The sequence below is a fragment of the Mustela nivalis genome (genome assembly GCF_964662115.1).
Source record: "Mustela nivalis genome assembly, chromosome: 1".
Lineage (NCBI taxonomy): Eukaryota > Metazoa > Chordata > Mammalia > Carnivora > Mustelidae > Mustela > Mustela nivalis.
In genome coordinates this window covers 170,862,028-170,934,116 of record NC_139020.1, presented here as the reverse complement: position 1 = coordinate 170,934,116, position 72,089 = coordinate 170,862,028, and the positions used below count along the sequence as shown (strand labels likewise).

Sequence of the window (72,089 nt, the reverse complement as noted above, 5' to 3'; positions counted from 1 at the left end):
ATGTGATCACTTGATTTAACTGTAGATCTAATTATAAAAGCAATACAACAAATAGGATATATCACAGAAAATACTTCCTTGATCTTGGAGTAGGCAAAGATTTGAAAACAATACAAAGGAAGTAGTAATCATGAAGGGAAAATAGATGAATTGGACTACATTAAAATTAAACACCTTTGTTCATCCAAAGAGATATTTAAAAAGTAAACCACACAGCAGAAAAAGTTTTTCATATATATATATATATATATATATATATATATATATATATATGATTTGTTAACAACATATATAAGACAAAATCTACAAAGAACAATAAGATAATAGAAAAAAATGGGCACAAAACATGAACTGGCACTTTCCCAAGGAGTATATATGAATGGCTAGTAAATGTTTGAAAGGGGTATTTTTAGTTATCAAATTTAACCAAAATGAAATTAACTACAAATTTAAACAACAATGAAATACTACTACATAACTGCAAGAATGGCAATATTTAAAAGACTGAAAATGCCAAGGATTGATGAATTTGAAAACAGCTACAATTTTCCTATTGCTGTTAAGAATTATACTTTAGAAAACCATTCAGCAGTATTTACAAAAACTGAACATACATCTACCTTATGACCCAATAATTTCACTTCTTTGTATTTACTCAATAAACATGTGTACATTTTTGTGCACAAAAAGACCTGTGGATGATGGTCAGAGCAGCACTGTTTACACAGCCAAACAACCTAAATGTCCATCAGCAATAGAAAAGATAAATTGTGGTGTATTCATGTGATGGAATACTATAGAACAATGAAAATAAACAAGTTACAACCACATGTGACAATATGAATGAATTTCATACATGTAATATAAACTATAGTATTCAGGAAATAGTACATATGGTAAGACTCCATTTATATAATGGTCAAAACCAGGCAGAACTAATTAATGATGATAGTAGTCAGGATAATTGCTGATTCTGGGCATGGGAGGGTGCATGAGGAGGTTTTCAAGAATGATGATGTTTTATTCTTATCTGGGTGTTGATGAAATCGGTGTATTCACTTTGTGAAAATCCATTTGCACTTTAAAAAATATTTAGGCTACTTTGACTATATGTTATTTTGTTTACCACAGTTAGGTTCTATATAAAAAACATATCTATGCACAGATAATCACATAAAGATAGAAAATGATTTTAAATGCTATACTAAATTTACAAGCTTAAAAACAAAATGCTAATTAAATAACAACATCCACAATACAAAAAATCAAACAACACTATAAAAGATGCCTTTAAATCATATTTTTTTATGTCTGTGTATTATAAATTGCCCTTCTTTAGGATTCACCCCTTAGTTCCTTGTTATTTCATGTTGAACAAAATCATTAAAATATATGTCAGCTCTTATATACCTGAAGAAATATGACCAAACTTCCTAGATATAGGGGAAAAAAATATAACGTCCCAAAGACTCTTTGGCTTTCCTTTTTGAAGACGTGAACTTTAAGCATACAAAATAATAATAATAATAATAATGATAATAATAATAATAATGCCTGACCTAGACTGATTATCTAGGTTAGCTTGGTTAGAAACTAATCTTTTTTTTACCTTTGAACTGAACATTATTGTTTTGAATTTGTCACTAAAACATTAAATAAAGGAGACTCCCAAAGATACACAATTTAAAATGTTTCAAGAATGGGAAGAATCATTCTTCATTTATGAGTTACTTTTTAATAAATAAATGGTTACTACAAGATCCATGAAATTATCTTACCTCCAACACTATTCATGTTAGCCAAGTCATTTACCCCTAAGTTTCATCATGTATAAAACACAGAAATTGGGTCAGGTACCATTTAGCCTTAGCATTATAAGTATAATGCAAATGTTGACAAAAGTAAGGTTCCTGCTACAGTGAGCTGGATTATTTTAGCTAATATTAACTCCTGCAGATGATACACAAAAAGATTTTGTTCATTAATTATCCTTAAATATGTATCATTCATAACCTCAAAGTCATAACTACTAATTTATGATGCCAATTTAGTGATACTAATTTTGAAAGTGTCTCTTCTTTATTTTAATATTTAAGATTATTAATTAATGTTAAGATTATCAAGTTGTTGTTTTACAGCTAGAACATATAATTGTGCTAAAATTTAGTATTTTAACTGTCTGAAAGACTGCATGGAAATCACAGAGCCTCTTTTTCCATTGTGTTTTTAGAGAGAAACAACAGAAATAATATTCCCAGAGGAATCCTAGGTTTCTCATATATCCCTGCTAATATTGATAAGAAGTTCACAGTATACTTGGTAAGAAACACAATGGCAGAAGGAAAAAAATCAATGATGCAATCAAAAGACAGCACTCTTCTAAGAAATACTATGTTATTTTCAAACATGTCACCAGTCTGTACAAGTTATTGTCAGGAACTGGACTATCTCTATAACAAGTGGCAACATTAAAAGAACATGTTACTGTTCAAACTGGGAGATTAACAAGGTAAGAGAATTCAAGGTGGCAGGTATATGAAGATCAAACTTCTATCAAAAGTAAACAAAATGTCTCAGAAGGGGCTCTGATCCACTGGAATGTGCATTTACTTGTAAATCCACAAAATGATAGATTAATTACTCAGTTTTTACCCACATTTTTTAGCCCAAAATATTTCTGGTGTTAATATTAGAATGAACTAAAAAATTCTGAGAGAATAAAATATTTAGAGTTGAAAATATCTTTGTGGCAAATACCTAGGTAAGCGAAGTGCCTCACCCAAGGTCATATAGGCAAGAAAGTGAAAAAAACAAGAATAGAATCTGTTACTACTAATGGGCACTGCTCAATAGGTTTGACCTCTAAGTGGTCAGTAGGCAATAGACAAATAGACAAAAAAAGACACATTTAGTACTGAAGATACTTTGTATTATTATATATAGGCAGGCAAAGTCATATAATAAACTCTATCCAAAGGAGTAGCACACAAAAATGTTTATACATATAAAAAGCTATAAAAGGGTATGTTTATACATATAAACACATATGCAGGAGCCCCTGGGTGGCTCAGTGGGTTAAAGCCTCTGCCTTCGGCTCAGGTCATGATCTCATGGTCCTGGGATTGAGGCTGGGGCTCTCTGCTCTCACTGGGCTCTCTGCTCAGCAGGGAGTCTACTTCCCCTCTGTCTCTGCCTGCTGCTAGGCCTACTTGTGATCTCTCTCTCTGTCAAATAAATAAATAAAATCTTTAAAAAAAAAACCCACATATGCATAGATATACCTTTATGTATAAAATATTTTATTTATGTACCTATACCCTTATATATACACACCAATTTATATGTATATACCAATATATAAACACCCATATGTGTATCTCAATATAAAGATATCTATATGTGTATGTGTATGTGTACATACATATAAAGGTACATATAAGACACATCTCATAAAAAGCACAAAAGGGTCAATTGCCAAGACAGGCAAAAGAAGTAAGCTTCTAATATCTCTTTTCAGACATCTAAGGATCTTGTGTCATACAAGATTGACGTTGTTATAGCACTGTTTACTTAGGGCTGGAAAATGTTCCCAGATGCATCCAAGTAGTTCTTGCTTCTCTAGGTCAAAGATATCACTGAGATCCTTACATGGTTTCCACAGTACTAGAAGACATAATAATAGGTAACTCCCAAATTACATAAATTCTGTATAGCCAAGATTGGGGTAATAAAGAATTCCAGGTCTAACTAAATTATTAAATGCACATCACAAAAGGAGACTAAAAGTGTTCTAAAACAAAACAAAACAAAACAAAAGTATAGGAAATCATGCTAATGATTTAAAAAATCATTAGGACATCATCAAGATGTAAAAGTATATTAGGGGGAATGGAGAGGAATGAAAAGCACACCAAAGTAGGCTTGGAATGTCTGCTGGCCCAGACGTCTGTGTCTTATGCCAATTGCCTATTAGAACTCTTCCCAATTCTTTTTGAATTTAAAACTTTAAAACCTGCTGAGCAGAATTCATTTTCTCATTCTCAACCTTGTGCTCTTTATGCTTTATCTTGCTGTCCTTCTCTTTTTGTCCATTGGAGATTAATATTAATCAAGGCTAAATTGTTCTGCTATTTAAAACTTTACAAATACAAATAATTCAGTGGAAAATAGGTAAGTAATTAAAGTTTTTTTGAATTGTCAGGATAATTGCCTCAATAATCTCCTCCATTAAGATACATAGGCTTCACCTTAGTAAAACTGTATGTTATTATTAAATCATTTACTATAAGCCACAGTACAGTGGTCCATCCTAAACCTTCCAGCCTTCTTGGCAAGTGACAACACCGTAATTCAAACTAGCTCAAGCAAAATGAGGTAAAAGAGTGGCTCAAGTGGCTAAGCAATTCAGAGATATATCTAGCTATAGGTATACCTAGATCCAGAGGATACAAAAGATAAACAGAACACTCTCTTTTTCCATTTCCATTTTTCGGATACCACAGTATTCTCCGAGAAGCTCTCCCATACTGAGGCAAATATGAACAACAGAAACTTCCCACTTACAACCTTTTAGCTTAGTGGAGAGAAACCACATCTTCCCAGAAGTTCCACCAAAATGCGCCAAGACTGATGTTCCCTCATCATGACCTGGTTTGGATCATATATTCATCTTTGCCATGACAAATCAATTTTTTCCTTGGTCCAATCTGAGTTTTTATGCTCTTTAGAGTCACAAGGCAGACTCAGGCCCTTCTAAAGTATACAGACTGACACCCAGACTGTACAGACTGATTGGAAGGGAGGAGTTGTTGTCTCCTGAAAAAAACAAACAAACAAACAAACAAACAAACTGGTTCTCTTACCTAAAGAGAAAATAGATGCTGGTCACAGAGGCAAGAAATAGAAATGTCCATTACAGGATATATATACTCAAGGAAAAACATAAGTACCTCATGAAAACACATATGATACGATGGCACGTTCCCAAAGATAGTATTTAAAGATACATTCTTTGCCTTATGGATGATCATTACTCTAACTTTTAGTACCTTACAAATAAAGATCATCTTCTGAAAGACTATGAATTTGATATGCCAACTGGAAAATTATAAAATATTACTGACTTTTCATCCCAGGAACTAGAAAATCAGAACAATTTCAAATATTACTTCATAGGACGGTATAATTTTTTCTTCTTTAAAGGTTTATTTATTTTAGAGAGAAAAAGAGAGGATAGGGAGTAGGTATAGAGAAGGAGAGAGATCCTCAAGCAGACTCCCTGCTGAGGCCCGAGCCCAATGCAGAGCTCCATCTCAGATCACCAAGATCATGACCTGAGCTGAAATCAAGAGCCAGTCACTCCCCTGACTGAGCCATCCAGGTGCCCTAGGACTATCTAACTTTTAATTAAACAATTCTTCATAGTTAATCATTTATGCAATCAGCCATTTTAAAAAAATAAACTGGCTTACATGGTTTCAGTGTTACACTTAAATGACATCTATAGTTTTTTTTTTTTAATAACTATTTACAGACATCTTGAACTTCTTGTAAAATCTGCTACCATAGTAATCTCAGCAAATAATTAGCTCCTCAGGGAAAAATCCAACTCTTCATAACTTTCAGTTGAAACAGAAAATAGCCTTTTGCTTTCTTCCTAAATTATGATACATTTAGTATTTATACATTGCTGCCTACTACATCTGTAAGGAAAACTAAAATTTTTTTCTGACAAATGTTTCCAGACATTGTATCCACCTCTTCAAAATATTTAAAGATGAAAATAATTTAATTTTAAATAATCTATTAACAGGTTTAGGAAAATTAATATACCACAGAGTTTATAGCCTTATAAATTATTTTAAAAATGATCCATTCTTACCTCTCCATTTTACAATCCCTGTGGCTAGAAACAAATTATATGCAATGAACATTGTTTTGGTTTACTTGGGGAAAGTGACTATTTTCAAGCTAAAGTATTAAATGTATCTCTCAATAGTTCATAAATAATAATATGAAGTAAACACTGGATGATAATGAAAATATATTTTATCATTTATTTATATTGTATTTTATCATAAAAGGTTTTTAAAGCAACTTAAAAGATCCAAAAATAGAACAAAATAAACAAAGATGAAGCAAAAGAAAAATAGGTGTATAGAAGCAAACTGAAACCAAGAATAAAGTTTGTACTCAATACATGTACCATGAAGTTCACTTATAAACTGGATGTTAATCTATGTACTTTACTTTCAAACCACTAAAAAGAATAATTCTAGATTATCCTGATACAAAATTAAAATATTGTTCATTAAGTTGTACATGAATGCAAACATTAAAACCTGGCAAACTAAGTACATATTATACTATACATCAAGAAGTATATATTAGGGGGTAGATAGATAGAGACAGATAAGAAAGAAAGAGAAAAAGAGGGGCACCTGGGTGGCTCAGTTGCTTAAGTATCTGCCTTGGCTCAGATCATGGTTCTGGGTTCCTGGGATCGAAACTTTCATTGGGCTCCCTGCTCAGCTGGAAGCCTGCTTCTCCCTCACCCTCTGCCCCTCACCTGTTTGTGCTCTCTCTCGTTCTCTCTCAAATAAATAAATTAATAAATATTTTTATTGTCTTATTATTTTTTAAAGATTTTAATTATTTGACAGAGAGAGCATAAGTAGGTAGAGTAGCCGGCAGAGGGAGAGGGAGCAGCAGGCTCCCCGTTGAGCAAGGAGCCAGATGTGGGGCTCAATCCTAGAACCCAGGATCATGACCTGAGCCAATGGCAGTTGCCCAACCAATTCAGCCACCCAGGTACCCCAATAAATCTTTTTAAAAAGAAAGAAGGGAAGGAAGGAAGGAAAGAAGGAAGGAAGGACGGACATATGCTAATATTCATATCTTACCTTTTTTTCAAGATTTTTATTTATTTTTTTGAAATAAAGAAAGAGGAAGTGGGGAGAAGGGAGAAGGAGAAGCAGATTCCTCACAGAGCAGGGAGCCCAATGCAGGGCTTGATCGCAGAACTCTGGGACCATGACCTGCACCAAAGGCAGATGCTTATCCGACTAAGTCACCCAGGCACCACTTTATATCTTATTTTGACTATATGTAGGTAAAAATATTGTAAGGCTCTCCTCCAAAATATTTTTTATGACTCTCAGTCAGTACTATGGCTAGAAAGAAAATGAGGCACATTATGTTGAAATAACCCGAAGGGTCAAGGTCTAGAGATCTACGTGCTGTGTGCTGAGATTGTAAATTTTCAACATCAAGAGCATCAGACATCATGGATGATGGTGTTTTAGGCATAATCATGATAAAGTCTTTCTGTTTAGGATAGACTAGTTTCCCACAAAGTAGATTGTCTCTTATACAAGCTCAATAGAACCTTACTACAGGGTGGCTAGAAGAACAAGCTTTGGCAAGAATGGTTCAATACTCAAAAATCAATTAATATGATCTATTGCATCAGTAAGCTAAAAAAAGAAAAATCACACAATCATATCCACAGATAAAGAAAAAGTACTTTACACAATCCAAAACATATTCATGATAAAAACCTTCAGTAAACTAGGAATAGAGAGGAACTTCCCCAATTTGATAAAGAAGGTCTTTAAAATCCTACAGCTAACATACTTAATAATGAGAAATTCGAAGTTTTCCAACTAAGATCAGGTACAACAAGGCAAGGATGTCTCATTCACAACTCTTTTCAACATTGTCCTATAAGTTATAACTAAAATGTTAAACCACAAAAAGGACATAAAGATACATAGACTGGGAGGGAAGAATTAAAACTATCTTTGTTTGCAGATGACATGATCATTTATAAAGAAAATCTGAAAACCTGGACAAAAAGACTCTGAACGCTAATAATTGATAATAGCAAAGTAGCAGGATACAAAGTTAATATACAGAAGTTAATGCTTTTCTTTTTATTTATTTATTTATTTATTTATTTATTTATTTATTTGACAGACGGAGATCACAAGTAGGCAGAGAGACAGGCAGAGAGAGACAGAGAAGCAGGCTCCCTGCTAAGCAGAGAGCCCAATGTGGGACTCGATCCCAGGACTCTGGGATCATGACCTGAGCTGAAGGCAGAAGCTTTAACCCACTGAGCCACCCAGGTGCCCAGTTAATGCTTTTCTATATTTCAGCAATGAACAAGAGGAATTTGAAATTAAAAATACAATACCAATTATATTAGCACCCAAAAAATGAAAAACTCAGGTACAAATTGGTATAAGGTATAAGATCTATGGTATGAGGTATAAGATCTATGAGGAAGACTATAAAACTTTGATAAAAGAAATCAAAGAAAAACTAAAGAAATGGAGAGACAGTCCATGTTCATGGATAGGAAGAAAATATTGTCAAGGTGTCAGTTCTTCCCAAATTAATTTATAAGTTCATTGCAATACCAAGCGAAATCTCAGTAAGTTATTTTATGGATATTGGCAAACTGATTCTAAAGTTTAAATGAAGATGCAAAAGACACAGGATAATCAATACAATATTGAAAGAGAATAACAAAGTTGGAGGACTGATATCGTCCAACTTCAAGATTTACTGTAAAGCAATAGTAACAGACACAGTGTAGTATTAATGAAAGAATAAACAAACAGATCAATGGACCAGATGAAAAGCTCAGAAATAAACCCACATAAATATAGTCAATTGATCTCTAGATCTTACACCCTTCACAAAAATTAACTGAAAACAGATTACTGACCTTAATGTTAAATGCAAAACAATAAAACTCCTTGTAGATAACATAGTGGAAAACCTAGATGATCTTGGGTATGGCAATGACTTCTATATAATACCCAAGTCATGATCCATGAGAGAAAGAACTGACAAACTGGACTTCATTAAAATGAAATATTTATGCTCTGTAAAAAACAATAGTTAATACAATAAGAAGACAAGTCACAAACAGGGAGAAAATATTTGAAAAGATATATGTAAAGGATTGGTATCTAAAATATACCAAGAATTCTTAAAACTCAATTACTTTAAAAAAGGACAATTAAAAAATGGGCTAAAGACCTTGACACCTCGCCAAAGAAGATGAACAGATGGAAAATAGTATATGAAAAGATGTTCCACATATGTCATCGAAATTGCAAATTAAAACAACCATAAGATTACTACACACCTGTTAGGCTAACCAGAAATGTGGAACACTGACAGCACCAAATATTGGTGATGATGTGGAGCACAGAAATTCTCACTTACTGCTGGTGAGAATGTAAAAGACACAGCCAGCTTAGAAAATATTTTGGTGGTTACTTATATATAAAAATATATATATACACACACACACACACACACACCCATATACACCCATTTATATATAAAAATATATAAATATACTCTTACCATATAATCCAAAAATCATGCTCTTTGGTATATACCCTAAGAGTTGAAAACTTAAGTCTACATAAAAACATGCACCAGCTATTTATGGTAGCTTTACTAATAATGGCAAAAATCAGGAGCAATCAAGAAGTCCTTCATTAAGTGAATGGATAAATAAACTGTGGTACACTCTCACAAAGGACTAGTATTCAGTATTAATAAGAAATTATCTAATCAAGCCATGGAAAGACATGAAGGAAACGTAAGTGCATACTATTACGTGGAAGAAGGAAATCTTATATGATTCCAACTACATGACATTCTGGAAAAGGCAAAACTATGGAAACAGTAAAAAGATCAATAGTTGCCAGGGGTTGGGGACAGGAGAGGGATGAACAGACCAAGCACAGAGCATTTTTAAGGCAGTGAAAATACTCTGTATGATACTATAGTGGTGGGTATATGTCATTATACATTTGTTAAAAACCATAAAATATACAACATCAAGAGTGGATCTTAATGTAAACTACAGGCTTTAGGTAAGCATGAAATGTCAATGTAGATTCATCAATTGTAACAAATGTATCACTCTGGTGGGGGTTATTAGTAAGAGAGGAAGCTATACATGTAAGGTAGCAGAGGGTATATAAGAAATCTCTGCACTTCCCTCTAAGTTTTGCTGTGAACCTTAAACTGACCTAAAAAGGAAAAAAAGGAATCTCTGCAAACACTTAGAATGTAATCTCATTGTACCACTTACTTTCTGATGGTAAACAAGTATCTTAAACTGTCTTTCTCATCTTATAATAAGGGTAATAATAGAACTTACTGAATGGAATTGTTTCAAGAACTAAGTAAGAAATGGAAAGTGTTCTGTATAGTGGCACTATGATTATATCCACCATTATGATTTCCACTTTCATCATCACATTATTTTTCATGATGATCTTTCATCATCCTTATTATTTTCTACAGAATCTTTATTTCCAAATAAAACTAGTGGAACTTATAACTCAGTCTCTCCAATATGGTATTCCTTGAGCATCAATTTCAAGGGCATCATTCCTACCTTGAGTACAAATATGCATTCTATGACTCTCTTTGAGAAATGTCCATATGTAGAGGACTATGTTAGTGCCAATCAAAACCATTAAGGCATTTTCAATAGAAACAGAACAAAATGAGAGCTAAATCAACTGGTTTTATATACCTTTCAAAGTCTCCAATGCAAAGTTGTTAATACCGGGATTTGTTATAAGTTCACTATTTTATTGACTCTAATCAATTCAAGGTAGAGTGATTTTGTATTTGTTCTACTACACACCTTCTTCAGCATAAGCTAACACTATAGTGTAAGGTGGCTGAAATGGTTTGTTTTAAATAGCTATTTTTACATGGGAGGACAAGGTACAGTAAAAACCAGAAGTTTGGAACACCAGACATAACAAAAAAGGCAGGTCAGAGTCAGATCCAAAGAAGTAGAGTCCTGGAGGCATCCGAAGCCCACTGATAGATGGGGGACACATCTATGTCCACATTTGATAGAAGCATAAAATATATCCCACATATGATGGAAGCATAAAATTATTGCTAAGAGGATGAAAAAATCGCAAGCACAATTTTTTAAAAGTAAAGGAAATTAAAGATAGGAATGGCGGCACCTTGGTTGTGCAGTTGGTTAAGCGTCGACTCTTGATTTTGGCTTAGGGCTCAGGTTGCGATCGATCTCAGGGTCGTGGAATCAAGCCCCATGCCAAGCTCTGCACTCAGCATGAAGTTTCCTTAAGTTTATCTCTCCCATCCCCCACTGCCTCTCTCTCCAATAATAAATAAATCTTAGGGGGAAAAAAGAAACAGAATAATTCCAACATATCATTCAAGTGGCTAAATTTTTAGAAAGCTAACACAACTTGTTCTTCAGTTTCCTTTTTGATAACCCACTTGACTACTTCCAGATTCAAGATTAGTTGGACCCCTTATATCATACACAAAAGTCAACTCAAAATGGGTTACAGCTTAAATTTACGACCTAAACCATAAAATTAGAGGACAATATAGAAGGCAAGCTCCTTTACATTGGTCTTGGTGATAATTTTTTATTTTTTTTTTATTTATTTTTTTTTAAAGATTTTATTTATTTATTTGACAGAGAGAAATCACAAGTAGATGGAGAGGCAGGAAGAGAGAGAGAGAGGGAAGCAGGCTCTCTGCTGAGCAGAGAGCCCGATGCGGGACTCGATCCCAGGACTCCGAGATCATGACCTGAGCCGAAGGCAGCGGCTTAACCCACTGAGCCACCCAGGCGCCCATTGGTGATAATTTTTTAAATTTGACATCAAAAGCAAAAGCAACAAAAGCAAAAATAAACAAGTGGGATTACATCAAACAAAAGCTTCTGCACAGTGAAAGAAATCGTTCTACAAAATGAAAAGGCAACCTACGGAACAGGAGAAAATATTTGTAAATCATACATATGATAAGGGGTTAATATCCAAAAATATATAAAGAATCCAGATTATTCAATAGTAAAAAAAGACAAAAACAAATAACAAATCCGATTTTAAAAAATAGGCAGAAGACCCAAAGAGTTTTCAAAAGATGATATGAAAATAACAAAGAGGTACATCCAAAGGTTCTTAACACAACTAATCATCAGGGAAATGCAAATCAAAACCACCTCACACCTGTTAGAGTGGCAGTCATCAAAAAGAGAGTACAAGTATTGGTACAGATGTGGAGAAGGGGGAACTCTTATGTAAGGCTTGGAATGTAAACTATTGCAGTCAGTATGGAAAACGGTATGGAGATTCTCCTCCAAAAAAATTAAAAATAGAACTACCATAAAATCCAATAATCCCACTTCTGAGTATTTTTCTTTCCTAGGTATATCCCTAAAGTAAATGAAGACAACATCTCAAAGAAATAACTGTACTCCAGTGTCCACTGCAGCGTTATTCACAATAGCCAAAATATGGAAAGAATCTAAATGTATGTCAATGTATGATTGGATAAAGAAGATGTAGTATATATGTGCAATACAATATTATTCAGCTATGAGAAAAAAGGGAATCCTGCTATTTGCAACAACATGGATGGAATTTGAGGGCATTATGCTAAGTGAAATAAGCCAGACAGAGAAAAACAAATAATCTATTGTATCACATATCTGTGGAATTTAAATAAAAAGTCAACTAAAAAATTAATTTACTCATCTTTCTGCAAATAGCCTAAAATATGTTTTACAACAGCCACAATCAACAACAACCAAAAGAACAGGATCTTAAAATCAGGCACAGGATAAAATCCTGGGTATCTGGTATGAGCAGAGCATGTAGTAAGGTAGTTTCTAAGGAGTCAGCGCTTGGAAAAGAATCACTGGCAATACTAAGTCAAGAGTTTGGTAGGATTCTTGTGATCTTTCTCAATCCATGGACCTTCAAGTCCCCTCCCCCATATCTCCTTCCTAAAAGATTACTATCCCTCAAGTGATCCTTGAGGGATAGTAGAGACCACCACAGTTTGGTGTTAAATGTATTTAGGCTGGACTCCCAATTCACCCATTGAAAGAGTAAGTTATTTAGCCTTTTTAAATTCTGGTATTAACTAGAGAAAAATGGGGATTATATCATCCATCCCAACAAGCTGTTATGAAATAAAAAGAGACAGTGTTGCAAAACACTTAGCTATAAGCCTGGCTATCAGTGCTTCAACATCGTCATCTGCAAAATGAGGTTGGATTAAAAGTGGTAGGTGACGGATGGTACCTACACTTGTGGTTCAACAGAGTGGTTGAATCACTATGTTGTATACCAGAAACTAATGTAATATTGTGCGTCAACTAAACAGAAGAAAGAAGGAGGAGGAGGTGAAAGAGCAGTGGGGAGAGAAGAAGAGGTAAATCTCCTTGAAGATACCCTTCTCCTGCTGTGAAATTCCAGGGCTGCCCAAGTATCCCAAGTTAGTAATAGTATCCCAAATTAGGAATTTTCCCATCAATTTGTCTTTGAGCTTAATAGTCTAACATTAAATTTCCTTCCTGTGCCCTCAAGTTTTCATCACTAATCTTTCAAATGATCACAAAGAACATATAAGGTGATCCCAACCCTAAGGAAGACTATTTAATAGTGCGGCATAGTAAAAAATTTTTGGATCTAGGCAGAACTTGAATTAAATTCTGACTCTGCCATATTGATTACATAATCTTGAACAAGTTATTTCAGCTGTTTAAAATTTGTTTTCTTTTCTGAGAAATGAGGCTAATAAGGTGCTAGCATGTGAAAACTTGAATTAATGCATCTACCAGGCACTCAGTGTTATACAGTTATTTTATCTCAATAATTTGACCAAAATACCCTGAAAGGATCAAGAGAATTCAGCTTTAATCCTTCATGATATGTTTAATACATCTTTGATTAAATAATATGGCAGTGTTTTAAGCAAATTTCCCCCCAAATCCTGGTATTTTAAAATAAAAATTATAGAAACAGTGAGTTACAAAAATGCTTGCTCTAACTTTGCCACCCAATTGTGACAAGACTATTGAACACATGAAATGTACCTCAATTTGAACTATGAAGAATTACAACATCTAGAAATGTATTTTAAATTGTTGTAATGAGTACTCATTAATGTTGAAACAAAAATTGTTCACTTTTGAAAGACCCCCAAACTGAATATGTAAGCACTATTTCAAAACCTATTTTCACAAAGTGCATCAAAACGTTAAGATAATTTGTGAATAATGAAACACCATTTCAAAGTTAGGAAGAAAACTATAGAATGGCCCATTTTTCAGTTCTCATATTATTAGTTTAATAGATTTATTTAAAAATCTTTCTGATCTCTTGCTCTGAATCACCGAAAGCAAATTTTGAAAAGAGAAGAACCTATAGAGTTTTTCATTTTCTATTAAGTATCATCTACATACCCAACATCAATAAAATATGACAGCCCTGAACCTGAATATGATAGCCTTTATACTATTCCTACACATTGTCTAGGCTATCAGCAGAACAATCACTAAAATCAGCAGGAAGGAAGATCAATCAATGAAAATAAGGTTGTGAATTTAAATAAAATACCTGAGAATACTAAGTTACTTTCACATATTCTCATCTAAAAAGCCGTAACACTTTTTAAAAAATAACACTTTTTAAAAAATAAGTATATAGGGGTGCCTGGGTGGCTCAGGTGGTTGGACGACTGCCTTCGGCTCAGGTCATGATCCTGGAGTCCCAGGATCGAGTCCCACATCAGGCTCCCTGCTCCATGGGAAGTCTGCTTCTCCCTCTGACCTTCTCCTCGCTCATGTCCTCTCTCACTGTCTCTCTCTCAAATAAATAAATAAAATCTTTAAAAAAAATAAGTATATAAGTAAAATTGACTAAAGAAGGATATATTTCATGAAGCTAGCGATCATTTCTGCCTTCTTAGGCACCTGGAAATAGCCAACTAATATCTATTGAACACCTACAGTATACCCAGACACCTTCTAGATGCTGTGGTTATAGTAGTGAATAGGATAGAAAAATAAGACCACCGCTCTGATGATTTTAAAAAGGAAACAAATACTAAACAAATAAATGGCCAAAATAATTGCATAACATGGTAAATGCAAGGAGGCTATAGAAGTGATTATGTGATTAGGGGGAGGGTACTAATTTAGCTTCCACATCAAGGAAGGTCCAGGAAATTTTCTCCAAGCTGAGACCTCAAAGATAAGAAGGACGCTGCCAGGGGATAACCTGAACACAAAGAATTTCAGACAGAGAAAACAACAAGTATCAAAGTGTTTTGGCAAATACAAACTTTAGCTTGGTGTATTAGAAGTGCAAAAACAGGGCAGCTCTATCTGGAGCCAACATAACAAAAGGGAGACTAATAGGAGATGAGATCAGAGAATAAGTGAGACAAGAGGGCAAATTTGAATTCTATCCTAAGACTAATGGAAAATGCTACTGGAAGTTTTGTTTTGTTTGGTTTCTTTTAAGATTTATTTTAGAGAGAGAGAGTGAGTGCATGGGGGGAGGGGCAGAAGGAGAGGGAGAGAATCTCAAGCAGACTCCATGCTGAGCACAGAGTCCAAAGTAGGGCTTGATCTCACGACCCTAAGATCAGGACCTGAGCTGAAGCCCAGAATCAAAAGCTTAACAGACTGTGCCACAAAGGCACCCCTGGAAGGTTTTAAAGAACTTTCAGGGGGCTGTGCAGAGAAGGAAAAGGAGGGAGGCAAAAGTGGAATTAGGACGTATCAGGAGCTATCATTATAATCTACGTTAGATATGATGAGTTTGGGATTAGGATTAAAAGTGAAAAATGGAAAGAAGTAGTTAAATTGGAATATACATTTGAAGATAAACCTTAAATTACCAGCTTTTGGATTGGGTAAGACTAGGGTTAAGACAGAGAGGGGCTCTGTTTTCGGCTTGAGCAATTTATGCAGACATATCTAAAACTGCAAGAGAAACAGATTTGGGTGGGAAGAGCTCCATTTTAATCATTGTTTCTTTTCTGCTATGGATATCAACTAACATTCAGCCCTTATGCACAGTGAAATTAATATAATGGTACAATAAATTGCACATTTATCATGTGTTTTAATGCTTGCTTCCTGACCAGTATCACTTTGCAGCTCTATCCATGATGTAATTTTTATCAAATTACATGGACGCTTCTAACAACTTAAAGGTACACAGATATGTTTGTTCTTTCACACCATTTGCCCTCCAAATGGAAATGATATTTAATTTACTCTTATTATTAGAAGTGAATAACCCAAATCAATGCTTGAAATCAAAGCCATCAGAGTTTTACCTATTCATGGGGATCTGAAAGATCACAATGACCTACTAATGATTCTGACGTATTGTTTCTGTGAGAAGCCTATAGCACTGAGGGTAACAAATTATTTAATTACATAAATGGTAAGGCTCAATCACTCAGTACCAGAAGTTCTCCAGGCCAAACATCATTACACCAAAGTACACACTGAGAAGTATTACATGCCTATCTGTAATTAAAATTCAGTCGGCTTTTGTATTTTAACAATAACAGTGAAAATAATAACAATAACAACAACAGTTAAAATTCCATGAATAAATACTACAGACCTGAGTATCTAGGCTTAGTGCTTTATCTACTCAACCTCATTTAATCCTCAGAAAACCCAACTCACAGTTCAGAAAACTGAGGATCAAAAAGTTTAAATCACTCAACCAGATCAAACATTAGGAATGATGGAGCCAAGATTAGAAAGCAGACGTGCTGTTTCTTTCATTTATTCATTCAGATATGTATGCATTCACCAAATGATTCTTTTTCTTAAAGATATGCCAGTGTAGGAGAAAGATGGCTGCAAATTGTCGCTCTACAAATTGGGAAATAAAGTCCATTTCCTCTTCTCTGAAACTGGGCTTGCCCTGTGACTTAATTTGACCAGTGGAATATAGTAGAAGTGCCTAAGTCACTTCCCAGGCTCAGGCTAAGGAGATCTTCAGATTTCTGTTATCACACCTTTGGAACATTCTTGGGACTATTCTGTCACAGAGAAGCCCAAGCCACATGAGAGACTACATGGAAAAAAAAAAACTAAGATATTCCAGTTCATAGCCTGAATAGGTAGGCCAACATCAAATGCCAGCTATGTGTCTAAACCATCTTGACAATCCCTGGCCAGTAGAACATCGTGATCACACTGGCTCCAATCAACACCACATGGAGCAGAAGAATAACCCAACAGAGTCCAGTCAACTCACAGAACAGGGAAAGAATAATAAATGATCATTGTTTTAAACCACTATGTTTAAGGGTGGTTAGTTATGCAGTGATAATCAAAGAGCCACAGTATTTTTCTTCAAATGAAAGTATTAGTTATTATAGCAAAATGCAACTCTAAAAAGAAAATACATGAAGAGATTGCTTTGCTCTCATGGCTGCATATGTTTTTCTAATACTCACAGCCCATTAAAGTAAGAAAATCAGAATAGACCATGGCCCTTTTCCTTCACTTACTTGTTCAATCACTTATTCATTCATTCACTTATTCATTTTTACATTCATTCTGCAAGTATTTCTTGTTCTGTGGGAGCCTCTGAGTTAATCATGTAGGTGAACAAAGAAACTATGTAAGACTTTTGTTTTTAAGAACTTTTTAATCTAAAGAAGGGCTGAATAAATACTTTTGGTCTATTGACTCTTGCTCATTCCACAAGGAGTAAAGTGGAATTTAGAAAAGTTAAGGAAAGTGGAAAAAAAAAGTAGGAGAAGCCTAATTTACATTTTTAAATTTTGCTTTTGGTAACAGACTACAAATTATGGACTATGGACTGTTTTTAATATTTATATTTTATTTTGTTTTATTTAAAGATTTATGTATTTGTTTTAAAGAAAGAAAGAGTTTGAGTGAGCACAAGAGTTGGGGGAAGGGCAGAGAGAAAGAATCTTCAAGCAGGACTCTCTGCTGAGTGGGGAGCTTAACACAGTGCTCTATCCCACAACCCATGAAATCATAACCTGAGCCAAAGCCAAAAGTCAGACAGTTAACAAACTGAGCCATCTAGGCACCCCAGTATTTATATTTTAATAGTTTATTCTTACCCATAAGGTGTTAACCCCTTTCTGCAAAAAAGTAGACATAAAAGGAGTATACATTAAATTACTTTTGCTCTTCTGCTTGGTTCTCCTTAAAAGTACTGACTAACTTCCTAATCTATCCTGAGCTTCAGTTCTCTTAAATGAACAGGTGAGATGACTCTAGCTCTATCCACCCCAAGAGACTGCAACATGCAAATGATAATATGGACATAAATTTATTAAATTTTAACATTGGGGTCAACACTTACTCACTGAAAATCTCATTCATTCAGTGAAAATGCTCCCTTTTTTACAAGTAGTATTTTATGCACAAGTAAGCAAATGATTAAAGAAAAAAAAATAAAAATCACTACCTAAATATAACTAAACAATGTCTCCCTAGATTTAAATGTTTGATTCTAATAGGACTAAAGATCATATTACTCTGCCTCCCTCGCCTCAAAACTGGACATGTGATGCAACTGAGTCAAAGTCTACCATCTAAAAATTTTTAGATTTAGAGCTAAGGGAGGAAGGGCTTAAAATCTGAGTCACTGAGACAATAGGATTTGACTCAAATACTGCTAGCATCTCTTCCCTGCTATAAGAAGAAAGACTGGGTCTGAGGAGGAAGGATTTCAACTAGGTAAGGGATACAATCAGGTTGGTGACTGGGTTTAGGGTATCATACATCTCCTTTATTCTAACCAGGCTCATATTTTTAAGATTAGAGATACTTTTATCCTAAGAGAGTAATTGTCCAAACAATTTACAAAAGTTTCAGATAACTTCAATATGCCTTTCATGCTTTAATTTTTTTATTCAAAACTCTTTTGGTTGCAACCAAGAGAAATTAAATTCAGTTTCTATTAACTTGAATAATAAAAGGGAATTCATTGGCTCACATAACTTCAAAGTTAAAGGCTATTATGGATTCAGGCATGGCTGGATCCAGGAACCCAAGTAAGGTTATCAGGATATATCTCTCTTTCACATCTACAGGAAAATAAGAGATCCACAGAGAAAAATAAAAGTGAGGAAGAGATCAGTCCTGACAAAGTCACTTGGATCCCCTTCCTGACCATATACAAAGACAGGCTTTGTCTCACCCTGTCTTTTTAATTTCTATTTCACAACATGTTATCCCTCCAGGATGCCACAAAACAAGCTCAAATCTAGGGAAAGAGTCAAGAAAGGGAGGATAAAATTTAGTTTGTTATCTGTTGGCACAATAGCTAATACATCTAACCCTCAACAGATGCTCAGAAGTCCTGACCCAGAAGTCTTATTCATTAATACTAAAGAAATGAATCTTGTGCATTAGCTGCACTGAATATGTTAGGGGAATGGAGAAGCACTGCTATTTTGATAATCAACTCAAAAGAAAATTAAATGTACTAATGAAAACTACCACTATTCATCTGTCTGGCCGCATGTAAAGATAAAGCCAGCTTAGGGTGCCTGGGTAGCTCAGTGGGTTAAATAAAGCCTCTGCCTTTGGCTCAGGTCATGGTCCCAGGGTCCTGGGATCGAGGCCTGCATCGGGATCTCTGCTTGGCAGGGAGCCTGCTTCCTCCTCTCTCTCTGCCTGCCTCTCTGCCTACTTGTGATTGCTCTCTCTTCTGTCAAATAAATAAATAAAATCTTAAAAAATAAAAAAAAAGATAAAGCCAGCTTAAAATAGCAAACAGCCTCCTAATCTCTTAACCTTCAGATACGGTGCAAAAACATTACCTAAAAGGTACTTAATCAGTAGTGAAGTAGGCTGTACACACAAACTGCACTTTTGACCATTGAACATCTGCCCATTTGTCTTGTGTTGCCCTTCTCGTTCAGTGTCCTAGATACCAAGGAACTTGACTGCTAAAGGCTGAGACTATATCCAAAGTGCTCTAAGCTTTCCTATCAGAGCTCCAATCATGAGGCAAAGAGGCAGACTGGGAAACAGATTCTCTCTGGAAACTGCCTGGCCCTTCAAAATGCTATGTCTGAAAAATAAATTAGTGTGGGGCAAACTGGACTCTTTTCCTCAACCCTGATCCCAGGAAGCAGCAAGAGTCTTGTGGTCAGTCTGTTTTTGGCCTTTGCTTACATTCAGAGGTATGTGAAGCTAAAGTCTTCTTGGTAGACCATGAAGAGCTGCCTTTTATCCTCCTACTATCAGGGATGAAAGATTTCAAGCCTTGAGTGCAACAGAGCTGCAGGTCCCGACTTTTCCAAAAGATAGAAATCAAAACCCCAAAAAGACCACAAATTCCCTTTGAAATACAGAAAAACCAGCTTTCTCAGAGTGGCTACTTTCCAGACATACAAATGCTTTAAAGATAAAAACAGATTGTCGTATTTGTCAGGGCAAATAAAAAAGCCTAGAGCGGGGCTCTTAAGTCTCTCTTTTTGTGATAAGGAACATGTTTCCAATCCCTTGCAGCCTTAAGGCAAACGAGGACAGGGAGATGGCTGGGAAATTGTTGAAGAGGGCACGAAAAGTGCCTTGTGTTATATACTAGATACAGGTTCCAATACACAGGGGCAGCTATAACAAAAAACTAAACTAAACAAAAAAGAGTTTGGGTACTCTTCCTGGAGTTTCCAAGCTTTTAGTTGCAGATTCTGTCATTTGACCAAATATTTATTGAGTAGTTACTATATATTAGACAATATTCTAGGTCCTGTAGATTCATCAGTGAACAAAAAGAAAATAGAGGAGAAAGAGTAAAACAAAAAACCTGTTCAAGTAAAGGTTATGTTGTGATGGACTCTGTGGAGAGAGACTTAAAATAAATAAAATAAATAAGAAAGTTTGTAATGCCTTAGAAAATAATAAGTACTACAAGGACATATAAGCCAAGGAAAATATTACAAAGAAAACAGAAGTACTACCAGATACTCAAAGGAAGAGGTACAAGAAGTGTCAGGAAAGCAAATGATAGGTTAACAATCTTATTTTATTTTTTAAAAGATCTACTTATTTATTTGAGAGAGAGAGAGAATGAGAGAGAGCACATCTGGGGGTAGGGGCAGAGGGAGAGAATCTCAAGCAGACTCTGCACTGAGCGGGGAGTCCAATGCCTGGCTTGACTCTCACAACCTATGAGATCACGACCTGAGCCAAAACCAAGAGTTGGAGGCTTAACCAACTGAACCACCCAGGCACCCCAGGTTTACAATTATAAATCAGTGTTCAGAGAAGATACCAGTGAGCAGGTAAAGCCTAAAAAGATTTGAAAAAAAAAAAAAAAAGATATTTGAGATGAAGAGTGTTAGAGGCAAAAGACACAGTAAGTGTAAAAACCCTAAGGTTTTTACAAAAAACCTTGCCAGTCAAGTTCAAAAAATAACAAGGAGACCAGCATGGCTATAAAAGAGTGAGTGAGAGGCACAGAGGTTGGAGATGTGATCAGAGAAGCAGACTTGGATTAGATTAAGTCTAGATTTATAAAACTTCAGCTTTTACTCTAACATGGAAAGTCTTTGGAGAGTTTTAACCTGAGATAGTATATGATTTAATTTAGTTACAAAATTCAAGACAGAAGATTAGTTAGGAGACTATTACAGTAAAACTTTGGTGCTTTAGAATTAAAATATGCATCTTCATTTTATCACAGTCTGCCTTCAAATAATATTAAACCACTTCACATACGATGGAAGACCCTTACAACAGAATGCTTACATTTCTCCTCCCTATCCATTCTGCTATTGTCCTATTTTATTCTTAAATATGTTATAAATTCGACATTATTTTTGCTATAAAGAAAATTATTCTTGGGGCACTGGGTAGCTCAGTGGGTTAAGCCTCTGCCTTAGGCTCCGGTCATGATCCTAGGGTCCTGGGATTGAGCCCTGCATCAGGCTCTCTGCTCTACAGGGAGCCTGCTTCTCCCTCTCTCTCTGCCTGCCTCTCTGCATACTTGTGATCTCTATCAAATAAATAAATAAAATCTTAAAAAAAAAAAAAAAGAAAATTATTCTTCAAAGAAATATATGTATACATGAGGAAATAAATTATTTGTATTTATATCTTCCCACATATTTACCATATCCTGAGCCCTTAATTCTCTTTTGTGGATCCAAGGTTCTATCTGGTATCATTTTCCTACATCCTGAAATATCTTTTATCATTTATTGGAGTACAAATATGCTGGCAATGAATTCTATCAGCTTTTCTTTATCTGAAAATTTCTTTATTTCACATTTATTTTTGAAGGATATTTTCCACTGGACATAGAATTCTAAGTGTTTTTTTTTTTTTTTCTGCCCAGCATTTTAAAGATGCCATTCTATTTTCTTATGTATTGCCTTATTTCTAACAAGAAATCAGTGATTATTCTTATTTTTTTCCTCTGTGGGTAATGTGCCTCTCTTTAGCTGTTCTTAAGACTTTTTTAATCACACGTTTTCAATAGTTTCATTATAATATATTTTGGCATAGTTTTCTTTCTGTTTTTTTCTGCTTGGGACTCACTGAACTACTTAGATCAGAAGACTGAAAGATATTCTTTAACTTTGGAGATTTTTCACCTATTATTATTATTATTTTTTTTTTATGTACCTGTCCCATCCTTTTTTTCTGGAACTCCAATTATATATGTTAAACTGCCTGTGGTCCCAGAAGCTCATTTAGTGACTGTTAACTACATTTAAAACTTTTTTTTTTTCCTCTCTGTGCTTCAGTTTAAGAGTTTCTACTGCTGTGTTTTCAAGTTCTATGATCTCTTTTTCAGGGGTGGGGGGTGAAGAGTGTGATTCACTTGCTGTTAATTTTTCCTTTCTGAAATGGCATTTCTACATATTAGAAGTTCCATCTGATACTTCTTAAATATCTTCCATTTATCCTATTACTACATTCACAATTTCATTTAAATCTGAGGACATTTACTAGAGCTATTTTAAAATCTTTGTCTGCTCATTCCATTGTTTATAACATGCCTAGGTCTAACTCTACCAAATGATTATGAGTCACAATTTCCTGCTACTTAAAATTTCCTGCTACTTCTAATAATTTTTTCCTGAATAATGGACTTTAAAAATGTTATATTATTGAGTGTCTGGATTTTGTTGCATTCCTTTAAAGAGTGTTGAAGTTTCTTTTGGTAGGCAGTTAATATTGCTTGCAAACGGACCTGATCTTTTCAACATTTATTCTTCTGTTTTGTTAAGGTAGGTCAAGAATACTCTTTATTTAAAGTTAGTTTAGTACTACTACTAAGACATAACTCTTGTGGTGTCTTTAATGATATGCTGGGTGTTCAATGAAGTCTCTCCAATATGACTGGTTGGAACTAAAACAGCTTCCAGGCTGTGTGAGATCAGGAAACCATGTAGCTCACCACTACCCCGTCACTCCATTGTCCATCATTGTGAAATTTCACCATATGCATTTACATCTTAGTATCCAGCAATGGTTCAAGACTTTTGGAGCTATCTTTCTGCATAATTCTCTCCTCTCTAGCACTCTGTACCACAAATTCCAGCTCCCTGTCCTACAAAAATTCCAACATTTTTCTTTTCAACTAAGCAATGCTGCTTGGCTTTGTTCTGACTCCCCATCTCTGAGATACAGTGCATAAAGTGCCTGGAAGCAAAAACTGGAATAATCTTTTTTTTTTTTTTTAAGATTTTTATTTATTTATTTGACAGGCGGAGATCACAAGTAGACAGAGAGGCAGGCAGAGAGAGGAGGAAGCAGGCTCCCTGCTGAGCAGAGAGCCCGATGCAAGACTCTATCCCAGGACCCCGGGACCATGACCTGAGCCGAAGGCAGAGGCTTTAACCCACTGAGCCACCCAGGTGTCCCAAGCAGGAATAATCTTAAAGCTCATCTTTTTTTTCTCTCTCTCTTTTCTCAGTCAACACACTCCTATGCTGCCTGTTGTCCACTCTCAAAAAGCATTATTTTATGCTTTGTACAGTTTTCCAGTTTGTTTTTTTAAAGTAGGATAATAAGAGTAGACCTAGAGGACTTGAAAGGGATTTCCAAGTCTTCATTTTATGGTTCAGAGAGAGGTTGTGACACACCCAAGGTCACACAGCTACCAATAGCAGCCTTAAGCTTAGAAACTATGTTTCCTAACTCTAAATCCAATACCTTTCTATTCCATCATGCTGTGACCTACAAAATGCCTAATAGAAGGTGGTATATTAGCTTCCTAGAGCTATTGTAGCAAATTACCACAAATAGGTGGCTCAAAATAATGGAAAGGTATTATCTTACAATTTTGGAGACCAAGAATCTAAATCCAGGTGTGAGCAAGCTTCTAGAGGCTCTGAGGGAGAATCCTTTCCATAACTCTCTCCTAGCTTGTGGTGGCTGCTACAACCATTGTGTCCCTGGGGTTATAGGCAAATCACTCCAATCTCTGCCTCAGTCTTCTTATGGTCTTATACCCTGCATGTCTTATAAGGACCTTATAATTGGCTTTAGGGCCCACCCAGTTAATCCAGGATGACTTCAACTAGAGATCTGTCAGTTACTTGCATCAGCAAAGACTCTCTCCAAACAAAGAAATGGGGTCATATCCACAGGTACTAGAGTTAGGTCTTGCATATATCTTTTTACGGATGGCTACATTCAACTCAATATAGGTGGGAAAGGGGAAGGGCAAATAATACAGCCAAACTCACATAATACAGTTTGGAAATGTTTGTCTCATATAAACACAAATATTGAGAATGACCAAGCTGGGTATTTTGGAAAATTTGAAAGGGTTTCCAGGTAAAGCCCTAAAATCATGAGGAAAAAAATACAAAATTAGATTGGTAATGTCCCGTTTCATTTAAGGACAGTTATGTTACTGGCTCACACCTTTTTACAACACTTTCTGTACTATGCACTTAACACTACTATTAATTTAGCCAAATCACCCAGATGTAACAAGTAAAAACTCTTTTCACTTAATCTAACCTCTTCTTTCTCTAATAACCCTATCAGTCATGACTAGAGTTCTGAATCCTGAAAATAGTGACATGTAAAAAAATAAATTGCTGACAAGGTTTTACATGACAGGAAGCTTGTCATCACTGTAATTGTGTTCCTTCTTTCCTGAGATGACCCAATGCCATGTTCAGAGCATTTGGGGAGTAAAAAAGAAAGTCTATCATGTGACATCTAATTGTTACTTTACCTATCATTTTCCACTAACCAATAATGTTGTTTTTCAGCATGAACTCGTTTTTTTTTTCCAGTTTTTTCCAACTTTCTAGGTACGTTCAGATGGTACATTGTGAGACAAAAGCAAAAACAATAAAGAATCATCTCACCAAAACCCAAATAAATAAATAGCAAGAGGCATCATGATGGGACAGTAAAGGTACTTTGTTAAAACATAATTCCAACATGAGTATTTTGACAGTGCTAATTTGTAAAGAAAAAGATATATAGAATAGACACCACCCTGAGATCCTTAAACAATGCTCTGAAACTTCATTTGCTACAAACACATCCACTACATTGCAGTTGGGAATTCAACCCAAATTTCACCTGGGTTAAAAGTCCTATTGGCTATTGAGTAGTGGTCCTCAATTGGTTTCTTATGGCCTCTTCCCATAGCTTTTATCAGACTAATATCCAATTTTATTTCTCCAGTGTCAACTTCTCTGATCTTCAGACTTAGAGTTAACAGTCTCATTCGTGTGTCTCATAGGTATCTCAAATTTAACATGTACAAATGCAAACTTTCAATTCCTACCCTTGCCTCTACAAATCTACTCCTGAATTGTTTTCCAACTACTAGATGAAACTACCATCTTACCAATCCCTCTATCCAGAATCCAAGATGTCAGCCTTGAACTGATGTCTTCCCTTTACCTTTGTACTACAACCAACCCATCAATGACACCCCTAAGTAGATCTCAAAAAAGCCTCTTTTCACTGCCACCAACACAGTCTAAGGCACCAACAGATTACCTCCTACACAGTCTCTCTATTCTGATTTTCCCTCTTCTAAATCATTTGCCATATAGTACCCAGGTGATCTATTAAAAACACTCTGTTTTAATCAAATCTAAATTCCTCATTATTGCTTACAAGGTCAGATATTATTTGGCCCCTTGGTTCCTTCCACAACTTCACTGCATGCCAGCCTCTTCCTCAACCACTCTGCTGTAGCTATACTGACCTTTTAAATTTCTCAAACACACTACAGTCTTTCTACTTCAGGGCCTTTGCAGATTCTACTCCCTTTGTCAAGAGGACTCTTCTCTCCATGCTAAAATGCTAGTCCCTTTTATACCTCAGGGCTTGTAGTAAACGTCACTTATAAGTCTCTACTTCTAAGCTTCTGTTCACTCATCTAAACTAGGCTTTAGCTTCCTTTTGCTCCTTTCTACAGCAGCACTTTATTCCCTTTATAGCGCTTATTACCACGTGTAATCACTTATTTGTTTATTGAGTATTACCCATCATGTGTCTTTCAGTTAAATATTAGCAAGAGTCAAATCTGTCTCTTCTACTGCTTCACCCTTGTATCACTTGCAATGAGCACAAAGCAGGTACCCAATAAGTGTTCTCTGAATTGATGAAAATGATGGACACTTAACAGCACTGTTCTTTCTACCCAAAAAGGACACAAAAGACTACGAACTTCCATTCTATGTAAACATATTCACCAAGATAGAAGGAATGTTACAATAGAGGATAGCTAAAATATTGAAGGTTGTCAACTATTATTCTCTAGAGATCTTTCTTAAACAGTGTCCCATCCATCAAGGGTGAATTAAATTCATCCCTGCTTGAAGACAGAATGAAATGACTTCACCCAGCCCCTTATGAACTTATGATTTTATGAAAAATCCATAAGCTCTCATCCTTCCAGCACACTGATAACTAGGTAATTACCCTTTTGATGAAAAAGGAACCCTTTTTATATCTATCCTCATTGAATTACAGACCTCAAAATTGAATTGGAATCTAATAGACATCAAGCACCACTACCTACCAGTTCCCAGCAAACATGAGAGATGATTTGTAGTGGTATCTGGGGACTCGGGGACAGTGCTGTCAGCATGTCCTTCCTGCCTTCTCCAGAGACTCCTCACTGTGAGCCCTAAGTGCACAGTATCAATTAAGTGCCCTCCTCATTTTGTGAATCAGTCCCTAACAAAACAGAAGTTGCCCCAGCTTGTCTGTTCATGGATTTTGAAATTAAGCCATTAAGTTGAAGATTTGTATAGATTCACTTTGAGATGCAGCTTTCACCATTCCTACCATGTTAACCAAGGTCAGAGGGCTTTTTCCTGACAACACATCAGTTCCCACACTGCAGTGGACCTGTCCCAGAATCCCAATTTGCTTTCCAGTGACTTGACACCCATGTAAGACCCTGTCCACACCCTCCGATTACTGAATGAGCACTTACAACAACAGACTGATACTGGAATCGTATCATTAACTCCCCACTTGATTGTACCCAGAATCCACAATATGTATGTCTTCCCCATCACCCTACAGTTTATTGGCACTGCTCAGTTATCAGTACTGGATCATACTAAGTTCTCACTAGTTAGCTGCCCCATTCCATGGCCATGGCTATTACTCTTACTCCTAGATTTTCTTGCCTAACATCTTGTTTTTAGGGGCTCAGACCACAGACATTTATAGTTGAGCCTATCCAAACTATCATGCACACACCTGCACCTGGTATCTCATATTAATCCCCTGTGATTTCTTTTCATCCAACTGTCTGTTTGAAGGCATAATCTTATAAACCTTTACCTTCTGGACATTAGCATTGGAAAACTTCATTATGTCTATGGCCATACCACCCTGAACGCGCCCGATCTCGTCTGATCTCGGAAGCTAAGCAGGGTCAGGCCTGGTTAGTACTTGGATGTGAAAACTTCATTATTTTTAGTTAAGATACAACAGAGTGACAAACATAGCTTCAAAAGCTGAACAACTTTTTTCCGCTTGAGAATTTTTGCACAACTTTCCATATTTGGTACCCAAAGACATTTCTTTTCTCTCTCTGCTAACATGGAGTACAGGAAGGTTACACTGGCTAATAAAAGCTCTCTGCTGACAAAAGATGCTTTTGAAAAGTCACTCAAAAAGGGAGCACTGTTGATAGCTTTATTAAAATAAAATGCCACATTTTTGTGAAGTTAAAAGTCTGTAGATTATGGTTAAAAGTCTGGTCAGCTCTAAATACAATGGAAAGTCTTTGAAGAACCATGTTTTTCTCAAACTGGCCTCACTATACATAACAGCTAGAATATAAATCCACACAATTCCAGTCCCTCTATCATTTCTTTTCCATGTCCTGAAGGGGCTCCCATGTGAAGAAGAGATCTACAGAATTAAATGAGACAGGTTCTATTCTGAACACCAATTAATAGAAGTTATGGAAATCATGATACCAAAACAACATGCAAGTTAAAACAATAGTTAAGTACCTTTTTTGCTCACCACTGGGCAAGAACACTTAAATATGAATATTGGCCAGTATACAAGGAAATGGTATTCTCAGACACTGTTACTGTGAAGTGTATTTGTGTAGCCTTTCCAATAGACATTTTGATAATATGTATCAAAGTATAAAATACAGATAATCTTAAATTCAGTGATTCCTCTTCAAGGTATCCTAGAGAGATAATTACACATGTGTGGAAAGGGACCCTTATAAAGATGCTCATAATATAATGTCCATAATAGTAAAAATATTGAGACTCACCAAAATGCCCATCATCAGGGGAATGGTTACATGTCCATCTATTTGGCAAGTGAAATAATCAGGTAGATTTACATGTACAATGTTTGGGAAAGGTAGCTATGCAAACAATATAATCTATATGTATAAAAGAGAAACCTATTTAAATCTTTACATATATAATATGTATATATGTAAAATAAATAAATAATAAGTAAATATATATATATTTATTTCAATGTATATAAAAAAGTTGTGAAGAAAATATTTATAAATCATATATCTGAAAAGAATATATTCAGAATGCTTACAACTCAATAAAAGGACAAATAGTCAATTTAAAAATAGACAAAGCATTTGAATAAACATTTCTCCAAAGAAGATATACAAATGGATAATAACTACATGAAAGATGCTCAAGATTACTAGTCATTATTGGAAACATAACTCAAAACCACAATGAGATAACACTTCACACTCACTACAATGACATAGTGAAAAACACAGACAAGAACAAGTTGTGACAAAGATGTAGAAAAATTGGAATCCTCATTCATCGCTGGTGGGAATTGAAATGGTGCAGCCACTATGGAAAACAGTTTAGCAATTCTTCAGCCCATTACACATGGAGTCACCATATGACCCAGCAGTTCCACTCCTAGGCACATACCCAAGGGAACCAAAAACATATGTCTACACAAAAATTTGTGCAGGGATGTTCATAAAGTATTATTCATAACAGTCAGAAAGTGGAAGCAACCCAAATTTCTTTCCACTGATAGACAGATAAACAAAATACATTCTATCTAAAATTAGAATATCATTCTGCCGTAAAAGGGAAGAAGAACTGATACATGGCGCCAAATGGATGAAAACAGTATGCTAAATAATAGAAGTCAGACATAAAATGCTTCTTGGATGATTTCATTCACAGGAAATATCCAGAATAGGTGAATCCCCCAAGACAGAAAGTACATTAGTGGTTATTAAGGGCTGACGGGGAGCAAAAAGTGAGGAGTGACTGTTAATGACAAAAAGGACTAACATTAGATACTGGTGATGGCTTCATAACTGTGAAAATGCTAAGAATTGTCAAACTGTACATTTTAAAGGAGTGAATTTTATTGTATGTGGATTATATCTCAATAAAGCTGTTATTTTAAATAAATAAATAATTTTTAAAAGTCTTGAAGAATATCCACCAACTTAATAATAGTGGTTACCTTGGCAGAAGGGATTAATATACATTTTCAAGGATAAGAATGGATTCCTGTATTTCTTATCACTATATAATTTAAAATATATTGAAAAAAGGGAAGAAAAAGTCAGAAGAAGCACTCAGAATGGTGCTGTAATAAGAGAAATGCATGGAAGTGTCTTTCATCCTTCTTGATTTACAACCTAAGAACAGATACACATTGCTGAAAATAAGCTCTGCTTTTGAACACTTTTCTAGGCTCTGGGTATATAAAAGTGCATGGATTATGTTCTTTTTCTTCCGTGAATCTATGGGATACACAGAGATAGGGATAGGTACACAGTCAATTGTTAAATAGTGTGATAAATGCATAGTAATAGCATGGACATCTAGCTATGGAAACACAGGAGCAGGGACCCAGGGGAGAAGAGCTGAACTTTGAAAAATATGCAGAAGTTAGCCAAGCAGAGAAAAGGTAAGGGCAGACAGCCAGCAAAAACAGCATGGGCAAAATCCTGCAGGAGTGCTGGGGCATACAGTTTTTAGAGAAGAATGAACATCAGCATCTATGGCTGTAATAGATGTTTTGTGGGGGAGATTCTTGCAGATGGAAGGTAGGCTGGAATCAGACTGAAAAGGTGTTTAAATAATGCCTTGCTAAGGAATTAGGACATCATTGTGTAGGCAAGGGAAAGGAGCAAAGGAAAGGAGCAGACCAGATAGAAAGGCAAGTGACACAGGGAACTAAGTTAGAAAAATTCCTGACTTAACCAGGCAGGAGAGAGGGGCTTGTGAACTAGAGCTGGGGCAGAGGCAATGAAGAGTGAGGTCAGACTCAAGAAATATTTCAGAGATAGAACAGGCAAGACTCTGGGACTGACTGGTGTGGGAAGGGAAAAGAGGTGTGGCAATGACTGCGAAAAGCCATTAGTTGTCAGAGAATATATACAAAGATTCTAGTCAGACTTGATGACCCCTCAGGAAATAAAGTGGGGATGGAAAGAAGGGCTTCATAGCCAATAAAAGAAAATATGCCCTGTACTTTCCACGCTTCTAGATAGATAAGCTCTCCTTCCTTGCCCCAGGGCTTGGTTCTGAGTTAGGCATGTGATGCAATTCAGCCCAGTGATAGTCAGGCCCAGGACACTTTTCCCAAATTTACCAATAAGAAAAAGTCTTCTGTTTCCTGTGTTTGGACCTATAAGGAAGAATGTTTGAAGTTTCTAGGCACATCAATATGGCCAGACTCTGTTTGAGCTAGTTAGCCAAAATCGAGAGATGAAGAGTTGCAAAATAAAAACAAGGAAAACTCGAGTTCCTAAATCAAGCCATTCCTGAAACCTAAGCTGAACTTTTCTTTAGGTTATACAAGTCAATACATTCCCCTTGCTATTTGAGCTATTTTGAATTTCTGACATCTGCAAGCAAACCAAAAAATCACAAGAAAGAAAAACCTAAAACACCTGCCTCAATAACAACTAGGAAGTGCCGAGTAGGTAGTTAGCTAGCTTTCCTGCAAAAGAAACATTCAGAGGTGGCTGCTACTTCCAAGGCAATTTCTGCCAAGATCTGCCTAGAAGAAGCAGTAATGTAAGAGCTGTCACATCCAGAGACACTTAGCGTTGGCCTTGTAAATAGTACATTACACAGAGCATCTGTGGGGCATAAGCAACAAAAGAGAAGGTTAAAAAAATCTCTGTGCACATAGCATGGAGCTGCTGTCAGCCCAACTTTCTTCTATGCTGACATCTTGCATGAGGTTTCTCTCTCTCTCAGAATGTGCTCCCTATTCAAGCCCAGCTGTTCTAATCCTAGCCATTTTGAAGATTCAACTCTAGATTCACATATTCCAAGGAATCTTCTCTGGTCATTACACCCTTTATTGGCATCTTTTTTGAGTTCCTATAATGCTTAGACCTAGTACCTCCTCCATGGAGGAGGGCAAAAGAGTTGAATTTGCCTTTCTAGCTTGGGAAAATGTTCCCATGGCTGGCTTTCCATATGTGCTGCAAGCCCACAAGGAGAGCACTTGAAGAGGAATTGGGAGCTTTTGTCAAATCTATACATGGTATGGATTTTAATATTGAAAGGAGAGGCTGACAGGGTCTTTAATATTCTACAACTTTGCAACACTGAAAAGGGCTTCCTGGAGAAGGACAAGTGCTCACCATTAGCCAAGGATGTGGATACTCAGGCCTTCATACAGGGTTTTTTTGTGGCTTCCTTCATTTCTCCCATGGGTTGTGAATTAATGCAGAACTGCAGGTGCAAAAACTATAAGATGCCCTCCAGAAGTGATGCTAAAAGTGAGGCTAAATGTGCAGGAGTTGAGAGCTCAGAAAGCCAGACTCCAGCAGACATTAAAGTGTCTCTGAGAAATGCTCTGATAGGCGAGTCCCCTGGGAGCACTCTCAACCAGTAACACTCCTGACAAGAGATACTAAGGAGAGCTGCTCCTGACACTGTGGCCACAAACATAGCAAAATCCTTTGTCTAGAATTGCCTTTGCAAAGAGCAGCTAGACAGTCTGACTGGGCAACATTTCCCAGCAGTGGCTCAGCCTCTTGGCCCTTCCAGAACAAGAGGCTATATGGCATTGTGTTCAAGATAATGGGCCATGGACTGACAGACTTGGGTTGTTATAATAGCTCTATCCCTGTCTATTGTGTGACCTTGGGGGAAATCTCTTAATCACTCTAAGCCCCATTTTTTTATCACTCATAAAATATGAATAATACTATCAAATTACAAAGGTCTGAAGCAGACAAAATGTGATACTGCACATCAAGTGTTTAACTCTGCCTGGCACAAGGTAAATTGCTAAATGTTAGGCATCATCACCATTATTGTCATTATCCAGAAGACTGTGGGGATTAGAGACTGTTGGGTGTCTCAAGATGCCATTCACTGAGAAGACAGGATAATAAATTCTTCTCCAGAAACCCAGAGCAGTTTCAGGTTCAGGCTCAGTTTAGAGCTCAAGCTAATCAAGGAGACCCTATGTTGTAGAGACTTCAGATTCCTAACGTAGCTTATAAAGGAAGATAATAGAGTTTCTGTCTTGAATTGTTTGTTAATTTTATGCTTTAATTTTGTTATGCCTTAATTTTGTTATCCAGTTAGATATAAACTTCTATGAAACAAATTTCACCTCTTATTCTATCAAAGGGTCTAAATCAAGGTTAAAGGCCCTCATTGACTGGCTGATTGGCACCAATGGCCCAAAGTGGGTAGCCATAGTAATTCACACAGTGTCAGAAAATATTGCACATTATCAGCAATGTGTGAGAAGAAGACACTCAGAGGTTAAACAGAGAATATGGCACCATAACAATTCTATAAAAATATTACATATCAGAAGTCTTAAAAATACTCATAGTCTTTTCCATTATAATTCTATTTCTAGGAAATTATCCTAACAAAATAATCTAGTGAGTAGAAGAAATTTTATGTGGAAAGTCACTGTTTTAAAACAACCTACGTAACAATAGACTTATTATGTCAACTATGGATCTTCTTTCATGTGAAGTACCCATTAAAAACAATGCTTAAATACCATCTCACACCAGTCAGAATAGCTAAAATCAACAAGTCAGGAAATAACAGATGCTGGCGAGGATCCAGAAAAAGGGGAACCCTCCTACACTGTTGGTGGGAATGCAAGCTGGTGCAGCCACTCTGGAAAACAGCATGGAGGTTCCTCAAAATGTTGAAAATAGAACTGCCCTATGACCCAGCAATTCCACTACTGGGTATTTACCCTAAAGATACAAACATAGTGATCCAAAGGGGCACGTGCACCCGAATGTTTATAGCAGCAATGTCCACAATAGCCAAACTATGGAAAGAACCTAGATGTCCATCAACAGATGAATGGATAAAGAAGAGGTGGTATATATATACAATGGAATACTATGCAGTCACCAAAAGAAATGAAATCTTGCCATTTGCAATGATGTGGATGAAACTAGAGGGTATTATGCTTAGCGAAATAAGTCAAGACAACTATCATATGATCTCCCTGATATGAGGAAGTGGAGATGCAATGTTGGGGGTTTGGGGGGTAGGAAAAGAATAAATGAAACAAGATGGGATTGGGAGGGAGACAAACCATAAGAGACTCTTAATCTCACAAAATAAACTAAGGGTTGCTGGGGGAGAGGGGGACGGGAGAGGGTGGTGGGGTTATGGACATTGGGGAGGGTATGTGCTATGGTGAGTTCTGTGAAGTATGTAAACCTGGTGATTCACAGACCTGGTATCCCTGGGGCTAATAATACATTATATGTTTATAAAAAAATTTAAAAATTAAAAAAACAACAACAATTCTTAAGAAGCATTTTAGGGGTGCCTGCGTGGCTCAGTTGGTTAAATGTCTGACTCTTGATTTCAGCTCAGGTCATGATCTCAGGGTTATAAGATCAAGCCCTGAGCTGGGCTCCACACTCAGTGCAGAGTCTGCTTGAGATTCTCTCTCTCCTTCTCCCTCTGCTCCTCCCCCTGTGTGCACACTCTCTCTCTCTCTCTCTCTCAAATTAATTAATTAAAATCTTTAAAAAAGAACCTTTTAAAGGCTTAATAAGTGTTTATGATGTAATGTTCAGTGGAAAAAGCCACATGCACACTATGATCTCAATTGTGAGAAAATGCACAGAATATTAACAGGGTTATTTCTGAGTGGTGAGACTTAGGATGGCTTTTATTTTCTTATTTATACCTTCTAGTTCCTGTTTCCCAAATTTGCCACAATAATAATGTATTACTTTTATAATCAGAAAACATGTTGAAATATTATTTTTAATCACATATATGAAAAGCCTAGAGCCAGCTGAGGGTAATACTCTACCTAGATCCTGGACCTGGCAATGAGGGGTTAATATAACAGGGTAACAGGATGGTAAAGCAGAGAAGTCCAGTGGAGGTGAAAAAGCCCAGCTTTCTACATCTATAGGACATTAAAACATCCAAAACAAAGACTTCTAAATTCTCCTTTGGAGCAAGGGAAAACCAAGGCTTGGGACTTAAATATTCTCTTCTCAAGGGGAGAAGAAAAAAGAAAAAAAAAAGCTACTTCTCTCATTAAAGACACCATCAGTGGGGAGTAATATCGCCAAGATGGTGACAGAGGTCATTCCTGACTTTACTTCCTCTTGCGAGAACAACTAACAACTCTTTAAGAACAAGACAATACTGAGAGAATCCTAGAATATGGAGGTGAGGTTGAAGCACCCCCCTACCCTGCATCACAGAGACGGAGACAGACTACATTACAAGTGTAAGAGAAGCAGCTACACGCTGACCCAACTGCCTCTCTCCCAGCCCAGCATAGCACCACACTGAGAGATATTCCCTGAGTCCCAGCACCTTTGATGAGAAAAGAAAACTCAAGGGGGACAACACACGCCCCTAGCATTGTGGGTCACTTTGTGGGGACTACTACTATGATCTCATGCCTTGGAAATGGCCAGGGAATCTGCATGGCTCGACCACTAGAAATCTGACTGTGATGGAGTCAGGAGAGCAGCCAGCAACAATGAGCATATAGATCTTGACAGAACTAGTTCATACCTGTAGTGCCCACATAATATTCCCAACCAGTGGCCTTGCTTATCTGCAGAACCAGGTTGGTGGTACAATCTGATCTGAGAACATAACACAGTGCAGATCTGATTGATTCAGATTCCCAAACAGGAGTTTTGCCATCCCTAGATCCTGGTTTGCCCATGCCCAGGCAAGAAGCTGAATCATAGCCACAACCCCTGTGGAGAGTATCTGACCAAAGGTCTGGCTGAAGCAGTATAGCCTGGAAGCAGTATATACCTGGAAGCAGTATAGCCCAGGGTGCTTGAGCTGAGAGGCAGGTAGGCAAAGCTGACTACCCACAGAGTAAAGCTAGTTGCAAGTGTGAAGGGTTCCTGTGTGATGCATAGGCAGGAGGATTAATTCATAGCAAAGGTTGAGGGTATTTCCTGGCCTATCCCAATCAGATAACCTGTTTGGGAAATTGAGAATTGCCTGGAATGTTCCCTCCCTTCCCCCATACAGTTCAGGGAACTGAGAGATAGCTCTACCCACACTTCGTACATCCTAGCTCCATCTGACCAGCAAGCATGTCACTTGGAAGCTGTGTGGCCCAGTGGTCCTAAAGCTGAAAGATGGACAGGAAGAGGCCATAGTTTGCACAACAAAGCCAGTGGAGCTGTTCAGCCAGAAAACCTGAGGCATGAGTCAGTTTGAGTTAGACAACAAAGAGCTTTACTTGCTTCTCCCCCTATACCTGGGCAAGAAAATAAATTCATAGTCTGGCTCATCCCTGAATACACCTACCAGTCTGTGTGACCAGGGAATCTAACCAGGGCACATAGGAAGCTGTATAGCCCATTCAACACCCCTGCTTACATAGGCACTTAGACAGAGAGCACAGCTTGTGGCTTTCCACATCTGCAGAGTAAAACCAGTGCCCTCATCTGATTAGGGAATTCAGTGTGCACTCCTGCCTGAATCAGATTCTCAAAAAATGAGCCATACAAGCTCTGGGTCCCATCCTGCTACCTTGCCAGGGCAAGGAAACTAATCCAGAGCCCCAACTACTACTGAATATCATACACTTTCCCAACCATCTAGAAAGGCTGATCAGACTATTAAAAGAGCCCATCCTTTAGCCTCACTTGAGTAGGGAACCAAGCCAGCAGTTCTGTCCAACTCTTTTCAGATGATGGTCCATACCCAACCTCTGAATTTGAACAGGTAACTAACCCCAAAACAGACCATAATAGCAGGCCCCACCTGCCCAAAAACAATACCAGCAGACAGGCCCCCAAACTCAAACTGTGCTGATTGGGAAAGATCCATCTCTGCAAATCTTTGAAGTCTAAAAGAAGATCCTAATTACTCAAACGCACTTTTACCAACATGAGGAATCAAGGATCATGAAAAACCAGGTAAATATGGCATCACCAAATGAAACTAATAAAGCTCTAATAACTGATCTTAAGGAAAGACTTGCCAGACAAAGAATCCAGAATAATCCTCTTAAAGAAGTTTAATGAACTACAAGAATGCACAGAAGTAAATGAAATTAGGAAAATAATTTACAAATAAAACAAGATCAGCAAAGTGATAGAGACCAGCAAATAAACAAACAAACATCCCGGGGCGGGGGGGGGGGGGGATACAATAACTGAACTAAAGAAGTCAATCTAAAATTTCAAAAACAGACTTAACAATGCAGAAGAAAGAATAAGAGACCTGGAGAATATAATAGTAGAAAGAATCTGGTCATAGGAGGAAAACAAAATGAATAAAAAAGCATGAGGAATGCCTATAAGAGTCATGGGACACAATGAAAAGAAACAATATTCACATTATAGGAAATCCAAATAGAGAAGAGAAAGAGCAAGAGGCAGAAAGTATATTTAAAGCAATCATGGCTGAAAACTTTCCAAACTGAGGGAGAGAAATGGACATCCCAACGAATGAGATCCAAAGGATCCCACGTAGGTTGAACCTGAATAGGGCTACACCAAGACACATTTTGATTATTAAAAGTTAAAGACAAATAAAGAATTTTGAAAGCAACAAAAGAAAAGAAAAATTTACATATAAGGGAATCCTCCGCCCCCCATAAGACTTATCAGCAAAACATTCTCAACAAAAACATTTCAGGCCAGGAGAGAATGCAATTGCATGTTCAAAATATTGAAAGAAAAAAACTGTCAGCCAAAAATTCTATGCCCAACAAAGATGTCCTTTAGAAATAAAGGAGAATAAAGACATTCTTGAACAAACAAAATCTGAGGGAGTTCATTACCACCAGACCTACCTTACAAGAAATGCTAGAAGGAATTCCTGAATGAAAATAAAAGGATGCTAACTAACTTCACAAAAACATTTTAAAAAGGGTACCTCTGGGTAGCTCAGTCCTTTAAGCATCTGCCTCTTGATTTTGGCTCAGGTCATTATCTCAGTGTTATGAAACTGAGCCTCATGTCGGGTTCTATTCTGGGTGGACAACCTGCTTAAGATTCTCTCTCTCTCCATCTGTCCCTACCCCAACCCCTCTCTTTAAAAAAAAAGGTAGTTCAAACCTCAACTGTAATGGTAAATATATTGTGAAAGTTAGATCTGTAACTTGGTAACAGTGATGGACAGATTTATAATTGTAGATTGAAAGTTATAAAAATGAACATAGTAAAAATAACCATAACTATGACAATCCCCTATTAGTTACACAATATAAAAATATGTACATTATAACTCTAATAACCTGAACTATGAGGGGGAAAAGTGAACATGTAAAGTTTGGCAATTCAATTGAAGTTAAGTTATCATCAACTTAAAACCAACTTATACCAAATAGCCAAAGAAATCCTGAAAAAGAAAAGAAAAGTGGGAGGCATCTTGATTCTGGACTTCAAGCTTTATTACAAAGCTGTAATCATCAGGACAGAATGGTACTAGCACAAAAACAGACACACAGATCAATGGAACAGAATAGAAAACCCAGAAATGGACCCATAAGTATATGGATCCATATCTTTCCCACAAAGCAGGAAAGATATCCAATTGAAAAAAAAAAATACAACCTCTTCAAAAAATAGTGTCAGGAAAACTGGATAGCAACATATAGAAGAATGAAACTGGACCACTAAAATAAATTCAAAATGGATCAAAGACCTAAATATGAGACAGGAAACTATCAAAATCCTAGAGAGAACACACGCAGCAACCTGTGACCTCAGCTGTAGCAACTTCTTACTAGATACATCACTGGAAGAAAATGAAACAAAAGCAAAACTGAACTACTGGGACTTCATCTAGATAACAAGTTTCTGCACAGCAGAAGAAACAATCCACAAAACTAAAGGGCAGCCTATGGAATGGGAGAAGATATTTGCAAATGACATATTAGATAAAGAGTTAGTATCCAAACTCTATACAGAGCTTATCAAACTCAACACCCAAAAAACAAATAACCCAGTTAGGAAATGGGCAGAAGATATGAATAGATATTTTTCCAAAGAAGACCTCCAGATGGCTAAAAGACACATGAAAAGATACTCAGCATCACTGATCATCAGGGAAATACAAATCAAAACCATGATGAGATAACACCTCATACATGTCAGAACAGATAAAATTAGCGATACAGGAATGAGGATGAGGATATGAAGAAAGTAGAACTCTTTTGAACTGTTGGTTGGGAATGCAAACTGGTGTACTCATTCTGGAAAACAGAATGGAGGTTCCTCAAAAAGTTAAAAATAGAATTATCCTATCACCCACCAATTGCACAACTGGTATTTACTCAAAGGATACAAAAATACAGATTCCAAGGTATACATGCACCCCAATGTTTATAGTAACATTATCAATAATGAGATCCAGCCCCAGGGAGGAAGCCTGCTTCTCCCTCTCCCTCTGCCTAATGCTCCCCCTGCTTGTGCTCTCTCTCTCTCTCTCTCATGAATAAATAAAATATATAAAAAAAAAAAACAATAGCCAAACTGGGAATAATCCAAGTGTTCATTGACTGATAAATGGATAAAGAAGATGTAACACACACACACACACACACACACACACACAGGAACACTACTCAGCCATCAGAAAGAATGATATCTTGCCATTTGCAGTGATGTGAATGGAACTAGAGTGTATTATGTTAAGCAGAATAAGTTGGTCAAAGAAAGATGAATACCATAAGATTCTATTAAGAAACAAAACAGCTGAACACATGGGAATGCGGGGGGACCAGAAGAGAGAAGGGGGAGGCAAGCCATAAGAGACTCTTAACAACAGAGGTCAAAATGAGGATAGATAGGGAGGTGGATGGGGAATGGGTTAAATTGGTGATGGGTATTAAGGAGGGCACTTGTTATAATTAGTACTTGGAGTTATATGTTAGTGATGGATCACTGAATCCTAGTCCTGAAACCAATATCACACTTTACATTAACTAACTAGAACTTAAATAAAAATTTAGAAGAAAAAAAAATAGGAGATTATAATTTTAAGATTTTTATATAAGCCTTGTAATAACTATAAGAGAAAAACCATAACAATTAGACAACACAATAAAGGAGTGAAAGCATAGTGATACCCCAAAACATCAAAACACAAAAAAAGGTAGTAAGAAGTAAGAAACAATAAATCCACAAAACAAAATAGCTAATAAAATGGCAGTAGTAAATCCTTAGGTACTTTAAATCTAAACTGAATACTACAATCAAAAGACAGAATGGTTGAATGGATTAAAAAAACCCAAGATCTAATGATATGTTCTCCGAAGAGACCTGCCTTAAACTTCAAGACACACACAGACTGAGAGTAAAGGGATGGAAAAGTAATTTCAAATGAATGGTAACAAAAAGAGAAAAGGGGATGGGTAGTCATAGTCATCAGACAATATAGGCTTTAAACAAAAAAGTGGTAAAAAGAGACAAAGAAGATCATTACATAATGATAAAGAGGTCAATCCATCACGAAGATACAATAATTGTAAATATTTATGTGTCCAACATTGGAGCACCTAAGTATATAAAGCAAAACCAAACAGAACTAAAAGGAGAAATAAACAGTAATACAGTAATAGTTAAGGACCTTAACCCACTCTCAACAAAAGATCATCCAGATGGAGAGTCAATAAGGAAAGAGGATTTGAACAACAGTGTAGATCGAAGGGACCTCACAGACACATAGAGAACATTCTATCTAACAGGACCAGAATACACATTCCTGGAACATCTTCTAAGATAGACTGTATATTAGGCCACAAAACAAGTTTTAGCAAATTAGGAAAGATTAAAACCATACCATGTATCTTCTCTGACCACAATAACATAAAATTAAAAATCAGTGACAAAAGGAACACTGAAAAATTCACAAACATGGAAATGAAACAATATTCTCCTAAACCACCAGTGGAACAAAAAAGAAATTAAGAGGAAATAAATAGTTTCTTGAAACAAATGAAAATAGAAACACAATATACCAAAATTATAGAATACAGCAAAAGCAATTCTAAGAGGGAAATTCATAGCAATGAACACCTACATTAAGAAAAAAGAAAGATCTATAAACAACCCAGCTCTACACCAGAGGAAACTAGACAAAAAAGAACAAACTGAGCCCAAAGTTGGCAGAAGAAACGAAATAATAAGGCTTAGAACAGAAATAAATGGAATAGAAAACACAAAATCAATAGGAAAGATTAACAAAACTAAGAGTTGGTTATTTGGAAAGATAAACAAAATTAACAAGCTCTTAGTTAGACTAACCAAAAGAAAAAGAGAGGGGCACCTGGATGGCTCAATGGGCTAAGCCTCTGCCTTCAGCTCAGGTCATGATATTGGGGTCCTGAGATAGAACCCTGCATCAGGCTCTCTGTTCAGCAGGGTGCCTGCTTCCCCTCTCTCTGCCTGCCTCTCCGCCTACTTGTGATGTGTGTGTGTGTGTGTGTGTGTGTGTGTGAAATAAATAAATAAATCTTAAAAAAAGGAAAGAAAGAAAAAGAGAGAGGACCCAGATAAAAAAAAATCTCCTAAGAGAAAAAAGGAGATAATACAATCGATCCCACAGAAATAAAGGATCATAAGAGGCTGCTATGAACAACTACAGACCAACAAACTGGACAACCTAGAAGAAATGTTAAAATCCTTCAAAACATACAACTTATCAAGACCAACTCAGGAAAAAAATTAAAAATCTGAATAGAACAATTGCTAGTAAGGATATTGAATTGGTAATCAAATTCCTCCCAATGGCAAAAATCCCAGGACTAGATGGCTTCACTGGTGAATTTTACCAAATATTTAAAAAAGAATTAAAACCAATTCTTCTCAAACTCTTCCAATAACCAAAGAGGAGGGAACACTCTCAAACTTATTTTAAGAAGCCAGCATTATCCTAATGTCAAAACCAGAAAAGGATGTTGTTAGAAAACTACAAATCCATATCCCTAATGAATATTGATGCAAAAATTCTCAATAAATACTAGCAAACAAATTCAGCATCACATAAAGGATCATTCAGCATGATCAAGTGGGATCTATCTCTGGGATGCGAGAATGGTTGAAATCAATCATGTTAATAGAGTGAAAGAAAAGAATCCCTCATATGATAATCTTAATAAATGCAGAAAAAGCATTTGACAAAAAACAATGTCCATTTGTGATAAAAACTCTTTTTTTTTTTACCTATTAAGCAGAGAAGGAACATATTTCAATGTAATAAAAGTCATATAAAATAATCCCCCAGCTAACATCATACTCAATGGTAAAATGTTGAAAGCTTCTCCTCTAAGATCAGAAACAGGGGTGCCTATCTGCCTTAGTTGGAAGAACATGTGACTCTTGACCGGGGGGCTGTAAGCTCAAGCCCCAAATTGAGTAAAGAAATTATTTAAATAAAACATTTAAAAAATTCTAAAAAAGATTAGAAACAAGGATGCCCATTCTTGTGACTCCTATTCAACATAGTACTGGAAGTCCTACTTAGGTCAATCAGACAAGAAAAACAAATAAAAGATATCAAAATTGAAAAGAAGAAGTAAAATTATTTCTATTTCCTTTTATATATATAGAAATATATAGAGAAATTATATAGAAATTTCTAAAGAACCAACCAAAAGACTATTAAATCTAATCAATGAGTTCAGTACAATTGTAGGTTACAAAGTTAATGTACAAAAATGCCTATACAATAACAATGAATTTTCTGGGGAAAAAAGAGAAATCAATCCCATTTGCAATAGCGTCAATAAACAAAACAAAACAATAAAATATTTAAGAATAAATGTAACAAAGAAGGTGAAAAATCACTACTCTGAAACAAAAAATTGATTAAAAAATCAAAGAATGTACAAATAGAGGCACATGGGTGGTTCAGTTGGTTGAGTGTCTGACTTCAGCTCAGGTCATAATCTCTCGGTCCTCAGATTGGGCCCTGTGCTGGACTCCATGCTCGGTCGAGAGTCTGCTTCTTTCTCTCTCTGTCTGCCCCTTGCTCCACTCATGTGCTCTCTCTCTCTCAAATAAATAAAATCTTTAAAAATTATTTTAGGATCTATAAAGAACTCCTCAAACTCAACACACACAAAACAGACAATCAAAAAATGGGCAGAGGATATGAACAGACACTGCTCCAATGAAGACATACAAATGGCTATCAGACACATGAAAAAGTGTTCATCATCACTAGCCATCAGGGAGATTCAAATCGAAACCACATTGAGATATCACCTTACACCAATGAGAATGGCCAAAATTAACAAGACAGGAAACAACATGTGTTGGAGGGGATGTGGAGAAAGGGGAGCCCTCTTACACTGTTGGTGGGAATACAAGTTGGTGCAGCCACTTTGGAAAACAGTGTGGAGATTCCTCAAGAAATTAAAAATAGAGCTTCCTAGGGGGAGACAAGATGGCGGGGAAGTAGGAGGAGGTGCCGTTTCAACCTGTACCCTAAAGTGAGCTGATTACCTTCCAAAGAACTCCGATCACCCATGAAATCAGCCTGAGATCAGAATTATACTGGAGCAGAAGACGCCAGTGGGCAGGTAAAGTGGAGTGGGAAAGTTGGACTGATATCCGAAGATAAACAAAAGGGGGAGGGAGCCACCAGAGGCGACCCGTTGGAAAGTAATATCCCAATACGAGAGTGCCCTGCACCTGGGGGCCAGCATTAACTCAGGAGTCTGGTAGAAAGCACTCAAAAAGAACAAAGGATCACCCGGGGGATAATTACGGGAATCAGGGTGTTAGGGTCCGGGCTTAAGTCCCCAGACCCAGGACAGCCACCCCTGGCACAGAGCCAGAAAGAGTGTGGCAGGTCTCGGTCCCTGAATCACCAGCGCGCCTGAGAGTGCATGGTGCCTGGCTCCCGTGAGGGGCTGGGAGCCTCGCCAGCCAAGGGAAGCACTGCCTTTTTGCAGTACCCCCTGCTGTGCCATCAGAGTCCGAGGCAGGCCCCGCGCCCTCCCCTGAGAGAGGTGCACACAAACGCCAGCCTGGTGCTCTCAGACCAGAAAGACCAGGCACTCCCAGCCCGGGCCAGCGGGAAAATTTCAGTTTGTGATCGCCCCCTTAGAACTTCTCTGGCAGTCTGGAGCTGCCCAGACAGCCAACGCTGCCGTGGTTTGGGGTACAAGCAAAAAATCCTGAGTCCCCAGGGACCGCGACTGGGAACCTGCTCTGCCAGCGGCCAAGGGGGGATTTATTTGGGCTCTGCAGCCAGACTGAGGCTTCTCTCTGAGAGGGAGGTCAGAGTGCAGTCTGCTTTCCTCTAAACCTACAAAAACCATCAAAAGCGGTCAAGGAGAGAGAGAAAAACAAAAGTGAACAAATATAAAAACCTCCAGAGAACAAAAGCCTGAAAAAAACAGTTTCCTCAGAGCCCACCCCCTTGAGGGGGGCAGGAGGACTTAACTGAGAGAACATCATTGACTGAAAACCCATGTGACAGGCCCCGCCCCCAGAAAACCAACCAGGAAAGGAAAAAAAAAAAAAAAGACGACCAGAGAATAACCACCACTACTTCATAGGAAAATCTTTATTATTAATTCGATCCTACTATTCTGGCTCATTTTTTAATATAGTTAATTTTTTATTATTATACAGATAATTTTTTAACCTATTTACCGTCACAGTGAGATGTCCAGTACATCAAATTCCATAATAACCTTCTAACCTGAACTTTTTGATACATACACCTGTGTTTTCCTTTTGCATTTCTATTTTTTAAATTTCTTTGTTTTAATTTTAGTTTAGTTTAGTCCAGTTTATTCCTTTTTTTAATTTTTATTTTCTAATATTCATATAGAGTTAAACTTCAAGGTAATTCCCTTTCCCCAATCATTGCCACCTCTATAGGTAACCAATTCCTAATCCCCCCTTATCTTAGGAAAGTTGAGTCCTTTAACAAAGATATCAAGATACATCGAGGAAGAATCAAAACAACCTTCCTCACCCACACTGAGAATTTACAACCACTCTCCCATCTTTTTCTTCCACCAGTATTTCTGTGTTTTTGTGTTTGTCTTGATAGTATATAAATCTTACACTTGGGGTTCTTTTTGACGAGGTTCTTGCATATATATTATATATATATGCAAATATATATATATTTTTTTTCTCTTGTCATATACTTTTATCAGTCTTTTTGTTTGTCTGTGTCTGTTTGTATACTTCATAAATCTTACCTTGGGGACCATTTAGGCTGGACCTTCTCTTTTATCTCATCTTTCTTTCCTGTCTCTCTCCTTCTCTCTTTTTTTTCCTCTCATTTGGGTGGGGAACCCTGGTTGCTCAGATGCATTCCAGGGTGCACCTTGACTGCACCACAGTTCATACACCCAGCTACACCCCTTCAGCCATCTCTCACCAAAATGACTAGGAGGAGGAATGCCCAACAGAAGAAATATACAGAGGATGGACCTTCTGCAACAGAGCTAATGGCTATCAACATAGACAATATGTCAGAAAGAGAATTCAGGCTAACAATTATCCAAGCAATAGCTAGGTTGGAGAAAGCCATCGGTGACCAAACAGAATTGATTAGGGCCGAACTGAAAACGACCAGAGATCATGTTTTCAATATTAGGGAAGAGCTGAAAGCTACCAGGGATGAGCTTCACAATGCTCTCAATGAGTTCCAATCTAATCTAAATTCTCTCAACTCTAGAGTAACTGAGACAAAAGATAGAATTAGTGATCTGGAGGACAAACAGATAGAGAGAAAGGATCAGGAGGAAGCCTGGAACAAACAGCTTAGAAACCATGAAAACAAAATCAGGGAAATAAATGATGCCATGAAATGTTCCAACGTCAGAATTATTGGAATCCCTGAAGGGGAGGAGAAAGAAAGAAGTCTAGAAGATATAGTGGAAAAAGTTCTTCATGAAAATTTTCCAAATCTGTGAATGGAACCAGCATTCATGTACTAGAGGCCGAAAGGTTTCCCCCCAAGATTAGATTCTCAAAAGTCCTCGAGACATCTAATAGTAAGAATGAAGAATTATAATTGTAGGCAGAACCTCTTGAAAGCAGCTAGGACAAAGAAGATCCTTACGTACAGAGGAAAGCCGATCAGTATAACGTCAGACCTGTCCAAAGAGACCTGGCAAGCCAGAAAGGGCTGGCAAGATATATTCAGGGCACTGAATGAAAAGAACATGCAGCCAAGAATACTTTATCCAGCAAGACTGACATTCAAAATGGATGGAGAGATAAAGAGTTTCCAGGACCGGCAAGGCTTAAAAGACTATGCAACCACCAAGCCGATACTGCAGGAAATATTAAGGGGGGCTTCTTTAAAGGAGGAAAAAGCCCAAGAAGAGCATTGAACAGAAGTACAGAGACTATCTACAGAAAGAAAGACTTCAAAGGTAACACGATGTCAATAAAAACATATCTATCAATAATCACCCTCAATGTGAATGGCCTAAATGTGCCCATAAAACGGCACAGAGTTGCAGATTGGATAAAACGACAGGACCCATCCATATGTTGTCTACAAGAGACCCATTTTGAACCTAAAGATACACCAAACTGAAAGTGAAGGGATGGAGAAACATCTTTCATGCCAATGGGCCTCAAAAGAAGACTGGGGGGGGTAGCGATTCTCATATCAGACAAATTAGATTTTAAACTAAAGACTGTAGTCAGAGATACAGAAGGACACTACATCATTCTTAAAGGGACTATCCACCAAGATGATCTAACAATTGTAAATATCTATGCCCCCAATATGGGAGCAGCCAATTACATAAGAAAACTTTTAATCAAGATAAAGAGTCATATTGATATGAATACACTAATCGTTGGAGATCTTAACATGCCTCTCTCAGAAAGAGATTATCAAAGCAGAAAATCAATAAAGAAACAAGAGCATTGAATGACACATTGGACCAGATGGACCTCATAGATATGTACAGAATATTTCACCCTAAAACAACTCATTCTTCTCAAGTGCACATGGAACCTTCTCAAGAATAGACCACATACTGCGTCACAAATCAGGACTCAAACAATACCAAAAGACTGAGATTATTCCCTGCACATTCTCAGATCACAATGCTTTGAAACTGGAGCTCAATCACAATGAAAAGTTCAGAAGGAACTCAAACACCTGGAAGCTAAAGACCACCTTGCTTAAGAATGCTTGGATCAACCAGGAGATCAAGGAAGAACTGAAACAATTCATGGAAACCAATGAGAATGAAGACACTTCAATTCAAAACCTATGGGATACAGCAAAGGCGGTCCTAAGGGGGAAATACATAGCCATCCAAGCCTCCTCAAAAAAAATTGAAAAATCCAGAACACAGCAGCTGTCTCTACACCTTAAAGAACTGGAGAATCCACAACAAAGCAAACCAACTCCACACATAAGAAAGGAAATGATCAAGATTAGAGCTGAGATTGATGAGGTAGGAACCAGAGATACAGTAGAACGTATCAATGAAACTAGAAGCTGGTTTTTTGAAAGAATCAGTAAGATTGATAAACCACTGGCGACACTAATCCAAAAGAAAAGAGAGAAAGCTCAAATACATAAAATTATTAATGCATAGGGAGAGATCACAACGAACACCAAGGAAGTAGAAACAATCATCAGAAGTTATTATCAACAGTAATATGCCAATAAGCTAAGCAACCTAGATGAAATGGATGCATTCCTGGAAAACTATAAACTCCCAAAATTGAATCAGGAAGAAATTGACAACCTGAATAGACGAATATCTCGTAACGAGATTGAAGCGGTGATCAAAAACCTCCCAAAAAACAAGAGCCCAGGACCTGATGGATTCCCTGGAGAATTCTACCAAACTTTCAAAGAAGAAATAACACCTATTCTCCTGAAGCTGTTTCAAAAAATTGAAGCAGGAGGAAAACTTCCTGACTCTTTCTATGAAGCCAGCATTACCCTGATCCCCAAACCAGGCAAAGACCCTACCAAAAAGGAGAATTTCAGACCAATATCACTGATGAATATGGATGCTAAGATTCTCAACAAGATCCTAGCAAACAGGATCCAACAGCACATTAAAAAGATTATCCACCATGACCAGGTGGGATTCATCCCTGGGCTGCGAGGATGGTTAAACATTCGCAAATCAATCAATGTGATAGAACAAATTAGTAAGAGAAAAGAGAAGAACCACATGGTCCTTTCAACTGATGCAGAAAAAGCATTTGACAAAAACCAGTGTCCGTTCCTGATTAAAACGCTTCAAAGTATAGGGATAGAGGGAACATTCCTGAACTTCATCAAATCTATCTATGAAAGACCCACAGCCAATATCATCCTCAATGGGAAAAAGCTTGCGTCCTTCCCGTTGAGATCAGGAACACAACAAAACACAACAAGGATGCCCACTCTTACCACTCTTGTTCAACATAGTATTAGAAGTCCTAGCAACAGCAATCAGACAACAAAGAAAAATAAAATGTTTCCAAATTGGTAATGAAGAAGTCAAACTCTCGGAAAACCCAAAAGACTCCACCCCCAAACTACTAGAACTCATACAACAATTCAGCAACGTGGCAGGATACAAAGTCAATGTACAGAAATCAGTGGCTTTCTTATACACTAATAACGAAAATACAGAAAGGGAAATTGGAGAATTGATTCCATTTACTATAGCACCAAGAACCATAAGATACCTGGGAATAAACCTAACCAAAGAGGTAAAGGATCTGTACTTGAGGAACTACAGAACACTCATGAAATTGAAGAAGACACAAAAAAGATGGAAGACCATTCCATGCTCTTGGATCCGAAGAATAAACATTGTCAAAATGTCTATACTGCTAGATCAATCTATACTTTTAATGCTATACCAATCAAAATTCCACTGGTATTCTTCAAAGAGCTGGAGAAAATAATCCTAAAATTTGTATGGAATCAGAATCAATGTGAATTTCGCTAAGGAAATGTTGAAAAACAAAAATAAAACTGGTGGCATCACGTTACCTGATTTCAAGCTTTACTACAATGCTGTGGTCACCAAGACAGCATGGTACTGGCATAAAAACAGACACATAGACCAGTGGAACAGAGTAGAGAGCCCAGGTATGGAATCTCAACTCTATGGTCAAATAATCTTCGACAAAACAGGAAAAAATATACAGTGGAAAAAAGACAGTCTCTTCAATAAATGGTGCTGGGAAAACTGGACAGCTATATGTAGAAGAATGAAACTTGACCATTCTCTTACACCATACACAAAGATAAACTCAAAATGGATAAAAAACCTCAACGTGAAACAGGAATCCATCAGAATCCTAGAGGAGAACATAGGCAGTAATCTCTTCGATATCAGCCACAGCAACTTATTTCAAGATATGTCTCCAAAGGCAAAGGAAACAAAAACGAAGATGGACTTTTGGGACTTCATCAAAATCAAAAGCTTCTGCACAGCAAAGGAAACAGTCAACAAAACAAAGAGGCAACCCACGGAATGGGAGAAGATATTTGTAAATGACAGTACAGACAAAAGGTTGATATCCAGGATCTATAATGAACTCCTCAAACTCAACACACATAAAACAGACAATCATATCAAAAAATGGACAGAAGATATGGACAGACACTTCTCCAATAAAGACATACAAATGGCTATCAGACACATGAAAAAATGTTCATCATCACTAGCCATCAGAAAGATTCAAATCGAAACCACATTGAGATATCACCTTACACCAGTTAGAATGGCCAAAATTAGCAAGACAGGAAACGTGTGTTGGAGAGGATGTGGAGAAAGGGGAACCCTCTTACACTGTTGGTGGGAATGCAAGTTGATGCAGCCTCTTTGGAGAACAGTGTGGAGATTCCTCAAGAAATTAAAAATAGAACTTCCCTATGACCCTGCCATTGCACTCCTGGGTATTTACCCTAAAGATACAGATGTAGTGAAAAAAAGGGCCACCTGTACCCCAATGTTTATAGCAGCAATGGCCACAGTCACCAAACTGTGGAAAGAGCCAAGATGCCCTTCAATGGATGAATGGATAAGGAAGATGTGGTCCATATACACTATGGAGTATTATGCCTCCTTCAGAAAGGATGAATACCTAACTTTTGTAGCAACATGGATGGGACTGGAAGAGATTATGCTGAGTGAAATAAGTCAAGCAGAGAGTCAATTATCATATGGCTTTATTTATTTGTGGAGCATAACAAATAGTATGGAGTACATGGGGAGTTAGAGAGAAGGGAGTTGAGGGAAATTGGAAGGGGAGGTGAACCATGAAAGACTATGGACTCTGAAAAGCAATCTGAGGGTTTTGAAGGGGCGGGGGGTGGAAGGTTGGGGGAACCAGGTGGTGGGTATTGGAGAGGGCACAGATTGTATGGAGCACTGGGTGTGGTGCAAAAACAATGAATACTATAATGCTGAAAATAAATTTTAAAAAGATTTAAAAAATTATATATATATATGTATATAATTATATATATATATTATATATATATACACACACACATATATATATATATATAGAAAAACAAAACAAAACAAAAAATTATTTTAGTTTTGGTTTATTTGGTTTATTTTATTTGCACCTGTGTGGCTCAGTGGGTTCACTGACTTCAGCTCAGGTCATGACCCCAGGGTCCTGGGATTGAGCCCTGCATTGGACTCTCTGCTCAGCGGGGAGACTGCTTCCACCCCCCCCCCTTGCCTGCCTCTCTGCCTACTTGTGGTCTCTGTCTGTCAAATAAATAAATAAAATCTTAAAAAAATAAAAAAATAAGTATTTTAAAAAGAAGACACAACTTAGAAAGTTATCCCACATTCATGGATTGGAAGAAGTAATATTGTTACAATATCCATACCACCAAAAGCTACTTATAGAACTAATACAATCCCTATCAAGATTCCATTAGGAATTTTATTGAAGTCAAAAAAAATGTATATGGAACCACAAAAGACCTTGAACAGCTAAAGAAATCCTGACAAAGAAGAACAAAGCAGGAAGCATTACAATTCCTGATTTCAAGATCATACTAAAGCTATGGTTATCAAAACAGGATGGTACTGGCATTAAAAACAATCAAATAAACCAAAAGAACAGAATTGAAAACCCAGTAATAAACCAAAAGCATATACAATCAACTAATATTTAACAAGGGGGCCACGAATACTCAATGGAGAATAGGCAGTCTCTCTAATAAATGATGGTGAATTAATCAGATATTCACATGTAAAAGAATGAAACTGGACCCTTATTTTACACTATTCACAAAAAGTAACTAGTGGTGGATTAAAGTCTTAAATATAATTCCTGAAACCATGAAACTCATAAAACAAAAGAAAAAATCTCCTTGACATGGCCCTTGGAAATGACTTTTTGGATGTGACATCTAAAACACAAGAAACAAAAAATAAACAAGTGGGATTAATCAAACTAAAAACTTATTTACAGCAAAAGAGACCATAATCAAAGTGAAAAGAACATACAGAATGAAAAAAAAAATCTGTAAACCATATATCTGATAAGGGACTAATATCCTAAATGTATAAAGAACTGATGGAACTCAATAGCAAAAAATAGCCAAATTAAAAAATGGACACATGATCTGAACAGACATTTCTCCAAAGAATATATACCAAAGGCCAACAGGTATGTGAAAAAATGCTGAACATCACTAGTCATTATGGAAACACAAACAAAAACCCCAATGAGATATCACCTCACACCTGTTAGGATGGCCATCAACCAAAAGATAAGAGGTAACAAAAGCTGGCATGAATGTGGGAAAAAAGGGAAACTTTGCACACTGCTGATGGCATTGTAACTTGGTACAGCCCCTCGGGGGGAAAAAAACCAGTATGGAGGATCCTCAAAAATTTAAATTTAGAACTACCATATGACCTAGCAATTCCACTTCTGGGAATATATCCAAAGGAAATAAAAATACTAACAAAAAGATATTTGCACTGCCACTTTTAAAACACCACTATTTAAAATAGTCAAGACATGGAAACTATCGAAGTATCCATCAATAGATAAATGGATAAAGAAGTTGTGTGTGTGTGTATATTATTATTCAGCCATTAAAAATGAGGAACTTCAACTTGCAACAACATGGATGACCTTGAAGGCATTATACTAATTACAGTAAGTCAGACAAAGAAAGACAAACACTGCATGATCTTACTTATATGTGGAATCTAAAAACCAAACCAAAACAAACAACAAAAAACAGAAAAAAGAGATCAGATTTGTGGTCACCAGAGGTAGGGTAGTGGTGATGAGGAAAAATTGGAGGAAGATGATAGACTTACTGGAAAACGGTATTTTAAATATTCACTTTATTTCAATACTTCATTAGTGGATTGCATATCTTATAAAGCCATCTCTTTCTACTTGATATACTTGGTTAGCCATCTTTTATTTTTTTATTACTAAATAAAAAACTAGATGAAAAACAATTTCTGAGTTAATTCCCTTTTCCTTCAGAATTTCAAAGTATTTTGGTTGTGAATACTAATAAAATGATTTTTTTTTTCACTTTCCTAGATTGTGGTCATCTGTCTACTAACCAACTTATTAAGAATTCAACTCAACAAAAAAGTTCTTGGAGATAGAACATTAATGTGTCAGTACAGAGAAAACAATATAAGATTACTTTTGCTGATCACAGTTTGAGAAATGTCTAGAGACAGCAAGATGTTTTAAAGATGCTCTCACATCCCTCCTGACCCTAATGACGATTCAGGACACAAAACTCAGGATTTCAGCTCCCTTTACTAACACTTAATGATAAAAACAACAACAACAACAACAACTCCATGTATTATTGATGAGAATAGTTAAACAGGTAAAAATAGTCTCCTGACACTTCAAAGGAAAATGAAGAAAATGTCTATAAATATAAAATCACTTCATTAGATATGTTTTAAAATCACAGCTGTTAGAAAGAATCTCAATAGATCATTTCACTCCATCTACTGGCTTTATAACCAGGTAGCTCTATCTGTGTGTGCACAGAGGCAGCCCCAGAAGGTTAGGAGCAGGTCTCTTGGCACACAGCTGATTAGGACCAAGAAGCAACATGAAGTTAGATTTCAGTTTCCAGTATCCTTGTGCAGGCCTTTTCCCACTGTGTCAAGTGGCTTTTCTTCTAAAAATTATTCTGTTTGGAGCATTAGTGATCATTCCCATATTCATTCTACATTTTTTGAGCACATACTATTTGCCAGGCAGTATGCTAGACAATTAGAATAAATGAAGAAAACGATGTATAGTGTCAGTACTTGAAGAGCTCACAATCCAGTAAAGAGAAAGTCATCATAAACAATGACCTATATACTGATTGCATAGCAACAGTAAAGTACTATGAGGACATATACGACATATACATTTTGCCAAGAAGGTGGGAAAAAAGTTAGCCACATAGGGTAGTTAATCCCCAAAGGATGAAGAGGAAGTGTTCCAGGAAGAAAAAATCATTAGAACAAAGGTGTGGATGTGAATGGAATGTTTGAGAAGCAGCAAGCCTAAAGCATGAAAGATATTCCACATCAAAAACAAAAGAGCCTTTGCTTTCACATAAACCTCATATGATAAACCATCCTCACAGCTGTACACATTTAAGTCCTCTCTGCATCACACAGACTTTCTAGAAAAGGCCATAACTATGTTTTCCTTACCTTTATCCACGATGTGCTCCCTGTTAGGAAAAACCCTTTCCCTCTTTCTCTATGCCAACTCCTTAATGTCCTTCCTGAGAGATTTCTGACATTACCCCTTCTCCATCCTCCCAGAGACAGCTCCTTCCTTTGTGCTCCATTGTTATATCTCTTTCTAGAGAGTATTTTAATTGTTTAAATTAAGTTAAATGTCTATATCCCAAACAAATCTGTGAAGGTTTCAAAGTCTGCCTTTAGATCACTGTACGTTTGATGAACATAGGAATGAATGAATCAATCAATCAATGAGTGAATGAGCAACCTTTTAGATGGAAAACTGGGTGGAGAAGATGACAGATAATATGTGTAGTACAAGTTCTCAAGAGAAATAGGCACACACATAACTTATAAGTGGAAGAATAATGTTCAGAATTGAAACCCCCCAGGGAAACATTTCCACTCAAATGAAGTCCATAACTGTGATCCAAAGACTTTCACATACAACTGTTTTGCCATTGATTTAAAACTCCACTGAGACAGATTCATAAGCTCAGATGTTTTCTTATTACATTCTTAGAGCTCATAAAGGGTGGCCTGAAAAAGTCGATCTTTAGGTATAATTTAGTCATATTAGAGAAGTGTAAGGGGGAGAAAATGACTGGTCTTTCTTTCATCACTGGCATGTGATTCATTATAAAGGTGTTAAACTCATTGGTAAGTGTGAAAATGAGAGGAAATGAGTCTACTGACAAAAAAAATGCAATGAGACAATAAACTAAAATTAATGCTTCACAAATCCTCAGTGTCTCAGCCTCATTGTCTCAATTTGTTATTCTCATGAAATACCAAAGTGAAGCACAGCCACTGCTCCTAAAAATAAAGATTTTATTAAATTTCATTATGTACCACAAGGCTGAAAGACATTGCCTCTCCTTTGACCTTATGAGCTTCTCAAGCTCCTCTATCCCAGGGTTAAAGAAATATCTCATTAGCAGTACCTGATGTCAGCGGATGTGATATTTAACTGCCTGTCACTCAAGCCCTCAATACCAGAAAATACCTAGGTCACGTAATTCTTTACATCACCCCTTTCTCTTTGCAATATAAGAGCAGAAACTATAGTGCCTGGAGTTGTAATAAAAATAATTCCCAAAACTTAGTCATTTTGGGGATGTCTCTGGGGTTGGTGGGAAAGGAGCTACTACTTGCCAGGCAAGTTGCTACACATCAAAAAAAAAAAGGTGATTGATAAATGATAGACCGTATCAGTCTTCTCAGACAGCTGTAACAAAATACTACAGGCTAGGTGGCTTAAACAACAGAAATTTAGTTTCTCAGAGTTTTGGAGGCTGGAAATTCAAGATCAAAGTGTTAATAGGGTGATATCTAATGTGAGGCCTCTCTTCCTGCCTTTCAGATGGCCATTTTGTCACTCTGTCCCCCACAGAGCCTTTTCTCTGTTTATGCTCACTTCTGGCACCTCTTCTTCTTTTTTTTAAATTTAATTTTATTTTTTCAGTGTTCCAAGATTCGTTGTTTATGCACCAGGACATCAGTTCCTTATGATCTCATTTACACTTAATCACCTCCACAAAGAAGTTATTTCTAGGGGCACCTGGATGGCTCAGTTGGTTAAACATCTCCCTTCAGCTCAGGTCATGATCTTGGTTGGGAATCCCTGCTCAGCAGGGAGTCTGCTTCTTCCTCTGTCCACCCCCCTCCCCACTCCACCATGCAAGGGCTGTGCTTTCTCTCTCTCTCTCTCTCTCTCTCTCTCTAAATAAAGAAAAGGAAAAAAAAAGAAGCTATTTCTAAAAATAGTCACATTGGAGATTACGGCTTCAACATATGAATTGGAAAAGTGGGGACACAATTCTGCCTGCACTAGGTAAACATAGATAAGTAGGTAGATAGATAGATAATGGAAAGAATGAAGGGAGAGGAACCATTAACTTCCTAGGGAGGTGGGACTATAATCAGATTAAAATCTGCAGAAGTAAGCCATTGCCTATGAGGTTAAAAACTGCGAAGTATTAGAAAAGCCCACACTGCTCCAAAGTGCTGCATATGCACGCACATGTGCGCGCGCGCACATACACACACCCACACTCACACACATACATGAGCCACAGTGCCTGAAGTTTTACATTAATCATTGAACAAATATTTACTGAATAAGAACTTTGAGGCTAGCACTGAGTTAGGTGTTACGGAGTCTCTTAACTGAATCCCTGACTAAAGATGTTATGTTCCAATACAGGTGAAAGAACCTATGCTTTAAGAAAGTTGTTCTTTGCCTTTAATGATGAAAGGATCACTTGTGGGACTCTTATAAGATACATATTCCATAATCAACTCTTCTTGATCTAAATAGCCTGAAGAGGGACTTGGTCACATATACTTATGTGTGTGTGTGTATATATATATTTATATATATACACACTTTAATCTCTGGATGGAACTCACGCACATAGCCAAATGGAAAACCAATTCAGTGTACTGAGATAAAACACTGGTCTTTCCTTCTAAATAGAAGTGTCTCTGGAAGACAATATGTAAAGATCCTACTACTTCAGGATGGATGAACTCACTATAGACGGCTAATAATAAATGATCCATGACAATATTAGGCTACTGAAGAAGAAAAGGCACAAGCAATTGAAGGTAAATATACACATGAAACTTAATTGCAAAGATGAAATCCCTTTGTAAATGTAAGAGATTATTATGCAGTAGATCACTATTTTACCAAGTAACCGTTCCATTTGAAGAGTTTCCAAATACTGAGCCAATACCCGTCTTTCCTAACTTCCTTCCAATATTTCTAATTCTACACTTTTTACTTCCTACTTTGTCTAGAAGTATTCGGGGTAGATTCCACACTGCCTTAGATCTGTGACCACAGCCCTATGGGTCCCTGATTAAAACAGGATCAAGGCTGATAAAAATCACTAGGCTTAGCCCCATCAACAGGTGAGAGTCTGGAATTAGCCCTGCTGCCTTTATCCTGGATTTCACTAGGTTATGAGCCTGGGGTAGCTGTGTGTCTCTGGAGCTGCCCAGTCAAGGCCACCTGTACTTTCTAGGGCTGGTTTCCATTCCCTGAACATCTAGTCAATGGCTGGGTTACTTTCACTCTTAGCATGCCAAAGCTGCTGTATGGACTCTTTATTTAGACCACTGATTCTCAATTGGAATGGCTCTGTCTCTAGTGCAGTATTTGGAAACAGCTGACAGCATATTTGGTCATCACAATAGAAGCTGCCTCCACCCACACCACCACTCTGCTTTTACTGGCATTTAGAGTGTAGGAGCCAGTGAAAATAGACATCCCACAATGCAACGAACAACCCCACACAAGGAACAGCTGTACTGTGTCTTTCTAGACATTCACATAGGGGAAATAACCTCTTTGACATTATCTGAGTCTAGATGCTGACTTTGTTTTACATATATTCTCAAGGTGTTTTGTTTTACACAAATTCTAATACCTAACAGATTGTCCAGAACAGTGTCTAGCCTATAAATCAAGGGGAATCTGTTCCATCTAACTGGAAGCTTTACCAAGAATTGTTCATTTTTGTGAAAATCACTTCACCAATAATGCAGTGACATTCTTCATACCTGAGTCACAAGCATGAACCTCCTATATGAGTATATATTTATGGTTTCCATTCTCTGTGTGAGTATAAGCATATGACTGCTTCATTATGTCTTTGAGAGTAGTCAAGTCCATGTACTTACATATTGAAATACATATATTTTTTAATTACTTTACTCTTGGTAGTCCATCGTATTAAAACTAGGGCATTCACTTATTATCAACTTATTGCCTCTGTGAAATTATATTTGTATATATACACACAGATTTTATCATCTATAAATTTCATTATCTGAGAATAAAGAATACTTTACTAAATACCTGTTAAAGACAGGAGATACTAGGTCTGATAGGTTTAAAATATCAATATTAGCCTTGATTCAATGAACAATTACAATAAATCCTGTGGATCTTTGACATACCCTTTCACGGTTCAGCCCTTGTAACAATACTAGCTCCTGCAGTCCTGCTTTCAACAAGACATCCTCTACGCCAAGGATAACCCAGTATACCTTGCAGCCAGTACTATCTATTTACAGATACCATCCTATAATTCAGAAAGAAATTATAAAAATTATGTCATTCATTTTAGCTAACAGCTAGATTCATATTAGTAATGCTAGCATATATGAGATTAACACTTATTTTAAACCTATATTTAATAATGCTTTCACATGGATTGATTTTATTTGATATGCATAACACCCTGTGAGATGTTATGGAAGATTGTATATTTCCGTCCCTGCTTAACAATGGAGAATCCTGAGGCCCTGAGAGGTTGACTGGTTCAAAGTCACAGATCTAGCAAGAAAGAGCTGAGATTCAAATCTAAACCTTCAGAAGACTAAAGCTGTGCTGCTTTTGCTTATGTAACACTGACTCTCAAGTAACAAGACAGAAAAAATAACAGAAAGACTAAAATAAAGAGAATCGATATGAAATGCTAAAACATGTAAATATTCTAACAGCAATTTTTGAAAGCCTAAAGAGGAAATTCAACACCATAATCTAGATTTAATTAAGGTGGTTCTTTTCACATGTGAATATACTCTTCCATTGCAACTTGCCACAGCCCACACCTTTGGACCCAATGTGTACTTGTACATGCATAAATGGCTCCCAGAAAAGATGCTCGAAAATAAATGTGCTGCTCTCTATTGGCGACAAAGAAGTAGGCATGCAAATAGCAAACATTTGCTCTTTGTGTCTCTGAGCTGCTAATAAAAATGGACAGCTACAAAGCGCTACTAACATCATTTCACTTTTATTGATGAGTGTGGTTTAACAGCAATTTTTTTATTGAAAAAATATTTGACTCATTAATGAAACCAAACAATTCCTTTGGCTTAAAACAGACAATACAATTAGGATTTCTAATTTTTTTTTTTTTTAATTCTGTGCTCAAGTCTAGCTGAAAAGACATGAACAAACATTCAGTACTTGTAGCTAGCTTGCAAATTCTTATGTCAGGTTTATATGAGCCCTAAAGGTCAGAAAGCAGCAGATGAATGCCTTACAGATGATAACTCTGAACCATAGGAAGCAGCTGCCTAGAGAAAAGCATAAAGGAATCTTGGGCTCTGTCTAGGCTCACTGAGAAAAAGTACCATAATTGATTAGCGATGTCTTCCACAGAGGGTAAAGTGAGAAGACAATAAACAGGCAACATTTCTGTGGTACCTGCACTAGTTTGACCCACTTATTTCACAGATGAAGAAATTGAGGTCCAATAAGATTAAAATCAAATTCAAATTAAATCAAAGATTTCATCACTGCTTGAAGTTAGGCAAGGGTTAAGAATTCAAGCATCTTGTATCCTGGGACATTCTTCTTGCCATTAGATGTGTTTGCTTAGTTACATCTCTTAGAACAGCACTCAAAAATTCTACTCCAAACTTCTGAAAGTAAAAAGTAATGTTTCATTTTCAATATAGCACCTATGTGCATGTTTTCTCCTTTTCATAGACCAAGAGACTTTGTGAAAGGTATGGGCACAAAGCCCTTTCATTTTACAATTGATCTTCTTTGATGATTTGGTCATAAGGAAATAGAATTTCCCATTGCAGAGTCATTTCCATGGTTACCTATTGATTTCCTATAGGAAACATCCTGTTTACACAGCCATCATGTCTTTATTGTGGAGGGTAAATCACTTTCTGAGTTTTTGCTTTATCTGCAACCTGAGGCACGTAAAAATGAGCTCTGCAAAATTACCAGAACAAGATAAATAAAAGATTCATGTGAGTTGGTTTTGCATGAATAAGTGATTAATCCTTTCTTTCAACCTTGTTAAGAGAAAATGCAGAATTAATGTCATTCTATGCAAATAGAAGCCCACTTTCCTGAATTCTGACCTAATTATAGGTATTTGTGAGGGAAAGTATATGTGAAATTTCTTGCAGTTAAAAAAAAAAAAAACCTGCTACTGAAAATCAGAAACCAAACTTTTCTTTGTAAGTCTTAACTGCAGATACACATAGATGGTATCATGATTTACCCTGAAGTTTCTTTCAAAACATCTCATATTTTTAGCATGCCAAAGGTAAATGATTGTAATGGTTCAAAACAGGCCTTACCATTGATTGCCTAATAGGTGAACTCAAGAGTTCATGTCACAACCTTACCAGCCTGAACTGATTATACTCTTGGAGCCAAAACACCCAGGATACCAGTGTCTTGGTGTAGTGAAAAATGAGTGAACCGTTTATTAAATCAGTAGAACACTCAAGAACCCAAAACAACATCAACAAAATGAAATTCCCTCAAGTCAGGAGCAGAAAATTAGAATTCCACTCTGGAGAGATGTGCCTCAGCTCTGTGCCAGACGCTTAGGTCTCTGCCTCCCGTAGGACTTCACCTGCAGGTGGGGACTTTGAACATAAACTCATATCAACCAAATAATTCTATACAAATCACAAAATAAGAATACTTGAAAGAAGAGGTCTCCTTGGACTGGAATATGGTCAACAAAGACTCCTTTTATACGAAATAGAAGTGCATTTTGAGGGGTGCCCCTGAAGAAGCAGTAAGATCTGGATAGGTACAAGTGGAAAATTATAGCAGCTTATAATTAGTGAGTATTTACTATGGGCCAGATATTCCACCAAATCCTTTACACTCACTATCTTATCTCAACTTTGCAACTATCCAGTGCGATGAGTAAGCTATCATCATCTCCTTTTATATGCGAGAAAGCTGAAGTTAAACATCTAGGGTTATAGAACTGATGGCAAAAATTTCATTATAGACTGTCTCCTGAGTTTCCAGTTGTTAACTACACCGTTCCTGGCAGAAGGAAATAAGCAACACAGTGGAAGGGATGCAAATCATACAGCAAGAGGGAGGCAGAGGGTAAATCATTCAGTCAAGAGATGAGTGGCATAGATGGAGTGAGGAAAGGCTAGGCAAACTGCATGACGATGGATTATAGAGATTCTGAATGCTGTTCTTGGTGGAATAAGACATGTGAGAATGAAACTCCAACTGAGAAGGTGCCAATTAATTCAAGGGGCGCTGACCTGTGAGGCAGAGCACGTCTTAATCACCAGAACACTAAATGCTCATTATCCAACCTTTTAATTGGCAGTCTGGAAGAGTTATCAGCAAAGAACGAAGATACTATCATGCTGTTAAGGGAAAAAGAGAGAAGAGGAAAAAAAGGAAAGAAACAATGCTCTGATCTCTCCCACGTAACAACTCAGGTAACAACTCTGTATTTCAGATGTATGTTTTCCTATCTTCCAGGTCCCTGGTGGAGATAAAATGAACAAAAGGAAGAACAGATGGGACTCAAAGCAGAAGTTAGCTGATGAAAGAAAAAGCAAGGCTGGGGGAAGAGTATATAGAGAAGGACAGAGAATTAGAGCAAAGGGTTTTGAAATGTAAGGTTATCTCCGTGGCTGAGCTAAATACAAAACAACTACATTGAGTACTTCGCAATGTTAAGTGGCTTTATCAAGCATTAGGGGACGTTGCTACTCAGGAATAACCATACAGATCTCTCAACAGAAAGGTCACCTGACAGAAGCAGGTCAGCTATAGGTCCTGGAGCAATGTGCATCACTGTTTCATTGCAAAAATGCAGAACAGAGTCAGAGACCACTCCAACATCTACTGGTACAAATGGAAAATGAAACCAGAGACAGTCAAATGAAAGGACGTCATATTGGGAATTAGAAGAGTGGTTTCTCCTGTTCCTGAGGCAGGTAAATGCATTTTCCCAAGGTGACAGGATAAGTGATAAGGTGCCTGGATCATGTTTTCTAACTTAGAACAGTATGCTTTCTTCTATAACCATGAGCTGCAGAATGGGCCACACTTTATTCAAATCCCAGCTCTGCCACTTATTAGATGTATGACCTTAGGCAAGTTATTTCCTCCCTTGCCATCAAGATTGAAAAGAAAAGGGGGAAAAAAGGCAAGATCTTTGCTCTCAAAGAATTAAAGTAAATCTGACACAAATAGATTGAGCAGGTTGAAAAGGAGGAACAAGTGCTCCTTGATTTTCTGCCCAGCATCAGACTCATTGTTGTAATTATAACTTAGAAGGTAAAATGTACTGCCTCAGCAAGGGACAGCCTCCTTCCTCTTCTGCCAGACTGACTCCTGGAGTTGGTCTGATTGTTTAAGGGGAAAGGCAGGAATCAGGACAGTACTTCAATACTGCATAGTATTTATTGATTACTCAGAGCTGTCTACTGTACTTAGAGCTTTATATACATGATCTCCTTCAATCCCCCAATAATCCTGTGGATTATTATCTCAGTTGTACAGATGAGAAAACTGAGCTTCAGAAAGATTAAGTGACTTGCCCAAGTCCTGCTGGAGTAAGCATCTGGCTCTAAGCTACTAGCAAGCTAGGAAGTTCTTATGTGAATCACCACAAAGCTTCAGACTTCCCAGTATATTTACCATGACCAAATTCAGGACTCTCCAGTACAAACAAGAAGGTCCTGCCAGCCCAAACATACTTCTTAACTCCCAGACATCATTGCCATTCCCCACAGAAAAGAATCTTTTATGCCAGTTCAGTAACTTTGTTGTATTCCAACAATTTGCAAGACACTGGGGTGATGTAGCAATTATAAAGCAAATAAATCCTGTCCTCAAGGAAGTTACAGTTTAGCATGAAGTTAACAAGGAAAGAAATAACAGCAGGTTAGGTGACCTTATTCTAAGACATACTTGAGCAGTATAGATGTACAAAGGCTGGAAGCAAGAAAGGAACAGATAAGGAGATACTGAGGGGAGACAGGGAAAGAAGGGAGGAAGGGATGGGAGGGAAGGAAGGAAGGGAAAGGAAAGCACCACCTCCTTGGTGCCCCAAGGGAAGAATAATACTTCTTGATAGCCATTCAGGAAGGAAGGAAGGAAAGAAGGAAGGAAGGGAAAGGAAAGGAAGAAGGAAACAAGAGGTCTTTGGGCACGTATCAGCACACACTGTGCCAGGCTTTGTATAGACTGATCTCTTAATTCTCCTGATACTCCGTCGTAGGTAATAGCACTTTATATCCCTGCTCCAAATCCTGCAGTGATTTTTGATCACACTCAGAATGACCCAGTCTTTTCTCTGTACCACATGGACCCATTTACCATGCCTGGAACTCGTGAAGCTCCTTCAACCTTACACCTTTTGGTACAAGTTATTCTCTCCACTTAAAATACTCCCCACTTAAAATACCCCACTCCCAGGTAGCTACATGGTCTGTTTCTCTCCATCATTTCATTCTAGTCTCTGCTCAAATGTCACTTCCACAGGGAGGTTTTCCCTGACTCCCCTAGTAACCCACCTCCCACCTTTAGTCTCTGTCTTCTTACTCTGTTTTATTTTTTTAAGACATTGACCATTATCTAATCTCTATAATTATTTGTTTACTGTCTGCCTCCCAGACCCTCAACTAGAACATGAGTTCCCTGTGGGCAGTAATACATACATCCCCAGAGTCTAAACAGTGTCTGGTACATAGTGAGTGCTCAAGAAAAATGTTATGAATGAGCTAATGAATCTGTCTTTGTGACCAAAAGAACTGGGGTACTGAGAGTTGAGCTCCTTAACCAGTTCCCACAGATGGACCTACTGATGTCATGGGGCTATTATGAGGCTGACTCCTGCCTCACTTACACCTTTAGCCTGCAAATTCTCTCTGCTGCCAGATCTCCACATAGCTGGCTCCTTTCAGAAAGGTCTTCTGGGATCCCTCTATCTAAAAGTTGCCCCTCACTCCCAGTCACCTTCTACCATGTTACTCTATTTTACATTGTTCATAACACTTACTACTCTGATATTATCTTTAGCTTGTTTCATTTTTATTATCTTCCCTAGTAGAATGGAAGCACCATGAGGACTGAGACCATCTTTTCCTTATTTGCTGGTCCACCCAGAACAGTGAAAGCAGAGATTAGGCATGAAAATCAAACCATTACAGGCATACCTCCTTTTACCATGCTTTGCAGATACTGCACTTTTTACAAATTGAAGTCTTGTGGCAATCTTGCATCAAGCAAGTAAGTCTACACAGCACCATTTTCCACCATTTGCTCACATCATATCTCTATGTCACATTTTGGTAATTCCTCCAATATTTCAAACTTTTTCATTATTACTATATTTGTTATGTTGATCAGTGATCTTTAATGTTACGATTGGAGCCTGAAGATGTGTCTCAATTATCACAATCTCATGATAAAACGTTAATGGTGGAAGAGTTGCTGCTTTTCGGTGAACAAAGAAAGTGGTTTATTGAAATGGAATCTACTGGTGTAGATGCTGTGAAGAATGCTGAAATGACAACAAAAGATTTAGAATATGACATAAATATAGCTGATAAAGCAGCAGCTGGGTTTGAGAGGATTGACTCCAATTTTGAAAGTAGTTCTGTGGATAAATGCTATTTAACAGCTTTGAATGCTACAGAGAAATTGTTTATGAAAGGACAAATCAATCAATGTGGCAATTTCATTGTTGTCTTGTTTTAAGAAATTGCCACAACCACCCAGCCTTTAGCAACAAGCACCCTGATCAGCAGCAGCCATCAACACTGAGGCAAGACCAGCAAAAAGATTAGGACTCACTGAAAGTTCAGATGATTATTAGCATTTTTAGCAATTAAGAATTTTTAAATTGGGGGTGCCTGAGTGTCTCAGTCCATTAAGCATCTGTCTTTGGCTCAGGTCATGATCACAGGGTCATGAGTTCCAGACCCACATTGGGATCCTTGCTCAGAGGTGAGCCTGCTTCTTCCTCTCCCTCAACCTGCCATTCCCCCTGCTTGTGCTCTCTCCCTCTCTGTTAAAGAAATAAAATCTTTAAAAAAAAAAAAAGAAGAAGAAATTTTAAATTAAAGTGTGTACATTGTTTTTTAGATATAACTATCACACATTTAATATATACAGTATAACATAAACATAATTTTTATATGCACTGGGAAACTAAAAAATTTGACCTGTGTTATTACAATATCTGTTTTATTATAATAGTCTGGAACCAAACTCACAATATCTCCGAGGTATGCTTATAAAGGAAAGAGAGTATCTGTAGAGATCTTTTGGCACCATTCCTAGCCCATGATAAGTACTTACTAGCTACTAATTATTTATCTTTTAGGAGTAGAGTTCATGAAATTAGTAATCGTAAAATTTTAATAGGCATAGATCATAGGAAAAGAAACAAAAGGAACAGTATAAACAAAGGTGGCTTATCTTAGATTGTATTCCCAAGGTAGTTTTGCCCCATAAGTCTATGATCTGGGTAAAAATAGTAGAAATTGGCCTCAGTGCAATTACAGGGGTTCTAGAAGATTCTCTCACTCCTTATGGATAAAAATATTGTGTTTTAACCAAGAGCATGGCTTTGGGTACCTTCCTATACAATTCTACATATTTATAAAATATATAAATATTTCAATTTCAGGAATGGCTCCCAATGTGCAATTTAATTTTGCAACTCATTATTTCAAGTGACAAAGGTAGTTATTTTCACTTGTGGCAAACAGTTTGGAAGAATTATGAGTGACTATTGAGCATTGCTAAGAAGCAAAACACCAAACAAAAGCAACAAAACTGGAAATCCATGGCACATAGCCTAAAACATATATAATTTTTAAGAAATATTTATTTATTTAAGAGAGTGTATGCATGCGTCGTTGGCAGAATGGAAGAGACTGAAAGAGAGAGAGAATCCTCAATCAGACTCCCCATGGAGCCCCACACAGGGCTCAATCCTAGGACAAGGAAATCATGATCTGAGCTGAAATCAAGAATCAGACGCTTAACCAACTGGGCCACCAAGGTGCTCCAAAACACATATAATTTTTAATTAATAATTTAAAACAAGAATCGATTCTTCCAGAAGAACTGAAAGAGGTGATAAAAATTAAAGTTCTAATATAGAGAAAAACAAATAAAGTATTCATATAATTTCCAGTTTCCCTCACAACCAACAAAGATCACAGGATAAATTCATCATCCTAGAGTATACCTTTATTTTGGGATTTTGGGGGGCACAACTGCTACTGCCAAAAAACAAAAGCAAAACAAGCAAACAAAGAAAAAACCACCTTGAGTTAAAATACCTATTACATAAATCAAAACCAAAAAACTCTCACGGGCTCCACAACCATTCCTGAAAAAAAAAAAAAAGAAAAAGATGAATAGCTGAAGGATGTTGCAAAGAACAGGGACAGGGAATAAAAAACAACCGCATTCAAACCTTAACTCTGTCGTATCTAAGAACAGAGGAATGGAACAGAAGGGTTGAATATTTGCTGCATACCTATCTCTGTTCTCTATGCTTCTTATTCCGCTTCCCTTCAGAGGGAAAGGTTATGCCCATGATTTATCCTGGGAAGGCAGGCCTCCCAGGAAAGAAGTTAGCTTTCTAAAAAGTTGCATGAAATTTCAGCAATGGCCTATTGCTTCAGGCATTAATCCTGGTCAGTGGTGGCCAGTCTTGGACTCTACTCCCCCTACTATGCCACTCCCCAGCCTGAACACTAATGTGGAAAATCCTGCCAGTGGCTTCCTAGATCATACAGCTGCAATCACAACTCTTAGACTCCAGCCCACTAATCACTTGCAGAGAGAGGCTGGTATCCCCAACCATAAATGCTGAGTTAGCGGCTGCAGCTGGAGCCCACTCTTAATTGTGTTGTATCCTGGCTGGCCACCAACAACAGCAAAGAAGAGCTGATGCTTTCCTAATAATTCATCCTAAAAGCCCCAGATTCCAAGAATGGCAATCTCTTTGCCAGAATCTGATTTCCAGCTATGCTAGATTTCTGTGTGTTGTCCCAGAATCTTACGAAAAGGGAAAAAACCACACCTCTGCTACTCTATGCCGTTGTAAGTTTTCTCCCAGGGATGATATGTGTGCATTCTGGCTATTTGACTCAGTTCCCACAATATCTTTATTGATAATACTTTTCAAGGGAAGAATAGTACTTTTTTTAAAAAAAAAGATTTTATTTATTTGATAGAGAGAGACACAGTGAGAGAGGAACATAAGCAGTGGGAGTGGGAGAGGGAGAAGCAGGCTTCCTACTGAGCGGGGAGCCCGATGCAAGGCTTGATGGGGGGCTGGATCCCAGAACACTGGAATCATAACCCAAGCCAAAGGCAGATGCTTAACAATTGAGCCACCCAGGTGCCCCAAGGGAGGAATAATTCTTCTTTATAGTCATTCAAGAGCTTGGTGAAAAAGAAAAGGAAGGTTAAAATATTTATGTTTACATCTACATTTATATATGGTTTTTTCCATAATTTCTGATGTCTCTCCTCTCTCTCATACCATGAGTCTCTGCAGTAAATACATAAAACATCAATAAGATAAATAAAATAAAATTATATATTTTTGAAATATATTGAAATAAATTATATATTTATTTTTAAAACATGTATATTAAATATATATTATATAAAATATATATATATAAATATATCCATATTTTAAATGTGTTATATATTCATGTATTTATATATACTTACATATTTTAATACATGTATTACATATGAAATATATAATAAATATATTTCTGTGTGATATAAAGTATATATATATAACAATAATGTATTTGTGTATTTTATATATTTATATGTATAAACATATTTCAGTGTTTTTCAAATAAATGGTTTGTAGACTATTTTTCTATTTCTGGGCATTTTGAGGTCTCAGGGTAAAGGCCTCAGCCATCTCTGCGCACAGGCAGCATGTGTATCCTCAAAGCTAGGAGGCTCTTAGGGCACCTATGTGGAGAATGATGGAGTAGGAAGCTTGGAATGCTGAGCAAGGCGGTGTGAGAGTATCTTGTTATAGTAGCAGTAACCAGGGTAGGCTGGGCTGCCTCTGAGACTCAGAGGATCTTTGCAAATAGTCCACGGATGTGTAGCTTCCACTACTCTCCTGAGCTATCTGCTTCTTCCTTGAGATAACCCATTCTGCCCATACCTACACACAGGTACACTTCCTGCAGTGGACTGTATCACTATCAGGAGAATCTGGAATAAGGCCTGTCCTAACATATAAATATGAATTCTTCCTTAGTTTCCTAATTAATACCACACTATCCTTTCCCATCTGTAACTCTGTCCTTAATTCCAGTCCAGCTCAAGCTGCTATTGGGATGCAGTCCTACATGTTCCTCTCTAATCTGGACATAGCTAGTATAAGGAGAGCTAGAATTCTGAACCCGGTTGCTTTCCCATGAAGAACTAGATTTTCCTTTCATCTGTTAGGAGTTGTTACGGGTTGAATTGTGATCCCACCAAAAAGAAGTCCTAATTCCCAGTTCCTCAAAATGTGAACTTATTTGGAAAGAGTCTTTACAGAGGTAATTGAATTAAAATGAGAGCATTAGGGTGGGCCCTAAACCAGTATGACTAGAGATCTTGTTAAAAGAGGAAATTTAGACACAGAGAAGACATACATAGGGGGAAGGCAATACAAAGAGACCCGGGGAGAAAATGGTCATCTATGAGCCAAGGAGAGGGGCCTGGAACAGGGATCCCTACCTAGCAGTTCTCAGGATGACCCAACTATGAGGGTACCTTGATCTTGGACTCCAGTCTCCAGAACAATGAGCCAATACACTTTAGTCCTTTAAGTACCAGTCTGTGGTACTTTGTTACAACAGCCCCAGCAAACTTAAACAGGAGAGGTCCAGAGATTCCAAAACTGAAATGCATGTACCTGAACATCAGATCATTGTAGCCACACAGAGGACACAGTGCACTGCTTGGAGGGCAGCATTCCCATGGTCATATCATGACTCATCCCCAAACTGGGCAGCATGCACTCTGTACAACCTCACACAGTATCCCTGATCAAATCAACTCATAAATAAGAGTCTGACAGTGGGGGCGCCTGGGTGGCTCAGTGGGTTGAGCCTCTGCCTTCGGCTCAGGTCATGATCTCAGAGTCATGGAATCGAGCCCCGCATCGGGCTCCCTGGGAGTCTGCTTCCCCCCTCTCTCTCTCAGCCTACCTCTCTGCCTACTTGTGATCTCTGTCTGTCAAATAAATAAATCTTAAAAAAAAAAAAAAAAGAGTCTGACAGTGCACAGAATGCCTCAATGATGGTTAGGAAACACTTGCTATATGTAGTTAAACATCAGCTTTACATTTAGCTAACTTGCAGGCAAATCAGAGATGATAAAAGAATGGTGTTAGGCAGACACTATTGGGTTTTTACAGGGCTTTTAAAAATAGATAAATTAAGCCCTTCCACACTGCCTAGAGGGAGGTCCATATGGCATTGTTCTGGGTTCCCACTGTCACTTAAAGGGAAACTTTCACAGTGTCTGGAGCCCTTGATGTCCTGCAAGGGAAGGAGGAGGATGTTCTCAAATCCCTTGCAGCAGAAACCCACGTAGGTCACCAACCTTGACTTCCAAATGGAATAGTACATCTACAAAAGGAAAACTGATGGAAGCTACCTCATAAATCCCAAGAGAACCTGAGAGAAACTTTTGCTGGCAGCTCACACCTTGTTGCCATTGAAAACTCGGTTGATGTCAGTGTCACATCGTCTAGGAATAGTGGCTAGTGAGCTGTGCTGAAGTGTACTACTGCTACTGGGGCCACTCTCATTGCTGGTTCACTCCCGGAACTATCACTAACCAGATCCAGGGAACCTTCCAGGAGCCAAGACTTCTGGTGGTTACTGATCTTATGATGGACCACCAGCTTCTCACAGAAGCTTCTTATGTTAATCTGCCTACCATTTCTCTGTGTAACATACTATCCTCTGTGCTATGCAGACATTGTCATCCCTTGCAATAACAAAGGAGATCATTCAGTGGGTCTGACATAGTGGATGCTGGCTGAGAAGTTCTACACATGCGTTGCACCATTTCCTGTAAACACCCATGGGAAGTCATGCCCAACCTCAACTTTTACATAGAACCTGAAAAGACTGAGAAGGAAGAACAGTTTGCTACTGAAAGACTGTGACCAAGGAGGAATTTCAGGGTGAATGTACTGCTCCAGTTTCCAAGTTCACTGCTATTCAACCTGAAGCCTCAGGCTGGTCTGAAGGTGTGCCTCTGTGCCATTCAGCAGTTCCCTACTGAAGACTGGAGTGCTCACCCTGCCACCAAAGACTGATTTGCAGTCCCCACTATTCAGGCCACTGAATGGGTGGCAGCAGACACTGAGAGGTCTCTTAAGCTACTGTTCCACAAACTCAAACAAAATGGAAATAAGGTTGCTGGAATATAAAGTTTCTAAAAGTTGCAAAATATATATATATATATATATATATATATTTTATATATATATATATCTCTTAAGGTTCATGGTATATGGGAGTGTTTTTTAATACAAAATTACAAAACCAGAGAATTCATCTGTGGGTGTTAGCTTATCAGGATACTCATCTGAATATGAGCTGCCCATTTTCAGACATTTATCTGAATATGAATGTTTTCATTGTCTTTGGAGAGCTGGGCTTCCCACATATTTCCCATTGGTCATTGGTCCATTAGGCTCAGTTCTTCAGGTGAAAAAATGGGTGCAAGGTGAGTAGAAGTGGGTGACTCTAGGTATTGTACTTGAATATTCAGGTAACTGGAATATAGCACTGTTTTATGATAATAAGATTCAGATGACCTAATAATTTAAGTTATCCCCAAAGTGGAATGGATTTCCTCTTTCAGCCTTCCTGGCACAGGGATAGGCAGCAGAAGATTGGATCGCTCTGCCCATCGACTTCCATAATAATACTTACTGGGTATTAGGCAATGTCCTGGGTACTGAAATACAAAGGACAGTCACAGTCCTATTGATCTGTTCTCAAAGTGTTTATACTGTAGTAGAAGATGCAAGATAGACACACAGAAAATACAGGATAGAAAGTTATTAGTGTCACAAAAAAAATATAGCTGAAGTACCACAGGAGTTCAAGAAGGAAGATATGGTGGAAATGATGATATTTAAGCCACATAAATAGCATTAACAGGCAGAGAAAATGGCATAAAGAAAAGACAGAGAGGAGAAGGTGAGGAATGACCAGAGTATAGGTCTTATTTGGGAGAATTAAGGAAATATGGCTGAAAAGGTCATCTATATGTCAACTACAGAGGATTTAAATTACTAGGGTAGGAATATAAGTTTTATTCTGAAGATCAACAGGAGCCACTTAAAGATGGTGACATTTCAGCGATGTTGTCAGAGAAATTCCAGAGGTAAGAGGCCACCTTTCCAGATGACTTCTTATAGCTCTCCTCACTCTCAGATCTTCTCTGTCTAGATTTATGTTTCAGGAGATATAATCCTCCAAAGCAGACATGGACAACAGTGGTTGAGTTAAGGTTTGGGGTATGGGGAAGCTACTAAATGGTTCTGAAAGCACTGGCTGTATCATAGGTGATCACAGAGAGAGCCAAGTTCAAGCAACTAAAGGGAACAGCAGACCCAAGCCATATGGGCTCTTCCCTTTCTGGTGATTCTTTGAGGCAAAAAGTCAGTTCAGTGATGTCATCAGCTTGTCTTTTCACAAATGACATTTTTTTTTTTTTTAAGTAGGCTCCATGCCCAATGTGGAAGCCCAGTGTGGGGCTTGAACTCACAACCCTGAGATCAAGCCCTGAGCTGAGATCAAGAGTCAGATGCTTAACCAACTGAGCCACTCAGGTGCCCCACAAATGACAGTTAATCAACAGTTAAGTGTCATTTTTTCTTCTTTGTCTCACTCCTTGACACATAATTGGTAGTCCCTCCCAATATTTGAGGATCTCATAAAATAGCTGTAGGTAAAATAACCTACATAACAACCTAAAATAGCCTGGGATGGAAGGAAAAACCTAAACTCTAGGCATCTTTGGCTTGATTCAAACCATTTATAGTGAACTTTAGCCAAGTGAAGCACTACTTGCAGAGCAACTAGAAAGGACTTGTAGGATCCACTGAACTGGAATTTGCAGCACTGAGCGGATCCTGCAAAAATGTGATTACAAAACTACAAAGCTTGACCAAAGAAATGCTCATGTGTTTCAGGATTTTGTATCTAAAATCACCTCAGTCTGAAATCCCCTTTCTTTACTACCATAGGAATTGACAAACTGTATTGCTCTACTTACACAATTTTGCACCTAAATATTATGATCAACTTGAAGTGTGGTTTCTAGAAATTTATCAGGAAGAAACAGGACTATGCAAAGATGCATGCAGAAGGCTAGTCACTGCAGCGTTGCCTGCATTTTTTTTCCCTTCAAATTTTATTTATTTATTCATTTAAGTAATCTCTACACCCAATGTGGGACACAAACTCATGAGATCAAGATTGGCATGCTTTTCCAACTGAGCCAGCCAGGCACCCCCAGCAATCCCTAAATTAGTGAAAGACTGGAAACAATATAAATATCTATTAGGAGAGGGATGCTTAAGTGAAAGAGAGTAATACAACAAACTACCACTCACCCCATAAAAAGAAGACATTAGATGTACAAACTGTCTTTGACTTACACTTTTTCAACCTTACAAAAAAAGGGTGAAAGCAATAAACATTCAATAGAAACCCTACTTCAGTAGAAACTCTGAATCTTTTCAATTTTGATCTTTTCTCAGGCTAACAATATGCAGTA

The 72,089-nt window shown here is 37.3% G+C and overlaps 1 pseudogene across 1 annotated transcript; it reads left to right on the top strand.

The window, feature by feature from the left end:
* The first annotated feature begins 31,840 nt into the window (after positions 1-31,840).
* On the top strand, positions 31,841-69,726 carry LOC309862072 (small ribosomal subunit protein uS2-like; annotated as a pseudogene). Its single transcript has 5 exons — positions 31,841-32,165; positions 32,944-33,059; positions 62,509-62,649; positions 63,663-63,853; positions 68,791-69,726. The product of its transcript is annotated as a small ribosomal subunit protein uS2-like (transcript).
* The last annotated feature ends 2,363 nt before the right edge of the window (positions 69,727-72,089 follow it).